The 50598-nt window shown below is 36.4% G+C and overlaps 1 protein-coding gene across 1 annotated transcript; it reads left to right on the forward strand.

Moving 5' to 3' along the window:
* The first annotated feature begins 15211 nt into the window (after positions 1-15211).
* LOC140170318 (organic cation transporter protein-like) lies at positions 15212-46413 on the forward strand. The gene is made up of 10 exons (XM_072193684.1): positions 15212-15265; positions 31310-31665; positions 32220-32450; positions 33764-33960; positions 34468-34833; positions 35272-35406; positions 36918-37006; positions 38419-38539; positions 43563-43635; positions 44701-46413. The coding sequence occupies exons 2-10, from the start codon at positions 31315-31317 to the stop codon at positions 44881-44883; spliced, it is 1746 nt and encodes a 581-aa protein (XP_072049785.1). The 5' UTR covers positions 15212-15265; positions 31310-31314; the 3' UTR covers positions 44884-46413.
* The last annotated feature ends 4185 nt before the right edge of the window (positions 46414-50598 follow it).

Here is a 50598-nt window from a genome sequence, read left to right on the forward strand (position 1 = left end):
CTGATTTAATTAATGAGTGCACAATTGATAGATTTTCACAACTGATCTTTTCAGTCACCGTACGCCCTCTGTTTGTTAGCTTCCCATAATAAACTGGCAGATTCTAAAATTAGAATTGTTCAGTATTGAAGTGTCATTATAATTATGCCATTATGATATGTTGCATTCAATAATATAAGCCTACGTAGGGCCTATACTTTACTTTTACTGTCACAAATATAATTATATAGCCTAAACTTTTTCATAACCATTTTATACTAGTATTTTGATGTAGGGCTACTAAATATCAGTATAATTTCGAGTTCAACTGAATGCGTTCATCATGATTAATAACATTTTTATTTATCAAAAATCGACTATGGCATAGTCTAGGCCAATGCGTGAGAGTTGACAGCCCTGCCTCTCCCTATATTCAAAATCTTCCTGAGCTTCCGCGAACTTCCGCGATGACCATGAAGCTTGTGGATCGCAAGTCACCGCCCTCTTTGAAGAGGCTTTGAAATATTAGACGTACTATTATCAGGAGTGTGCCTGTGCATAGGGGCAATGTCGGGAACTACGTCACGCTTAGCCTATTGTTCGACCAAGGTACATCATTTTTAACTTTCACTTTAAAACCCCATTTCTTTTCAATTTTGCCTCATTTTAGGCAGTTACTTGGGTCCACCAAAAGGGTTCGCGACCTTTTTACAAATCGAGTTGGACGGTCCATTCTCAACATAGGGCATAGACCCTATCCAATTTAGCAAAACTATCTGTCCACCAATCTGTCCGGTTATTGGATAGGTTCTATAGGTGATGATCCATCGGTTTTTGTTACACGAAATTATATGGCGCGATAACATTATTCTGAGCATTATTTTTTTCTTACAATGACATTAAAATTATGGATTTAGTTCTTATTTCAACTGGTTTACAATGTAAATTGAGTTTTGTTTTGTTTAGTTTTGTTTTGTTTAATACCATCATTCCTTCGGAGCATATCAGCATTCGCTTGAAATTTTCAGATACAAGAACTTTACAAGAACTGTTTTCTGTAACCTGATTGTTTTAAATAATATGTCCTTCGCATAGTTTGTATTCAACAAACAAAACGAAATAACAAATTGAAAATAAATGTGTAGTTTTATAATAGGCCTATGGGCCTACACCTTCTCACACCCAATCGCACAATAAATAAATAAATAAATAAATAAATAAATAAATAAATAAATAAATAAATAAATAAATAAATAAATAAATAAATAAATAAATAAATAAATTTAAATATAACTACATGTATAAATATAAATATAAATATAAATATAAATATAAATATAAATATAAATAAATGAATAAATAAATAAATAAATGTATTTATATAAGCTGGGTCTATTTTAGAAACCTTAATTCATAAATAATAACGTCATGTTCCAACAGTAGGGTTTCAACACAAATTAGGCATACTGGCAAATATAGCTATTGGCAATACTTCCTGATGCGGATGGTCGAATAAATACTATCTCAGCGCATTATGACATTCGTCCCCATTGCTCTAAATGGATTGATTCAAAAAAGTTTATGGTACCCGACGTTCTACGGCTTTTAAAAAAAATATCGCGGGAAAAGACCAAAATTGAAAAGAAATGAGGTTTTAAATTGAACTTTAGAATTTGAAAAGTATAAATCACGTTAGGTCTAAGGCTGTGCTAACACTTTTCTTTGATGACTTTGACCACAATTTTTTATTTTTTCAAATATCTTAAGGGATCTAAAATGAGCGTTTATTGTGTTTCGACAGTATTTTTTGTGGGACATGAGAGCACCTCAGACCTATCGAATCGCATTCTGAATACGAAGCATGTCTTTCTGATATCAAATAATTTTCATTTTTTGAAAATCACAATATAATACAAATTTTATGACAAATTATAAAAATTTGATATTTTCAAATTTTGATATATAACAGTACTCGAAGTAAATTATATAAATTTAATGACAAAACACCAAAAAAAAAAATTAGGTCTTTTTGGGAAAAAATCCATATCTTCAATATGAAAGGTTAAAATTTTCAATTGACCGTCGGCTTTTCCTCCCTGCTACATACACTTTAAGTATAAATCATCAGATTTATAAAGTTTACTTCAAGTAAGCCTAATATCAATTTTTAATGATTTGCCATAAAATGTGTATTAAATTGCGAATTTCAAAAAATCAAAATTATTTGATATCAGAATGACATTCTTCGTTTTCAGAATGCAATTCGATATGTCTGATGTTCTCAAATGTCCCACAATAAATACTGTCTAAACGTTCATACCCCAGCCCTTAAAAATTCAAGAATCTAAGCTAATTGAACAGACAGAAAGTAAAGTATATCGACGGGTGAATAACATCATGTAGTTAACAAAATGGCCGCTAATCCGCGATTATCCGCCTATTGTCTAGACCTAGGCTACATCTTCCGGTTTGGTTACGTCATTTCAGAAGCTTATCCCGAATATTGATCCCTGCTATTATATATGTGTATATACTTTGGATTCGATTTCAAGTGGGATTTATGGATTGATATCAGCACGCTCTTCATGGTGTGTCACGCAAATTATACAGCGGATTGACTTTTAACCGTAAGTCTATTCATCAAAATCTACGGTGCATATGTGATGCGATCAAGCAAAATCAGTCGGAACTCGGATATTGATTTTGAGATATAGCTAAACAAAGGAAATGTTTCCTTTTGTTTCCAATTATTTTTGAAACTCATTGATTGCTCATATCTTTGGAACTGGTTGTTTAATTTCAATGGGGTTGTCTGCAAAATCCAAATTTGAAAATGCTTTTTACTGTCCTATAAGAAACTGAAAATTTAATATTTCCGAGTTCCGACTGATTTTGCTTGATCGCATCACATATGCATATGTAGACAATCTGGACCCGGTATTTTTTATATCTCAACGCGGAGTTGCTGACGGACCTTTCTTCTGAGAAAAAAAACAAAACAACAACAAAACAACAAAACAACAAAACAACAACAACAACAAATAAACATAATGCATCGAAAGACTGTATGAATTTATTAACGATATTCACTTTAAATTAGTGTGAAGAAGTGTTATGAACTTTTGTAATCTATTTAATATCCGTGTGATTTGGCTAAAAACAAACAAAACGCGCTTTAAGTGACAAAATGTGTTATTCGATGTCCGATCGGCCACGGACAGCGCAATACCCAAGGTACGTGTGTAGGAAGCTTTAAAGCATCAATTGATTAGTTTTCTTCACCCGCGCCTTTTAGAGAGGTAAGAAAAATATATTTATATTTCACATGAGATTCTTTTGTTTTTAGTAAAAGGGGGTGAACGGGAGCTGAGTACAAGGTGACATGATATCTCAGATATAATAACTAGAATTGGATAATCGTAGATGCTTTATTCCATGATAGGAATGCATTCAAATGACATTATCAATTAAGTTTTAATTTTAATTTTATGCTTTATAGTGTCTAAAAGACACAGGATAAATAAGAAGGTCAGGTTACCTTCAACGGGAACCGGTTTTCGCCCGCGCGATCAGCCGCACAGTTAAACTGTATTTGTGATAAATTGTATTAAAAGCATATAAAATTCACATAAGTATTCCCTAAGTTCTTTTCATATTTTTATTCACAAATTTTCAAGCTTTCACGTTGGATATTCTTTAATTCAATTTATTGTTCTTAATGAGTTATGTACGTTTTACAAAAGTGTTGTTGTTTCAGCCCTCTTTACATCGTAACTCAAGAACCGCAGCACCTATAAAAGTATATCTGTGATATTTGAATTCTTCTACACGCTCGCTATGAATTGAGCAATGCAGTTTTTGCCAAAGCTCACTACCATTCGTAAGATGCTGTGAACTACCAAATCACAACAGTTTAAAATAATTAATAACCTTAAAAGAGCCACTTTCAAGTCATTTGGTAATGATTACGATATATTGCAACTCTGTTGTAAAAGCTTGCTACCCTATGTCAAATCTTGGTCTTTTTAATGCTCTGCGTACTAGCCATGCGCTTTAACGGAAAAAGTTGAAGTTTTGAAATATTTTCTCAAAATATCAAGAGCTATCTTAAGAACTACTGAAGCAATACTAGGCTTGTTTGTACTCATTTTAATGCATTTTTCATGCTGATTCCAAATATGGTCGTGAAAATTTACATTTCTGAAATTTTTGAATTTTTAAAAAAGATTGAAACTTGTCGTCTGCAGTCGACACCCGCGTGAAGAGAGTTAAAGTTTCAAGTGGCTCTGAAAAGAGTTGTTTGATTAGCATGCATTGACTGGTTTCTGTGCAAGATAATTCTTCACGGAAATTTTCGTAGACGGCAGATATCATGACAGGACTCACATATAACATGGATCTTAGATCTAATATTTAAATTTTTTTTTATGACAACCCCTATTTTTCTTTCCGTATATTTGGGACCCACCCACCCTCCTTCTGAAGAAAATGATAGTCCCCCTTAATTATATATATTATGAAAACTAATTGCATGCCTTCTGTTATCATGCTCAGTGATGCCAACGCCGCGCCTTAGGCGCACAATTGGGCTACGTGGCGATCACTTGCCGCTACTCAAAAAAGCATGCCGCTACTTGTCTAAAATTGGGCTACTTTCGCCAGTCTCAGGCCGCGGCACTAATTTGATGTATTTTCCTTTCAATTTAGCCGATTTATATAGGTTTTGAGTCTTTGAAGCTCCAAATTGAAAGTACAATGGGGTTTGTGACCATTTATTGATCGGTCAGTAACTTTCCAGTAAGTACAGGAAGTTTCAAAGTCAAGTGCTTTCCCGCCCAATTGGGTGTTTTGCATTATAAATTCGGGTAAATCCGCCCAAATATCCGGTATTGGGCGCTTTTTTGGAAGCTTAAGAAATTGGGCTACTTGAGAATCTTTTACCGCGGCCTGGCGAGTCAATGCGCCGCGCTTTGATGCTGAAAAGTTTTGGCAACACTGATCATGCTTATGGCTTAATAAACTTCATCACCATCTATATCCAGGGCCATACTCCCCCACTGAACCCTCTGGGGGATTTACATTTGCACCCCCATAAAATCTCGTGTAGCTCCTGCTCCTGAACTTTTCATAATTGATATGAATGATATTTGTTTTACATCCAAATTATTATCATTTATTTTATTTGCTGACGACACAACTGTATTTCATACTGATCGTGATGTAAATGTGCTTTATGATACAATGAACTGTGAGTTAAAAGAAGTATGCAATTGGTTCAAATGCAATAAATTATCACTCAGTGCATCAAAAACAAACCTTATGCTTATAGGAACAGCATACAGTCAGCCGCCTGGACAACCAATTCTTTAGAAATGCTTAGTCGCGCTAAAAGTCGATCGATATATGTAAAAATCAGCACAATTCAGAGATACACCTTTTTGCTATGAAATTAATTTTCTCGGTCAAATATAAAGCAATATTTTTTTTTCTTCAGTAATGTCAGTTAAAAACTTAATCCTGGTGTTAAAATTAAGCATCAAATTGTGTCTTTTAGTGTGATATTTTTTATTTTTATAGGCCTTGAATTCGCCTGCGAGCTTTTTACGGAATCCATGTTTTAGCGTCTCAAACTAACATAGTTTGCTAAAGAAAGATATTTCCCACCTCTGTAAAGCACATCGTGTGGGTCTATATGTTATAGTTTTGTCAGAATTTCCGTTTTTGTTTTACCCTTTTTCCATTTATGCTCCGAAAATGTCAAACTAAGTAAAAGTAGGTAATGGTGAGTACTTTTATCTCGAGAGCAACCAGCAGAAATAGTCGATATTTCCTTTGTTGTTATCCAGGTCAATTTTTCATTGAAAGCAAATTGCCCGACCAGCGATTAAATCCCCAATTGGGTGTTCTGGTTAAACATGATCAGTAGGAGCGCTATAGGTCTGGGAATTTCTTTGCTATATTGAAGTTCTGGCAACACTATAGCCATGCCGGTATTCCTATTAAACCCAGGGATATCGATCCACAATGCTAGTACTAGCCTTAGATTTCACGTGTTGATTTTGAAATTTTTTCAGCCGACAGTGAAAGATGGTGAAATCAAAACGGACATTCTGACAAAACTATGATATATCGCTCACGGTGATGTGCGTTAGAAAGTTGGGAAAAATCCTTCATTAGCGAACTATCTTACTTTGAAAAGCTAAAAGGTTGATCCAAAAAAGGCTCGCGGGCAGAGTTTAAGCCTATCAAAATCGAAAATCTTACACTAAATGACTAAATTTCACGCCTAAGTTTAACACTAGGATTTGAAAAAAAAAAATACAGTATCAAGCACTACAGTTTTTCCTGACATTTACTGAAACAATGAAAAGGATTGCTTTTCATTTGGCCGAGAAAATTAATTTTACAATGAAAAGGTGTAACGCAAAATTTAGCTCATTTCAACACCAAATTCGATCGTTTGTATTGCCTCATTAAATGACTGAGTGAGCCTTGCAGAACAAAAGAATCGGTTGTCCATGTTGCTAACTGCATATCGAACAAACCACGCTCAAATAAATGCTGATAATCACTTAGATGGTTGTAAATTAACTCGTGTTTCTACTGCAAACTTCTTAGGTATAACAATTGATGAGAATTTGACGTGGAAATCAAAGATAAATGAAATTTATAAGGTGTGTTCGAGAAATATAGGTGTCTTAAATAAAGTTAAGCACTTCTTGCCAAAACAATCATTGTATCAATTGTACTGCTCCCTAATTTTGCCTTATATGACCTATGGAATACTGTTATGGGGTAATGCCAGCAAAGTGTACCTTGTGAAAGTTTTTAAACTTCAAAAAAGGGCTTTAAGAATCATCTCTAATAGCTCATACAAAGCCTTTGTTTGAAAACTATAATACCTTAAATATTTTCGAATTGTACAACAAAGAACTGGGTATATTTATGTATAAGTATAAAACTGGTTTACTTCCTCAATCATTTGATAATTTATTTACTGAATTGGACAGTATTCACAAATATGATACGAGAAACAAGACTGATTACAGACTCGAAATACACAAAATTAAATCTGTATTAACTTTGGGACCGAAACTTTGGAACTCGTTCCCCCATGATATTAAAGCGGCTCGAATTTTAAATTCTTTTAAAACGCGCTTGTCGTCTTTTCTTATGGAGAAAAATCTAAGCATATAATATATCTTTATTGTCAATTATGTATTAGTATTTGGTACATGAATATAATTGGTTTAGGATTTGTTATACTATTTTTCTTATCACATCCGTAATTCTGACTTATTGATCAAATGATTTATTTTTGTGAGTTATTTTCCTACATTACCTTGCTTTTGTTGCTTGAGACATCTGTTTTTGTGTGTGTGTAAATGTATGTATCTCTATTTGAGTGTAATTCTTAATTCTAGTATTATATTAATTAGCCTATAATATTTCTTTTAAGGTGGTGTAACGCTCAATTCAGGCTTTTGAATTTTGTTACATCTTCGCCATCTTTTTTAAATTCTATTTTGCTGTTTTGTTAAATTTGCTTGCATGTATTTTGATATGATGGAAATAAATAAAATATGTATATGTATGTATGTATCTGTTCATGGAGGGTGCGATGGAGAGTTTTCAGTGACTTTAGCTTAGCATGTATCTGCTCTCCGATCCCTTGTCACTTAATAGCGATAGCGTGGCCATCTCCTCCAAAAGCTTCTTTTTATCCCAGGAATAATTTCCGGTTCCCTCCAGATTTTGTGGAGAGACAATATCTCCTTGATTCGGCTGTTCCATCTTGTGCCCTCGGACACGACGAAGACACGTAGGCCAAAAAAAGCGTTTGTTTGCCCAGACACGACCGACCAAAAAAACAAAACAAAACAAAACAACACGTCAAACACTTTTTTTTTTCAATGATAAAAAAGAAAGACAATTATGTTTTTCCTATGAATATTCATAGCAATCACAGCTTTCATTTTTCCCATTTAGCACTCCCCAACAATATATTACCATCAATCAACATTAATACTAATATGGAGAAACAAGTATGACAAGTATGGTCCGGGATTTTGTACTCCAGCCCGTAACCCTTCCAACAAGCATGCATTTATACTGAAGTTATTATAACTTAATCCAAATTCTGTTGCCAAAGAGATTAAACTTTATTATACACTCCTCCAAAGATCATGAAGATAATTAGTAATCCGGAATCAGTCTATTTACTCAGAATGTTAGTCACTTATTACCTTTTGTTATACAAGGCCTGTTCATTCATTTTTAAACGACTACTTGTTGCCTGTTGTTATTCAAGGCCCACCCAGTCTATTAGAAGAAAACTATATAATGCTTGATATTCTATTTTTTAAGGGTATACGAGGTATTGTTGGTCGAAGCTGCCAAAAAAGTCGATTTTCATTATCTGAATCAATATATTATTTCAAAATAACACTTTGGTGTTCATTCTACAAATCATATACTTTGAAAACTTGCTTAATTTATTGTTGTTAATGAGTTATGTACGTTTTACAAAAGTGTTGTTTCAGCCCTGTTTACAACATAACTCTTTATAACATAACTGATATTTGAATTCTTCTACACGCTCGCTATGAATTGAGCAATGCAATTTTTGCTAAAGCTCACTACCATTCGCAAGATGCTGTGAACTACTTTTTTCTGCTCCTTCGACAAACAATACATCGTATAACCTTAAATCCTGATGTTACATGTTGGTGTGATATTTAGTCGTCTGATGTAATATTTTTAACTAGTAACAAACGCACGGCGCATGCGCGAGCCGGGAAATTCAGTTTTGGTTTTGAAACGTAAACAAAGCTGAATATCAAAACGACTCCATGCAGAAAATCACTTCTTTTTATAAAACTAAGCAAAATTACAACAATTACTTTAGGGAATATAAACACCAAAGTCATATCTAGCACATATGTCAAAAAGAAGTTGAAAATTCATCAGATAAGCGAGAAAGGGTCGAATTTTCGGTCAAAAAAAATTTCGAAAAAAATCATATTTTTTTGGCCTTAAAACTTGGCCATAAAAAATTCCCGTACACCACCAATTTCATGATTTTTGTCCTCAAAAATTAACTGAGTAATCCTCATAGTGTTTTCAAGTCAATTCCCCGGGAGACGGAGAAACGGACATATAGAAAAAAAGATATTTAATTTTATTTAATTTAATCCACAAATTGACACCTGAGTCAGGGCGTTGCAAACGTATCGTACATGTGTAGGGACCGATTCTACAGCAAGCTTGAACTTCCCGGCTCGCGCATGCGCCCTGCGTTTGTTACTAGTTAAAATATTTTCAATACAAACCGCAACTTCACCCATGAGCTATTTTCTGGGGGTCAACGTTTTTGCTTTTCAAAGTAATATATTTCCAAATGAAATATATTTGCCATCTTTCTAAGGAACATTATACAGCTAGAGGGCCATATTAGTCCAGTCAATCTAAACAAATTAGTGGTGTCACTCACCACTATTGCAACAGAATTTTTTAACTTTTATACATTTTAGAGATGTCCCCTGAACATCATACCAAAAATATACTAAAACTAGATTTCGCGGTTCTCGGGTTGGGTGGTTCTCATAATTGGCCTATCTCTAATGACCTTTTAAACTACTATGATATAGGCCTGCGTCTCTTAGTGATCAATATAATGGGCTATAGGCCTTGCCTGGTTCTGGTCCGATGAGATGGACCAGTAAATTAGTCACGTGCACACTGTAATGCTTTCCGATACCCGCGCACTGCGCCCGTCGGTACTCCGCGCACACGCCCGTTGATACTCCGCGTACGCGCTCTGCGAGCACGCGATAGCTCCGCGCGCACGCGATATCGCGCGGACAGACGGACAAACTCTCTATAATTAGTATTAAGATATACTTGGTGGAAAGGTATTTTTGGTGGGAAAAGGTCAAACAGGGGTCATATTTCAAAATTGCTTTATCTTTTTAAAGACTATATCAAAGCATTCCTCTAGTCTTAAGGATTCAGAAAAAAGTATAGTTTGTCATATATGTGATTTACCATTCTCAAGTTATAAGCAAAGAGGTCAAAGGTCAAATTTTGTGCTCCACGTATGTCAACTTCGAAAAAATGCTCTGATCTCCTTAAAATGGTCTCAACGTGTTCGTCCTTTAAAAACACTCCAAAATAAGAATAGTTTGCCATATCTTAGATGTTTCGTTACCTAGGTAGCAGGGTAAAAGAGGTCATTGACCATTGAACTCTATTGACCCCGACCTAGTTTTCGATGTTACGCATGTAATTAAACAACCTAGACAGCGCAAATATTCTTTAAATGAATTATGTTTGCAAGCCGAACAATTTGAGACCATTTTGGTTAAAATCAGAAAATTTTTAGTTTTTTAACCTCTGTTGAACCCAAGATTTGACCTTTGAACTTTTCGGTTATAACTTTTAATATTTTTTCTGAATCCTTATGACCAGAGGAATAATTTGGTATAGTCTTTTTAATGATTGGAGCGATTTTGAAATTTGACCCCTGTATGACCTTTTCCCGCCAAAAACTAAATTTCCACCAAGTATATTAGTATACTTTTGCACAGGTTTTATTATTTTTAAGGTATATTCAATGTGCAGCCAATATGCACAAATGCATAATTATCCTTCTAATATTCAGGTTTTGTTGGGCTTCTACTATTGTATTTTGTTGATCTGGGTACAGGGCGCTAGTCCGATACGTCGCTTGACCGACACCTAGTCCGACATGCCGCTAGTCCGAATATAAAATGCACTGAACCAGGCCGACACGTCGCTAGTCCGAATCTAAAATACAGTCTGCCAGCCCTACACACCGCTATTCCGAAAATGAAAACCACCGCGCTAGTCCAAAATTGAAAACAACCGCGCTAATCCGAATCTGGAAAACACTCTTTCAGGCCGACACTGCGCTAGTCCAAATCGAAAAAAAAAACCCACTGCGCTAGTCTGAAACTGAAAACATTGCGTTAATCAGCGTTTTTCAGATTCGGTCTAGCGCTGTGGTTTTCAGTTTCGGACTAGCGCTATGGTTTTTAGTTTCGGACTAGCGCATTGTTGGACTGAAGAAGTGTTTCCAGATTCGGACTAGACGCTACCTTAACGGGTCGGGCAATTATAAATCGATTTGCGAAAAGTTTTTTGATACGTTCATTAATTTCTCACATAGTAAAAATCGCAGTTTAACAAATAACGGTTCAAATGAAAGCCATTATTGGGGGCTAATTGCTGTATCACTATGAAAGGCCCGACACCAATATAAACACTGGTTTCGGTGACCCAAGTTCATGGTCATTTCTGCTCACGCACTTTTTTACAGATGGCCTGGAATTTCATATTTCGGTTTCAGCGATTGCCCGAAAAAGGTGGTATGTGTTTGCAAAGCGTTTCCGCTTGGAATGTAGATAGTTATTGTTGCTATTACTCTTCGCGATTTTAATTTATGCCCTCTTTAGCCGACAATTTTCAATGCATTTTACACAATAGATACGTCGCTTGCATAAATACCGCTATTTTTAACTGTATCGTTTTTGTTAACCAACATACCATCCAAATTAGTTCTAAAGACTTTGATGAAACCATAGATACCAAATCGGACTCCATGTGATGAACAGATTTTAAACTAGAATCAATAGAACCAGCGTAGGCCCTCTCAAAATGTACTTTGTTAAAATATCGCGTTGCGATAAAATGACTGCTTTTTTCCTTGTTTTTTTTTTATAACAAGGAAAAGTTTTACTTACCTCAAACTTCACACGTAGTGTTGTCTCAGTGTCCGTTACTGGTTGGTATTATTCAGATTAAGCGATTTTTATGATTTAGGCCTACTTAGCCTACATTTGACCAACTATTTGCCCACACCGTGTACGAATATATTCCAAAAATGGCGCTGCATTCAGTATCTCACTAATGACAAGGTTATACTAAGATGTGTAAGACTTTCTGATACTATATTCACGGTTTTTCTAATGACTATTCAAACTTATGACAAATTTGGCTGGTTTGCGTTGTTCAATACCATTTCACCCCAAAGATGTTTTACTTTATTAAAACCTAGATACGCTGATGCCTATACTGATGCACGGCAGTGAACGTAACCGTTCCGACTGAAATCCAGGAATGACGTCATTTGTTCTAGTGCTGCCACTTCCGGGTAACGCGGGAGAAGAACATGCCTTTTGCAAACAAAATGGCCGACTCGTCCCGGCCCCTTTCCAGCGAAAATACAGCTTATTTAGCCAATGTGAACATGGGGTCATCGGTTATAATATTTTCCTATCATATTGGACTAACACGTCAGCTGCATGGTATTTCACGATATAACAGTAATAAAAAGAAAACTGCAAACGTTCGTTCGTCGGATGTTTGACGAAGTGACCAGCTCTAATGACGTCATGATGTAAACAACGTCCGGCCGGGTCGTTAATAATTAATTAGGTAAACCCAAATATGGAAACCTCCAAACCTATGCAAATTAGGTGTTCGACGAATCAAAACACGATCAGCCCACCTCCAAACTTATGCAAATGAGTTCAGGCGGTTACGTGAACGTGTACAGTAGTTCGGCTCTTGTGTATACCGACCTCTGTGTTTCACCCTGATGTGACAGTGACGTCACATCCGGGGTCACGTCAGTATAAAGCTGGTTTCATACTACCCTGCCGCTTGCAATGAGCGGCGTGGCGCACGCGCATTGCAGACAAACGGACACAATCAAGACTTGTCATTGGTTGAAACGCTCTCTGCCGCTTGCCGCAGCGGCAAGCGGCAGGAAAGTATGCTGGGGGCATTATACGAATTTTATTAGGCGCAGCATCACTCGCTGGAGTTCGATGGCGCTGGTGTACATACGCACGCGCTTAAAGACACCGCATAGATGCGCAAGCGAAACAGCTGTTCACAACGCGTTGACATCACTGCCACATCGGGGTGGAAAATGGTATAGGTAATAGATGACTATGAACCCTCAATCTCGCCCCTCAATAAAGGTTGGCAATTGAATTGAAGCAGGCGTCAGTTTAATGCGATGCGGGTGCAAGCGTCGCCCGGACTGTGAAGGTTTCCGCATACCGGATATGGATTTAGGTTAGACCTAGATATCATGGCCTCTAGGCCCTATGATTTGTTTTTCGAAAAGAAAGCCTAATCAATTGAGAAGAGATGTATTTTGTAATAATAATATCAAAATTAATACTTGTCGCCCATAACAAGAAGGAATGCCTCGCGATTTTTTTGATATCCAGCTATAGTTTTTAATTGATTACACTGAACATGAAACTATGTCTCTAGCTTCATGCAGACCCGTAACATACCCTCCATAACATTTTCCATGCCAGCATCTTTGATGATAAAATATTATCTACAACCACCACCTGTGTGATTGAAGGTATTTCTTTTATCTATTGACCCCAAAGAAAGGATTGAAATTATCATATTGCCGTCCCTGACCTATTTCCACACATTATTAATGAGTCGCTAAGGGACCGTACTTCAGCTTCAGCGAATACGTATGACCACTACACAGTTCAATGGCCTTATTGTGATCTGAGGGGCGTTTTAAAAGGACCGTCCCTTTGCACATCATGATGCGTGCATGTGCACATTTCCGGGCAAGGAACACTAGAGACTAATTGCCTGGCAATGACGTCACATGTAATCCCAGTCTATGAGGTCATTTATAGTACGATCAGTACGAAAAGTTCAATACGATTTTTAATGTAGGCCTATTTTCTAAAATTAAAAGAACCACATTTTAGCGGGATTTTTTGTAAGTTACACAGCTGAAGTTGTGAAAGGGTTAAAAGACTACCATATTACGGCATAAACAAGAATTTGTTTGTTTGGTCTTCATTCCCATAGCCACATCCCTTAAGAGCTTCGTTTTAAGCAAACATGAATGAACTGGCGATACCACTCAACATGGATTATGTCGGGATCCAGCCTTAATCTCACTATCATATTATTTTGAAACTAGCTATACGTTTCAATTAATATTCTTACGATAGTTATAGGCCTATATATATATTATATATTATTTAATAAAGGCTCGTCAGCCTTGTCAATTTCATATTCCAATTTTCTACGAAAAGCCAAATGAAATACATATTCTTTATTTCTTTCCCCTCCTTCTGAATCTCTCTCCCTTTCCCCTCCTGTTTCCCCTTTTCCTACCGAAAAGGCCTAAAAGCGTAAAATATCACGGCGGCCAGCATCCAAAAGGGGAGAGTCAAGAAGGAAGACAAGATGTCCCACGGGGAGCTCCCCCCTGGCTACCGGCAAAAGCACCTCCCTGTCCACTTCCAATGCCCTCCCTCTCACCCTCCCTACCCCCTCTCTTACCAGGCACAACCTATGACATGTAAATAAAAATGTTATGCACCTGCTTTACTCTCCCAGAAGTATCGTATACTGCTGGCTCAAGTAAAACCACTAAACCAGGCCATTTTTACGGGAACTTAATCCCCTTGGCGTTGAAGTCAAGCCAAAGCTTGGTTCCGCAAACTGATTTGGTTTACGTCATGAGCACACACAAAAGTATATATCAAGTGTGACGTTTGGAACAAAAATTAGTTTGATCTAATTCAATCAATAATTTTCAGCAACATGCAGCATGTTTTTTACCCAAACCAAATTAGATTTCCAATAATTGGTCTATTAACTAGATAATACATAAGTGGTAATTATGTAGTCTATGAGGAAATATGCAAACTATTGTTCTAAATTATGACGTATTTTCATCATAATTTACGGCACACTATAGATTCTCGCGTTAACTTTTACTTCAAGCGGCTTTAATGGCAGGGTGGTTTTGAATACATAATCCTCTATAATCCTCTAGACGTTAAAGTTTGTGGTTTCTATACTTCATTTCGCAAAATCTCTATCTGTGTCAAAAAACTCCATCGCTTTGAGGGCGTAGTTCATTGAACTCACCGGACTGCTATTGCATATCATATCATCAAGGTTATGCACTAATGGATCGAAGCATAGATCATCTAAACATGATCTATGATCGAAGTGATTCCATTGAAAAACCTAATAAATTATTAATGACAGTTACGTAATCAGTCGATAGTGTGGACACTCTTCACTTGCAAACCACCAAAATTTGTGATTTTTTGCGTTGGTAAAGAAACCACGTGAATAGAGTGCCTTCTCAAGAATATAAACTCTCTGATCAGGGGTTACATCATTAAATACTATATAGCTACTGGTGAAGAGTACTGAGCTAAATCTGGCTGGCCCTTGTTTTAATTTCACACAGGTATGTACATTGGTTATAATACTCATCTTTTATTTAATGGGAACTTACAATTATTATCAAAATATTGTATGATCATCTGTCGAGGAAATTAAGATAATTTTATGATGATCTAACAGCGTGTTTATAGTGAGCCAGATTATCCTGTATTAAGCGTATATTAGCGTATAAGTACTGCAAAATCCAGTTTTATTGTAATATAATCTTACCGTATACAGCCACTATAAACACACTCTAAGAAGATGATGATCGTAAATCGGATATTATCAAGGAAAAGGTATTTAATTCATTTTGGAAAACTGTAATAGGAATTAAAATCATAGCTTTATCATACTGAGATAGGAATAGGTATAATGATTTGATTTCTACTTATCCGGTAAAGTGTTATTATCACAAAGCCAATAGACTATGCCATAGTCATGATAGCCGAATTTAGTTAAATAAAAATATGTTATTATTAATCATGATGAACCCATTCCGTTGAACTCAAAATTATACTAATGTTTATTGAAATTAAAGTGTTCAATAGTAAAATGGTCATAAAGATTGTCATAAGTAAAGCCCGAGTGAAAAATCCACTTGGGAATCTAACAAACAGAGGGTGTACGGTGACTGAAAAGATCAGATGTGTGAAAATCTATCAATTGCACACAGAGTTTTATGCTTAAATCTATGCAAAATGGGCAAGTGGACTACGGAGATGTCTAAGAAGCCAATTGCTCCTCTTACTTTAGGGCCTGTACAATACAACTATAGGCAGTTGAAGTAACTACAAATTTTGCACGTTTGAGGAGCCGGGAGTTTCAATCACTTGGAACTTTCAATCATTTGGAACTCTGTAAACTAGTGTGCACTGCACCTTTTCACGTTAAAATAAACTTTCTCGGCAGAATGAAAAGCCCTAATGATCATTTTTGCAGCAAATATCAGAAGAAATCCATCATGCTTGATACTATTTTTTAAAACTCCTGGTGTTAAATTTAGGCGCAAAATTAAGTCTTCTAGTGTAAGATTTTCGATTTTGATAGGCTTTGACTTCGCCCGTGAGTTTTTATGGGGGCCAACTTTTTACTAATGTAATATAACGCCGGTCGTGCGGGGCTCACAACTGGGTTACGGGAATTAATTGCAAAGTAGGCTACAATTAATCAGACAAAAATACACGCAAGTATTTTACGTTAATACCCACAGCTCCTTTTAATGTTGTAACTCTTAAGTTTTGGCACGCAGGCCTATGCAGTACGTTTTCTCTAAGTCTTACTGATATTCACCTGAATATCATGAATCGGTAAGGCTACGAGGGCCGGTCAAAAAGTTCGTAGAACTCGGTATGCTACTTTGTCGCACGGTATTGAATTTGGTCTCATTTGAAAGCTTGTTCCTTCAAAACATTACTGCAAAGATATTATATTTTTGCATCACTGTATATGAGCAGGACACTCTTCAGAGGAAGCATACCTCCATGAATTCACACGTACTAACAGAAGTGAATACAGGGTCATTATGGAAATTTCTCCTGACGGTGGTGAAAACTCAAATAAACTTTAAAGGGCAGGTCTATAGCAAAAACAACATCATATCATTGGCAAGCTAATATTATGAGGACAATGAAAACCAACTTAAGCGGTGAGTTCCTTCGAACGAGACAGATTTGGCCCAGAAAACCGGTGACGTCATGAAATGAGATGTGCCCGCTGTGAGAAAAGGGACTATAAACGCTCCCAATGGACAGAACGTATACTGTTGCTGTTCACAGAAAAAATTCCAAATTAAGTATTACAAATTTCATGCTTTTTAAACATATGGATAACATCAGCCGCTTCTTTTTTATATATTAGACAATTGTGATATTACAATTCATATGTATATCAATATCATGAGAAATATTAGGCCTAAAAAATAAATACATAATTTGAGCTTAGAATTTCATCTGAGACAAGCATATAAACCGTGTTAGTCCACAAACTCATGTATCTAATTTCCATGTATATTGCAATGCTATAGTTTCAGTTGGATGGAATATTACAAAGCAAACGCATAGGAACAATTACTGTGTGGGCTTTGTTCCCGAAAGAGAACAATAGCGTGCATATTGTTATGCAGCATTGTTATGGTAAGTGATAGTACAACTCATTGTTGCTAATGTCAAACTTGTCAAAGTGATTGTGATTGTATGATGAGGGCACGATAAAGTGTCCGCTTCATTTACCTACGTCATCAGTCAAACGGGGGGAGAACACGTACGCTTCAAACGGGGAAGAACACGTACGAGGCTGAACTTTACCCACACAATTTATTTTTCAGGAGAAATACGCACAAAAAAAAATGCAACAAGTGTCAACTTGTAATGTAATAATTATTCTCTTCGAATAGAGATAAACTTGTTTTTGCTATAGACCTGACCTTTAACAGTGTACAGTTGTTGTAAATGGTAACGAAGTCCCTAGTATTCAACAGCAACGAAATGGTTCTTAGAGTCCAAGAATGGAATGAGCGTCCTTGAAGATCATCTAAGGTCCAAAAGACTTGCTGACGTCACCACTAATGATATACGCGCTGGTACAGTGGCATTGATAATGAATAAAGAGCCAAATAAGAAAGATGAGATAGCCACAAAATATGACAACTCTGATGAATGTGTTTTCAATATTATTCCATTAACATTTGGGTATTCCAGGGTGTTTTCTAGATGGGGTCCCGGAATCTTCATGTACAAAATTGATACCAGTTGACATATTCAGGTCCACACCTTCTATACACTTAGGATGAGGACCAAGGCAACTTTAATCTATATGTGGCTAAAGGTGATAAGGCATACATTAATCTCTGGAATTAGGAGTGAATTTAGTGGAGGCACCTGGATCTCACGCCGCTAAGAAGATCATCACTCGGTCACCGTAGTGGAAGGTCTTCATCGCTGTTTCTGAGATCCAGGGATAGTCTTGATGACAGATCATTTGCCAAATGAAAGTAAAATCATAGGAATATATCATACAATTTTGATAGCAAAATTGAGGCAAGCCATCATGTGAAAAAGGTTGAAGGTAGGAATGTGGCTGTTCTCGGATTCTGTCCTGTACGCTATTCTTAGTTTGTCAAGCTGCCATTCACGACAGAGGGGTCAGTTAATTAAAGTAACCATATTGGTTCTGGCATTGCCTCCAGGTAGTGAAACCTATTTTAGAATTTTATGTCCTACCTTCATAATATCAGGTTTGCTGGTGATCAACGCTGGTGAGCCGTCACTGAAGAGTGGCTCAAGGAGCTATCGGAAGACTTCCATTTTGTTGACATAGAAGGTTTCAAGAAAAATTGCGACGGGTACAATATGTAGTGACCATGCTGAAGAGAGAGATAGAAAGAATGTGGCTAGTACTCTTTCAAGTACCTTGTTCTACGAACTTATTGACCGCCCCTCGTATCGAGAGATATTCTCTCGGTTAAGACCAACGGTCTGACTCCAGCCTAGGATCTGACTGACTCTTCCTGAGTTTGGTACGTTCAAAACAATTCAATACATTTTCATAATTAATATTAACGTGTCATTTAGTGTCAGGGGGAACTTGTTTACCAAATTGTGAATATTCGTCCTAAGTTCATAACAAGTTAAATAAAAATTCCCTTTAAAAGGGAAAGCCAGCCTCAATGTAGAAGAGGTCTTGTAATTAGTTTTGGTCAATGTGAAAGGCATTTTTAGGATCACGCTTACATCTACATGACAGTCCACCAAACCATCAACGATGAGAACATGCACACTGAAACAGCAGAAAACATTAATTCCTAATCTCATGTCAACTCTTTTAATTCATTACATGTACTCCAAATTGTTCTGGTCTGTTTGTTTTGTTGTTGTTGTTGTTGTTGTTGTCGTTGTTTTTTTGTCTTTTCAGCTTTTTACCCACGATATCTCAATTTCCAATTTTGTAATACCAGAACTTACGAACTCAATATCTTCGCTTAGGAATGTCCGATTTCACTGCTTTCGATATATACACTGCCGGTTTGAGTTAACTTACATGTACATTTTATTTTAAAATAACTTAATTAATTCGCAATGTATAGTTTAAGCCTACTATATTATAATAGATAGTGGCCAGCACATTTATAAAGGACTGGTTACTCACTACAATCTTCACTCTTAAACTGTGTTTTTCTGAATGTGCTGATCATGTTGATTGCTAGTCGGAAACTCCTGCGAAGCTATGGACATGGCATCTTACATACTCCATTCTATAACAGTCTGCCTAGTGCCTTGTGTGTTTTCTCTTCAATCATTTTGTTGAATGTAATTTTATGAATCAAATAGTTATGTGTCATTTTATTTATAATAAAGAAGTTATTAAATTAATAAAGTAAGAACATTTATTTATCTATAAGTGCATGTCAAATGGGGTACATTGTTCAATACATAAATTATGCCCATATTATAGCTAGGCCCTAAAAACTTTATTTTGCATCGGATTTTTCCCGTTGAAAAGACAAAACTGATGTTTATGATAGCAACCATTTCATCAATAACATTTTGAGTCATTTTTATCCATAAAACGACACAGGATATGATAGATAACTACTTTCACATCAATATGGTCCATATGATCACAGATTGTTGAGAATCTGTGATATGATCCGAGGATATGATGAAGATTTTGATTCTATAGATCTGTTATCAACATGATATCACGCTGTTCAGTGGTCAAGGAGTAAGGGCCCCCGGTCAAGGACACTGATATGACATCATAGGTGATGTCAGATTTTCTTCTGCTGACCATATGATGCTATATATATTAACTATTATTGTTACATTTAGGCCTTTAAACTTTTAAAGTCATAATTAATTAGTTCAAACATAACTTTGGTAATACTCACTCGTTTTCGTTCGTTGAAACGGCAAAACATACTTACTTATCCTAACAAATCGAATTGCAATATTTAAAACAAAATTTAACCACAAAAAGTAAGAAAAAAATCATTCCAATACCACTAAAATATAATCTCTTGAGTAAACTGACCCCAAACCTGAAACAGGTACCAGCCCCGAATGGGCTGGCGATAACTTGTTAAATTGTATGAACTATCATCCAATTAGTATTACTAATCTAAACATGGCTTATCCATTTGAAATGCCCTATATCGGGTTACTATAATAATAGCCTTTGTTGCTCCATTGAACACGGAAACTGTGGTAGAAAATATGTACCTATTGTTAGGTGTTTTTAACCAAAGTTGTAAGCTTCTATTTCCGTGAGAAAATACATGATGTAAATGAAAATACCTTGGGACTGAAGAATTTGTTGGCCTAATTTGTTTTATGATAAATTATGATAAATTTAACGAACTGGCAATGAACTTCCCGTTACAGTATATAGTTTGCTAAAGAAAGATTTTTTTCCAACTTTTTAAAGCTCATCATACGAGGTATACGAGGCTATTATATATTATAGTTTTGTCAAAATTTCTGGTTTGATTGCACCTTTTGTAACTTCAGACTGACACTTTTTCAAAATCAACGTGTTATAAATAAATGCATGGACTTTTCTGTAGGCTTATGTTACAATAGAAATATCGATTATCCAAATAATGTACATGTACTGAGTTGGACTTTTTGGCAGCTGCAAGTGAAAAATGGTGAGATCAAAACGGAAATTCTGACAAAACTGTAATACTACCGTATAGAGCCATACTATGTGTCTTATGGAATTTGGAAAAATCTTTCTTTATCGAACTATAGTTTGAAATGTTAAAAATGTAACTCCACAAAAAGCTTACGGGCGAAGTGCAGGTCTGTAAAAATCAAAAATGTTACCCTAAAAGATACAATTTCATGCCTAATTTAAACACCAGGATGTTATTTTAAGGCTACATGCTCTTTTTGGTTGAACTTTTTGGCGGGAAATAATCCCACCAAAACATTAAAGTAATCTTTTCCCACAACTAAATATCATAGTCAGGAAATTAATGATGCATCTGGTAGCTTAGATCATAACTTTCATTATACTTAGTTGCAATTATCCCAGAAAATTCTTGATTTGTTTTTACAGAGTCTTGAATTGTCGATGTTTTTGATCAAAACACATCACTCGGTGTATTTTGAAACTCGAGGCATTAACTCTTCTCAAATTAGCCCCAAATCATAATTTATTATATGCACGTGTAGCAAACACCAATGGGAATAATTGGACGTTGTCTGCGGAGCCTAAATTTGGTTTGATTTTATTTCACAATAATTCTAAGGTGAGAATTTTGACCTGACATTTCCTTTTTGGATTTCCAATTTAAATTCATTGATATGTGATATTTTGAATAAATAAAGAGTACGCTTACCTTTCTGCAACACTTCCCGGTATCATTAAGAATCTGCTGATAACCAACATTTTAGCTGAAAACAGTCCCTTCCTATCATTTTTGAACAAAATATGGTTTAAAAGTGCGTACACTACGTGTATAAACTAGCACAGCGAGGTAATCAAGAGAGCTATTTACGGTGGGGTATCTATTGTAAGCTATTAGGGTAGGCCTATAGTATATCTTCCCGCAAGTGACAAGATGTGTCGAGCAGGGCGGTATATTCAAACGCTATTGTCTGGATCATTGAGTATCGATTGCGCACGTATACATGCAACACGGATGTGTGTGGTCCTCCCCAGGTTTTGACATGAATTACAAATGACGTCGTGAATGACCCAGCGTTTTCATTGTATTATTACTAAATTAATCGTCGTTTATCACGAGTGCTAAGAGTCGTACCAGTTCAATTCATCAAAATTAATTTGTATTAAATGAAAAACAAACAGACAAGTAGAGTCATATGTCTTTCTATGACCGTATTCCTACCAAAATCTGATTTTCAATACACTAGAAACGTGTTGATATGTATATCTTTGAAAATCGCCGAATGTTAACCACAGTCACCGTGGCACAGTAGGCATCTTCAGCATTCATAGTGCAATTGGCGGTGGTTCGAACCCCGGTGAAAATTTTAGTATTTTTTATTCTTTTTACTAATGCGCTGTGCCGTTTTTCAAACACGCCCTGAATGAAACTGATGGGCAAGTACCCTTAAAGGTATCTGCAAGTACAATTGTATTGTTTGTTATTTGACCGAGAAAACTAATTTCAAAGTAAAAGGTGTATCTCAGAAATTTGTTGATTTCATTCAACATGTATCGATCGACTTCCAGCACGGCTATGTGTCTTTTTTTTTTTTTTTTTTTTTTTGTAATTAGACTAAGGATAGAAGAGGGTGTATGTTATGCCCTTAATCAAAAGGGCTTATCAAAAATTGCTGATCAAAAGCTATTGCACACATCATAAGCAAATGTCTTGTTTTGAATCTTTGATTAACTTCATATATGCATTTGGGTCTATAATCATGATATCAGAATAATGGAGCGTTAGTGCAAATGTAATCTATAGTTTCGGGTGTATTTACTTTTCAACACCAAATTGTTATGAATTAATCTATATCTAAAAGAAAGGAATGTTGTTTTCTTTTAAAAACTTCATTTGTGCGATCAAAATAATTATCTTGACGTAAATATAATGAAAGTTGTGTGAGAAGAATAGAAAACACGGTGTAACATAAACTATTGGGCAAAATTGGAAAAAGCGGTAAGTGGCTAATGAGTTTGGTACCAAATGTTTGGAATTTATATTCATATCATTTCAAATTTAGGGGCATACAACTTTAAGAACATCAAAATATATCTGGAATCCAAATGACATAAGAAATCCAACTAAGTCATCAAAATTCAGAATGTGGGAAATTGAAAGTGACCGATCTTTAGAGAATTGCAGCAAATGGATTTTTGACTCAAAATGTTTGAGCAACCATAATCTTTACACTTAAAAAAATATTTAACCGTATATTTATATTAAAAGAAATCTGATGTTTTTCATTTCAATTCATCCTTTGCCGGTACATCCCTTTTTAAAGGGATGTTATTGCATATTCAGTTGTTGGGAGTCTATTGATAAGAAACGGAAATGCAAGGTCTGTAAACCCGGTCTGTAATTTGATTTCATTGTTTCGTTTGGCGCATCACTTACTCTTATTTCAAAACCATTCAACAGGTGTGGGTAGTAATAATGGGCCACCCTCATTGCTGTCAATAAAGGCTTGATAAGTGAATTATAAGGAACACCGGGGCTTTAGGGACGCACCATTAGATTCTCAGGGTGGGGGTAGGAAGTTTTTCAAAAAAAAAAAACTTCACCCACTACATGAGCAAAAAAAAAACCCACCACATGAGCAAAAAAAAAAAACCTTCCCCACCTAACTGTGTATAATGCATGAAATTAAAAAAAAAAAAACTTGCCGCCTTTGGCGGCGAAAAAAAAAACTTCGCCCGACCCTAACTTCCTACCCCCCTGAGTATCAAATGGTGCGTCCCTTAAGGTTAGCCGAGAGTTTTTCATGCGCTTGATTACAGAGGGGCGTAAGTTCATAACAGAAACAGCCATGCAGAAAATGAACAAGCGTACTGGGACGTAGGCCTACTTACAATAGAATATTGATCCACGGTCAAGACATGAAACTTGGCTTAGCTCGTGCCCGGAGCTCGTGAGTCGGGGGCGGGCGGGGGGTTACATGAGGGGAGACATGCCGGGTCGGATGCCGGGGGAGGGGTACAAGCCCCCGGGGTACAAGCCATTTTCGGCAATTTTCATAAGGATTTTATCAATTTTAAAATTGATTGGGGCACTTCGTCAAGCTACGCCCTGGAAAATGTGTTGATTTTGAATTTATAGCCTTGATATCTTTGATGAAATAAATCAATGCTGCTATTCCCCTGATTACCATGTAATAGGGTACAACAATAACATCAACAACAATATCAAAAACCAATTATTTGCAAATCGAATTTGGGAAGAATATTCAAAAAGACAGACTTAGCAGGCCTACAAATTTCTGAATTATATAAAGTGAAAAACAATCACTGCAGTCAGCGAATCAATCAAATAAAACTAAAAAGAAAGGAGCAAGAAAGAATAAAGAAATATTGAAAAAGAGAAAGAAAGAGAGAGAGAGAAAAAAAGAACGAAAAGAAAGTAAGAAAGAAAAAGAAAGGAAGAAAGAAAGAAAGAAATGAAAAAAAAATGAAAAAAGAAAAGAGAAAGAAAAGAGGAAAGAAAGGAAGTAAAAATGAGAAAAGAGAAAAAGGAAAGAAAATTCAGCCACATGGGGACTCGAACCCACAAAAATTGTTCATAACAGATTCCCAGTCCAACGCTCTATCCACTGGACCATACATCAGCTTACGCAATTTCTTATTCTCGAAGCGGATATGTAACTATAATTTGATGTAATTACTTGATTACAATCGCGTCCGCACAATGGCTCTTAGAATAAACACGCATGTCGGCGCTGAAATTTTGAACGAACTGATGGAGGAAAAACCTCGTTTTTTGCAATACTAGCTTCAATTTGGAGTGAAAATCAAATGGGATAGCAATTGGCAGAATGTTGAGAAATAATGTAGGTATTCAGATGTCTAAATTAACGCCCCGTTATCAAGATATCGATAATTTCACAAAACATTTTTTTCTCAGACAAGATTCTCGAAAATGTTCCCCAAAAACGGGCTTTTTAAATTTGATCGGTACTGTATTTGGTTCTTCCCCATGGCAACATTATTTCTTTAATCGATTTGTAGTACAATACAATACAAAAGGAGAAAACAATCACTCGGCGTGGTTTTATACGGAGCGAACATTTGAAAAAAAACTGCATGGAACGTGTTTTTGATCTTGTGAACATGGTGCGTAAAAATGATTTAAACGAAGGATTTTCAAACGGATTCTAAATTTTTTTATAAACACACAAAAATAATGTAAAGATACATCCATGTACCAACATTTGACTCACTGCGATATTTGATTGCTGAGAAAACGCGGTTTTAGAGAACAACTTTATACGTATTTTATACGTTTTTTATACGTTTCTTCGTGTAACCTTAAGTGGCCATAGTAGATTATCTTCATAATTTCTTTGAAGTGGTGTAATCATACGTCTACAGGTAATACTGTTAGTACCCACACAGGTTATCTGCATCACAGAACTCTATGTATACCATTTAAATCAAACTGTACACTAATTGGGCAATGATAGACACTGGGTCACCATGTAGACCATATAAAGAGTTGTATTATATAGTAGTCTATGACTTACAAATTTTATTTTACTGCGGCTTTCAAAAATTTCACCTCATACAGATGTCTGTTCAAGTATTATGCATTTAATACCATCTTTGCTTTAACTTTAGGGATAGCAACGTTTGGACAGTATTTTTGCGGGACATGAGAGCACACCAGAAACATCAAATTGAATTCTGAATACGAGGAATATCCTTCTCAAATAATTTGGATTTTTTTTTGGAATTCGCGATATAAAACAAATTTATGACAAATTATTAAAATTGATATTTTGATATTTAACAGTCTTCGAAGTTAACTTTATAAATCTAATGATTTTACATAAAGTGTATGTGTAAGAGATCAGAATGGACGGGTAGAGAAAACATTATCTTTAGGATAATTAATATTAACCAGCAATTAATAAGGAAATATCTGGAAAAAAGAGCCCTGGGAGATAATCATTCTCTTTACCCCAAAAATATATATTATCATAATCGAGCCATTTATCTCAAGTGTTTGTCCACCGTTTATCGGCACCTTTATCGCCTCCTCTATTATTATTCAGGTATCATTTTGATCAAACCATAAAAGGTAATTCAATAAAAATATCACCAATTCTGAGATTTTCTCTCTCCTCCTTATTGTGAAGGGATCAGTATGTATAAACCCAAAATTATCCTAATTGGGATTATGAAAGTAACGTTGGTGGCCGCAATTAGGCCCTGGGATCTTTACCCTCTCGTGATTGGTCGAAAGTGATCAGGAGATGGCCTGACATACCCTGGTCTGAAAAATCAGGGGAGATCCCAGTGTCTTTGATTTGTGACCACCATCAGGAGAGGACTTGTCTTCAACCTTACTCTCCACCATCTAATCTAGACCAGACTTATCATTTCGTTTGCCATCAAGAACTTATATTATTCAGCCATCTTCATCAGCCTAAATAAATATATATTTAAACAAAAGTTATTGGTTTCCTGCTTGTGTATTTTCGTTCGTCGTACTCGCTCCTAAAGAACCTGCCCGTTACTCGCTCATCATCAAACTTCAGCGGTAACATATGTGGCTGGGATGAAAAATCGTCCATCATTTGACTTTTCATATTGAGGATATAGATTTTTTTCACCGAAAAGACTGCATGAAAAAAATGTATAAGCAGGATGATATTAGATCTTTATAAAAAATATATCGTAAATATTGGTATTAATTATATCGAATTGTATCGTTGTTGTTAAATTCCCATTTAAGAACAACAACAACAAACAGGTATTTAGGACGCTATTCAAAAGGTTTCACTTTAAAAAAAATATATTTCGCATCTGGTTAAGTTAGAATTCGTCTAAAATTATTGAATTTTGTATTTCGTGCAATACATTTCGTAACACAAATTAAAGATCATTATATTTCAGAGTATGTCCACTGTATGCAGTGGTCATTTGGTTTCGTCCTAGAGCGCATTGAAATCGTCGCACCTGTTGCCTGGAGAGTACTTTCACAAAATAATATAATTAGTCTTTAATTGTTCAATACTTTTCGTGCTTTGATCAAAGAAATTTGTCCTTCATGTGTTATGCACTTATCAAATGCAACACCGGCCCCTGGGACCCGGGGATGGCCGGGTCGTGGGCCGTGGATTTTGGGTTTAAAAGTTCAAGTCCCGGGTAAACACCTGGCCAGTCCCGGACCCAACCGGGCAAAACTCTCAGCCACTCCCCGGCCCCCCGGGGCGAATATCTGATGCAAACCGATGCAAACCAAGGGTATTCCCCGGCCCAAGTTCCCGGCCCTGAGCATCATAGGCCTGGATCTTAATATGGTTTTAATATTATTGCGGCAATCTTGTCATGCGGGCTCAAATTTCGACTGCCGAGCTCTGGACATGCTGGGTGGATTCAAAGGCTTCAAAATATAGGTCTACATGTGTGTACCATTGCAAATACGTCAGTTACTCACCATGTTGCGGAACATCTAAAAACGATAAACGAAATTAGGTTACCTAGATTCTCGTCAATAGCGCAGAGCAGCATAATTATTTCCTCTCCTTCCTATAATATAGGTTTAGGCCTATATACTTGCTCAACTGTTTGAGTATCAACGCATGGGCTTCAACGTGCACAATTTACGGTACCTATAGGCATGGAATCTAAAAAATTGATAGGCCTACCCCTTTTGGTTTGGAATAGCTCAAAGTACATCTGATGTCTACGTTTGGAAATCGCAATGTCTCTAGTAACGCTCCAACATGAAAATGTAATATAGTTTTAAAAATCTGTATATTAACACAAGATATTGAATTCAATTTTTATATCATGTATGTAGCCATGTAGCAGTCGATCGCAGATGTCATAGATTCTTTTATTATCACGGTCAGTTTTGTTTTTGAGTGTAGGCCTATTTAAAACTTTACTCTCAGCAGGTGGTTAAAAACTTATTTTTAAAAAACCAATACATTTGGCATAAATAAGCCTACAGCAGGCTCTCGTTTGCACATGCATATCCAAAAGCCAGTGTGGTCTGGTTATTCATGCTAGCTTTAGAGTCCCGCTAAATAACAGATACATGGCATACTGCAAAAGTTTGAAAAAAAAACAGCCAAGATTTTGTTTTTGGAATGGATTATGAACAGTAACATTAATTTGGCGACTCAGTGGATTATTAGTATATCCACGGCTCAAGTACGGCCACGTGAAAGGATTCCCCGGCCCATAAATGCGGGCATCCTTACTATCAAACCATGACCATGTTCACGGCCCATTTTAATGGTTGGAAAACCCCGGGTAAATTACGACATAATCCCGGCCCTCGCCTGGGTAAAGTCCCGGCCCAATTTCCCGGGGTTTTGGCCGATGTCAATTCTTATACCAGTCCTGGCCAACACCCGGCTCCCCAGGACACTTTTTTTGAATCAAATCCCGGGTCACATGATGTCAAGTCCCGGACCATCCCCGGGTCCCCAGGGGCCGGGGTTGCATTTGATATGTGCATTACAATAATGCATTGTAGGCTTTCATTTTTAAATGAGATTAAAATGGACTGTGGGGCAAAGTTTTTATATAAACATGATATATACAACAAGAGCATTCAAGATAACCTTGCTGTCAAAATCCTAAAGTTTTGCATTGTTTTATCATAGGAGCGTGTTCAAACAAATTTGCCCAAGGTCCCATCCAGTCATTGAGTGGCACGTTTATGATATGATATGATATGATATGATATGACATGATATGATATAATATCATATAGAAATAAAAAAGAGTAAAGAAAAGAAATATTTGTTTCTTTTTTTTTCTGTATTTTGTGCGTGTCGATTTACATAACACGTTAGGTAGAATAACCTATATTTGTATTTGCAGCATTTACAAACTGGCATGGTAAAAGCTGTTGGCAAACTTTTACATAAATTGTGTATGATTAATTTTACATCGTGTTTTTTACATAACGTATGAATTTTTCTGTGTGTGTACATGCTTTATGTTAAAGACAAAATTATACAACCTGAATATGATTTTTTTTGCCTAATAACGTTGTTTTAAAAGTGTTGTTCAATTAACACTTGTCATTAGTGTATTAAAACTTTAATATCAAAATAATTATTAAGAACTTCTATATTAAGGGTAGACGAGGTATTGTTGGTCGAAGCAACCAAAAAAATTGATTTTCATTATCTAGATCAATTATATTATTGAAAATTAACACCTTGATGTTTTGCAAAAGTTCATTCTACAAATCGTATATTTTGCAAACTTGCTTACTTTATTGATGTTAATGAGTTATGTAAGTTTTACAAAAGTGTTGTTGTTTCAGCCCTCTTTACAACGTAACTCAAGAACCGCAGCACCTATAAAAGTATATCTGTGATATTTTAATTCTTCTACACGCTCGCTATGAATTGAGCAGTGCAGTTTTTGCCAAAGCGCACTACCATTCGTAAGATGCTGTGAACTACCAAATCACAACGGTTTAAAATAATTAATAACCTTAAGCAAATTCTATTAAGCTTTGCCCATCTTAAGGGAACTGGAATGAGCGTGCTGAGCGTTTCGAAAGCATTTTATGTGGTACATGAGAGCACATCAGACCTATCGAATTGCATTCTGAATACCAAGAATGTCTTTCTGATATCAAATAATTTTCATTTTATGAAATTCACGATATAATACACATTTTATGACAAATTATTAAAATTTGATATTTTTCACATTTTTGAGATATAACAGTCCTCGAAGTAAATTTTATAAATTTAATGATATAGTCTTAAAGTGTATGTAGCTGGGAGGAAAAGCCGACGATCAATTGAAAAATTTTTCCTTTCATATTGAAGATATGGATTTTTTTCCAAAAAAGACCTAATTTTTTTTGGCGTTTTGGTAAAAAATCCATATCTTCAATACAAAATGTCAAAATTTTCAATTGATCGTCGGCTTTTCATCCCACCTACATACACTTTGGGTAGAAATCATCAGATTTATAAAGTTTACTTCGAGTATTGTTAAATATCAAAAATATCAATTTTTAATGATTTACCATAAAAATTAAAATGTGTATTACATTGCGAATTTCAAAAATTCAAAATTATTTGATATCAGAAGGCCATTCTTCGTATTCAGAATGCAATTCGATATGTCTGATGCATGTGCTCTAATGTCCCACAATAAATACTGTCCAAACGTTCATACCTCTTCCCTTAAAAGTCTCACTTAAGGTAGCGCTATCGGATATAGATTTTATTTTCTAATTTAAATATGTGCTCTCTTGATTACAAAACTGAAAAAAATTTTAATCGGACAATTGTGTCAAAATGGCACAATTGTGATTTTACCCTTTCGTTGTTAACTGGACATATCTCGAGATTAAAACAAGCAAATTGAACAGAACAAACGGCATATGGGAGCTAAGACTGCACTCGTGACGTTGATGTAATCATCATGTCACAACGGTATTTTCTAATTGCAAAAGAGGGCGATTTTTACTTGCACAATGTTTTTTTAAACAGGCTGTATCTCAAAATCAATATTTCCGAGTTCCGACTGATTTTGCTTGATCGCATCACATAATTATGTCACCATTACATGGAGTGCCACCTGTATTACACTTGTGTTATTGTTTTACTTGTACAGTACATTTCATTCTATTTCTTCATTACAATCTTATAATTATTTCTTGTCGCGTTATGGTGGTAACGAATTTTTTCTTCATCTAACCTATCATTATTATACTAGCAGTCACCCGTCTTTCGCGGTCACTGTCTTTTGCGGTATTGATATTTTATATAATTTTGTTTTATAATGTTCTATTTAATGTGATTACTGAGGTGAGAGGATATTGTCATTTAGAATTTATTACAATTGAGAAGGTCAGGTGCAATTTCAATGTTTGAGTTAATGTTTTTACCTTGGGGTGCACCCCATTTTGAAGTTGTGTAATTTCACCCGATGCAGCGCAATTTGAAGTGCAGTCTCAGAACAATCAAAATATATTTACAATTTTGTAGGACGCTTACGCTCAACATGGGCCTAAATATTTTGCACAGCACAGTCCCTTACTTGAATAAATGTAGGCTTTCAAGACATCCAATTGCTTAGCCTTGCCATACTTGCACCTGCATTGCTGAAAAGTCACCCAATTTTTTTCTTAACCATCTGTTCCTATGGGACAGGAAATTGTATGGCAATGTTATTTTAGGCTGAAAGGCCTTTTCAGTGCTTTTTGAAATAATTAACTGAATTTGACCCCCTTAACGTAAACAAAAACAACATTTGACGTTTTATTGGGGCGCGCACGACCTTGTTCTTCGCATCGCAAAAGTATGTTATCCGAAATAATATAAAGCGTAAAGTTTTTAGCCTTACCAATTCGCCAGTTACAGTAATTTATTATAGATACGTTTTGCTTGGTTCCCTCCTGTTTTTATAGAAAAGATGGACCTCGGGAAAGACCTTGACAATGCCTTGAGATACCTTGGAGTTCGTGGTCGGTATAACTGGATCGTTCTTTCTCATCTGCTCATTTTTACAAGCGGGTTTCCTGCAGCGATGACAATGATCTTGGTGTTTATTACTTCTGACCCAGAGTCCTACTACTGCACCCCACCCGATGGATTCTCCAGGAATGACACAATCCCTACCAGCGATGCTAATAATACCAACGACTTCGGCAAAGGTTGTCATATGTACGAAGTGCATGACGGGATACTTACTCAGAATGTGACAAATTGCAAGAATGGATATGAATATGTATACACTTATGGGCAAACAAGCATCGTATCAGAAGTAAGGATAGCTTTGACATTATTCTAATTAATTGAATACCTTTGACTCATATTCCTTTACACTCTTAAAACAGCGTGGTCAAATTGACCTCATAAAAAGTTCACTATGCGCGTCAGCTTCCCCCTAAATTGTGGTCAAATCTTAGCTACAAAAAAGTCAAACTATGACCACGATGTAAGGTGCATAGTGAACTACTATAAGAGTGTAATATTAATTTACATTCCGATAGAAACGTTTGCACAAGTTGTGTCAAATTTTACACAAATTCGATGAACGTAATTATACATGTACAACCTCATATCAATTGTTTTAAATGTTACCTAATTGCCAGCTTATTTTAAACATTATTGCCGGATTTAAGAATGACAGCGCAGTTCGGGACAGAGGGCCATTAAACTTTTTGGGCGCCCTGGCAAACAAAATCAAGCAACTTACACAACTTACGACGCCATGATTAACAGCCGGGTCGTTCACTCTATTTTGGAGTCTGGATGTTGCCCAAGTATATGTTATTTTTGGACATAATTTATTTTCTGTACTTTTTTTAATTTCAGTTTGATCTTGTGTGCGACCAACGACTTTTAAAAGACACCGCTACAACTGTTTTAATGACAGGCTTACTTATAGGTGCCTACCCAATGGGTCACCTATGCGACAGATTTGGAAGAAAACTCATGGCATTCTTGTCAATTCTCCTTTATGGTGCATCGGGAATCGGTCTTGCATTTGCACATAATTATTACATGTTTGTAGTAATGTGGTTTCTGATGGGTGTATTTCGACAGGTATGTTAGGGATGAAATCAAAACTCGATCGGCTGTTGACCTCCAGTTCCGTTCAGTTTCTATTGTTTAGAACAATTGAAACCGGACGCAATCGGCGGTTAATCGCCGGTCGAGATTTGATTTCATCCCTAATTTCAAACATGTTGTGGCTTTAAGTTGCGATATTTTGTAGGGGGTGGACATAGCACACAGTTTCTAGCTTTTTGTATCATTATCTGGTGGTTGTTCTTGGTATTGTTGGTGTCGATATACAGGAAGCCAAAGAATTAAGGTACCAGTTATGTTCACCCATGTATATCCTATATAAAGACAAATATTGTCAACATTAAAACAAGCAGTCAATACCTGAACTCCTTAGCTATGATTTAAGAATTTATTTGTTGAAATTGGTTGAGAATTAAAGAAACGGTGATCTAAAGACCCAATGAAGAAACGAATTAAAAAGTTTCACTTTTGTGTTCTAATCAACGAAAGCACGGCGCTAGTTTTAACGTGCTAATCAATGGAAGCGCAGCGTTAGTTCTCTTGTCCACTAACGCTTTGTGTACAAATCAATAGGGCATTTAATTCAGCAAACTGCAACTTTTAAACTGGTATCTTCCTTGGGTTTGGGGATCGCCGTGTCTTTATTTCTTGAACAATTTCAACAAATAAGATCTTAATTCGAGCTAAAGATGCAGCTATTGGCTGCTGGTTCAAATTATGGCATATCTGTCTTTGTTTAGGGTATACAAGGGGTGAACATAACTGGTACCTTAATTTTTTTGGTGAAACAGGTAAAACAGATTTGCAATTTAAACATAATTGACCATTGCTCATTATAATGACGCTAGTATATGGACAATATAAGCGTTCTCTTTTATTTAATGACATAAAATTTGTTTTTAAAGGGACGTGTTAGCTTTCGTTTTTGAATGTTTTTGATTGGATGTGGATGAAGGAAACACTTGAGGTTTTGAGAATTAAAAAAAAAACCAATCACAGAGGCCTATTTTGCAGCTAATAGATCACAAAGCTCTATGATACTATGCACTCAACAGTGTAGGGTAATGAAAGACTGTGTTGAGACAATTCACTTTGTGAGCTTTGACGAAATTGTGTGCTCAGGTGTATCAAGGTGGAAACTGTGCATAGATGGTTTATAAGAGAATCGTTTTTGTAGCCAAACCTTTCCATTATGTGGCGTTAATGATGGTGGTACGTGGTATCGTTGATGGCGGTAGTAGTAGTGTTGCTGGTGCTGGTGCTTGTACAAGTGCTTGCTGCGAGGTCATGCTTCAATTAATCTTTATGTGAAAATCTATTTCTTTAAGGGTACGATGATCGCCGGCTTTGTTTTACTGATAGAGATGCTTCCTCCAGAAAGGCGAGCTCTTGGTGGGTTAGCAGGTAACATGGCATGGGGGTTTGCAGTTGTGACACTCGCACTTTTGGCTTTCCTAATACGTAACTGGCGACATCTGCAATTGGTGCTATCTCTGGGTATTTTGGTTGCATTACCCTTCTGGCGGTAAGTAGCATTAAATCACACCCCGACACACACACCCACCACCTCCACCACCACCCACCAACCCCCATCCCCAACACCGACACACACAAACGAACAAACGTCTCACAATAAATTCACAAATCACATAATAGCATGTATAGCGTAAACATGAGCAATGTATCAATACAATAGACCAATATTGGTTTGTCAGCAACGACAGCAACAGCAGCTTCAGCAACATCATTTTATCTTGCTCTAAAGTCGAAGCTGCTTGAAGTTTTTCAAACAGAGACCTCATCTTTACTATTGTATTGAACACCCATAAAGATCCAACATATTTTCGTCATATTTCAGACTGTGACAACTAAGAACCACAGAAACACAAAAAATAGAGCAAGTTTTAAAGAATCTCAATTGAAGTTACTTAAAATGTGCCTAGCTCTTTCTGTAATATTGACGAAAAGTATACTTTATAAATTCATAAAGTTGGTAAAATCAAACATTTTAAAAATGTTCCTTTTGTTTCAGTATTGTCAACGAATCAGTAAGATGGCTTCAATCGCAGAGGAGATATGACGACGCCGAGCGCATATTGCAACAAATAGCGAAATTCAACCGCGTTGCTGCACCAAGCAAGTTTCTGCAAGCATCAGAAAAAGAAGCGTTAGTCCAGCAGACCAGCACACAAGCACCAGTCCAGCAGACCAACATCATCGGTGCTACAGGGACTGATAAAGCGCTGGGTACGAATGAAGATTTGGGCCACAAGCCAACGGTGGAATATTCAAAACTAAACGAGGACAACAATGGCCCAAAACGGACACGTTTGACAGTATTGGATCTATTTAAGACACCAAATTTGGCAAAAAACACGCTGATTCTTACGTTAGACTGGTAAATGATAACACGTGATTTTAAAAATAGTATCCTTCTTTTATATACGCTTCTTTCTTTGCCTATTGAAACTCCATCAAAATGATTGCTATGTCCGTCAGATTGTCTTATATACTAGTTTTGGATTTGGATGGGTTTGGAACTTTATATTCCTACATTAGCATGATTAGTGGAACCAATGTTTCTTTGGCATCCTTTGGCACACTCCAATCAACATAAGAACATAGTACGTACACAAAATTGCACTCGTCTGTGGGGTTATTGCGTTTAGATCGAGACCCTCGTGAAATGCACTTGTGCGAGCGTAATTATCTTTCATACACTTAAAGAGCAGCAAATGTTAATGCTATTTATGTTATTGAGGTATCATTGCACTTCGGTGATACCAAACCCTCTATTTTTTTTAATTCCTAACATCAATTTCTCCGTCACTTTCAGGTTGGCTGCTTCCATAACCTACTATGGCCTTTCATTGAACGCAACAAACTTGGCAGGGAATATGTATTTGAATTTCTTTTTGCTGAGTTTGGTCGAAATACCTGCATACATAATGGCGTACTTTACAATGGAATAGTAAGTGTTAACTGTCGTAAAGCATCACAGAATATTAGAATCTTAGAAGGCTGATTAAACCAGACATGACTTTTGACAGTATTTCCATATTGAAGTATGTGGGGCGCTGGTGCATGTGGGGATTTATAGTGGGAATTACAAATGTATTAACCGTTTGGTGGGCTCCATGGGGTAAACATAGTGCAGTTATGTCCACGGGAAATTCACCGTGACCTTTCCAGCCATAAACCTGCTTAGTGAAGATTAAACCGATATATGCAGTACTAAACCATTATATTAATCTATTGTCCAATGCAAATTTATTACCACGTGATAATATTAATTCAATGAGCGATCTAATTGACCGCTACGGTCGACTAATCCAAACGATAATGACGCTATTAACATGTACGAGCGGAGCTCCACTGACCGAGTTGTGGGGTATTTTTTACTGTTTTTTCTGTCATTTACTCATCAAGGCGGTCCCCCGTTATTATAAGGACTATGCTAATTATTTAAAGATTGACATGTAGAGAATAAACCATACATACTTGATTGACAGAAAGTACTAAATGTGTACCTATTACGGTTTCGTTACACCAATCTTCCAAATACGACCAGGCCAGGCTGCCCGGTGAATCAAAATGTGCATTGGAATAACACGGGAGTTTGGATAGATGGTAGGATTTCTTTCTCATAAAAATGTATGGTCCTCCGTTATTAAAGCTTGTACCGGGTTGAAAATTTAGATATTTTGAAAAGAATAAGTAATTGAAACATAGAGCAAGTACTAAAATCATAGCTTTTTTGATATATGACGCTAACTAGTGCATCTCATATATCAAGAGCACAGCGCTACCAGTAGGGTTCAATTGCCTGTTGTGAGTGCCCCTGTGTTGTGTGCATACATGTAGTTTAAAATAACTGCATGATGAGGCGTGAACAATTATCTCCCAAAGCCCAGGGGATAAAAATGGCGTGCCTAAATGTTATAGCTCGGAAATTACAAGCCTCGTTTTCTCGAGTCCCGGGATATTGACAAGTACTTGAATGGTGCATTATGGGACAAGCCACACCGATATTATCAGTAGGGTATACATATACCGCTTTTTTTAGAGAGACTGTTCATGTAAACTATTTTAAGTTTTCCAGCTTCAAAAAGAGTCTTATTGGGACAATGTTCTCGCGTAGCGCGCAAAAATTTGGTATTTTACACTCATTTCGGTCCATGAACGGGATGAATTTGGGTGGGAAACTGGCTCCTTGCTGCTTTCCTTCCCGATTTTCCTTTTTATTTTTTGTTAGTCTGGCACCTTTTTTGTCAGGTGGCACTCTGTCCCCCTACCCATTTTTTATGTTTTTACTCAGATGGTGAGGCAAAAAAAACCCCACCCAAAAACACCCTCTTGGAATCTAATGGTGCGTCCCTAAATAACACATGAAGGGCCTGAAATTACACATTATATCGGTTCCAGCGCAATAATTAAGCAATACTGTTTAATATCTGCATTGCATATTGATTTAAATTGCAGTTTTGGTGGTCGTAAACTTACAACTGCTCTGTCACTTCTCGTCGCTGGTATTGCATGTTTCTTCACAGCTTGGATACCAGAGACTACAGGTAAATATTATTTTGTATGATAATGGTTTTAATAGTTAAATTATCTGGTGACACTGGTTGTCAGAGTCCCAACTATTGTGAATTCATGCATGTAAAATCTACATGGAAATGATGGAAATAGATTAATAATTATAATAATAAAGAGTATCTTGTTCAAAGAAAAAATAGACTCATTAATGCGCGGCGAGCACTAAGATGTTGTTGAGCCTGCGGGGCTCGTGCATTAGACGCCGCATTAACATCCAATGCCAGTGTATTTATTGAGTCCCCATTTCTTAAACAATAAGCATGATAAGAGACACAAAGTCTTTTAAACCAGTGGCGTAACTAGGGTCGGTAGCGCTCGGGCCAAGAAACAAAATTGGCGCCTCTACCCCTCCCCCCGCGGAGAATATCTTAGACGCGGATAGTAGCGTAGCTAAGGGTTGTAACGCCCATGGTTAAGGATATATAATGCCTCCCCCATTCTTGAAACAATTGCGCACGGACCGCGCGAAATTTTGGACAAATAAGGCCTATCATTAATTAATTTTGGTTACTAGAAGTTGAATATCGGTCTAAAAATGTTCTCTCAATTAATATTGTGCTGAAATGCGAAAATATTGACTTTCGTCGCTTGGAGGGGCGCAGAATCGATGCTGAAATGGTCAATTTGTCGCCCACCCCCCTAAGGGTGGTGACCAGGGGCACGTTGCCTCCTCTGTCCCCTAGTTACGCCACTGGTCATAACCTACTGAAAGCATCATTTTTGAAAAAAAATGTGACTATTTTTGATCAAAGAAATTAATTTTGGAAATAAGACTACTTTGGCTTCGAGTGTAGACGATTCTTCTATTCCCAGATATTTTAATTTTTAAAATCAGTGAATTGTATGTCAAGTTATGCGAAGCAATGTTTTGAAACTTTATGGGGGACTTTATAAGCCTGAATATATGCCAAAATTGACTTTGAATATTAGATCGTACACTATCTAAATAAATGGCCATGAAATTAAGAACGCTTAAACAAAAGGAGTTGAAGATAAGGGGCTGTGCAATAATTATGAGCCCCCGGGGGGTAAAGTTTCCGAACGGCTCGCCACAAATCGCTTGCCACCCCCCTCGGCCCGCCAAAAATTATTTGCCCCCCCTTGTGCATGCAAAATTTTGGGGATCCCAATTTTCAAATCTTAAATGGTCTAGATACATGGTTGCCACCGCAGCGATCGGGAAAATTTGCATATTTAATCGTTTCCGTACTGTTTTCCTAAGCCTTTTAGAGCGTTTTGTTTAAAAGGCGCCCCATGAATGTGTCCCAAAAATCGCGGGCCCCCCCCCCCCCCCTCTCGGAATGCTTGTTCCACCCTCCCCAGGGCTCATAATTATTGCGCAGCCCCTAATATGATGCATTGTTTTGTGTCTTATGTATTTCAGCTAATGGTACTGATTTGACAACGGCAATAGCAGCATTTGCAATGATCGGCAAGTTTGCTATTTCTTACACATGGGGAGGTATCGGTGTCTACACGCCTGAAGTGTTCCCTACTGGTGTACGGTAAGTAAAAGTATTACATGATTTCACTATTACCAATCAAATACAAATACACAGAGGCTAAGTTTGGTTAAGTGTATGCTTGATTCAAAATACAGCAGACAATCTTAAAACAATAGGTTCGGTCAGAATGTAATGAAAGTTGCCCCTTGACCTTTGTCTTTCTGGCCACGTAGGTACAAATGTTATCATATGCGTGATTACGTATCATCATTAGCATAAACCCAATGTACTAGGGACACTGTCAAATCCAACGCACTGAAGAGTCTATTGTTCTATTGTGTCCGATTTGAGCGCTGATATATTGGAAAATGTTGCCAATCAATATTAAGGGATCTAGAATGAGCGTTTATGGCGTTTCGACAGTATTTTTTGTGGGACATGAGAGCACCACAGACGTATCGAATCGCATTCTGAATACAAAGCATATCTTTTCTGATATCAAATAATTTTCATTTTTGAAATTCACGATATAATACAAATTTTATGACAAATTATTAAAATTTGATATTTTTCAAATTTTTGATATATAACAGTCCTCGAAATAAATTTTATAAATCTAATGATATATTCTTAAAGTGTATGTAGCTGGGAGGAAAAGCCGACGATCAATTGAAAATTTTGACCTTTTATATTGAAGATATAGATTTTTTCCCCAAAAAGACCTATATTGTTTTGGTGTTTTGGGGAAAAAAAATCCATATCTTCAATACGAAAGGTCAAACTTTTCAATTGATCGTCGGCTTTTCATCCCACCTACATACACTTTAAGTATAAATCATCAGATTTATAAAGTTTACTTCAAGTACTGTTAAATATCAAAAATATCACTTTTAATGATTTGTCATAAAATGTATTACATTGCGAATTTCAAAAAATCAAAATTATTTGATATCAGAAGGACATTCTTCGTATTCAGAATGTAATTCGATATGTCTGATGTGCTCTAATGTCCCACAATAAATACGTCCAAACGTTCATATCCCTTCCCTTAATGAAGTCGTGCGATCGACATCTACAACTGTTCAATTGGGCGACTTTATTGTTAGGTGCTTTTATTCATACATTGGGCGTATCGAGCTGTATCGGTTGGTCCGCAATTATATTTAATATAGTATTATAGGCCTACAAGTATGATTCGCTTTGCTTTATTGATTGATTCAGAAATAGAATTGTTTTCACCTATTGCTATGGTAGTTAATCCGATTATTACGTAACTTCGCCAGCGTATATGCTTCTCGAGTTATCAGCAAATATATCACATTTGAGGTCCAGGGTAGACTCCTATATACGCGATGCTCATGTAAAATACTATGGTAGGCCTATACATAATAAAACACGATGTGATATCACAATAACTTCAAATCCTTATATGTAGACCTATTGGCAAACAATGTAGACAACTTACTTGTGTAGATTCTTACCCAGCTAGCCATTTCACGTTTTTTTAACGTTAATAATACGTTTCAGTTTTGTTTTAAAAACGTTTCACTATTACGTTTAAAAAACGCAATTGTGTGAAGTTTTGATTACGCTTAAATAACGTTTGCATGAAACGTTTTAAAAACGTTATCATAACGTTTTTCTCACCTTCATAAACCGTTTCGTAACCGTTTTAATAACGTTTCCATAGAATCATTATGACGTTAAAACTTCTCGATCTCTTGTGTAGTACTAGACATGGCCGATAAAGAGATACATTAACTATGATTGATTAAGCTCACATCATGAGATAATGCATATCTCAAAGGCTTCCATGCTTCATGCTCTTGACAGTTCTTCTTGCCGGCAGGAATGATTCGGATCAACCAAAATATAGCTTTTAGCCGTTGTGTTAGTTTCCATGTTTCTTCTTACTGGCTGCAGTATCAAACATCTAGGCCTACCTGTTTGGATTATGCGACCGCATAGAATACTATCCATATCCATACACTCGCATTTTGTAAAGACACCGTTCAATATAATCCTATAGCAAATTACCGATGGAAGAAAACTCAACCTTTTGGAAAATATTGAAGTAATATCCCAACAGCTATCCTACAGTCATGAGAGTGTATCGTATACATAAATTATATTCCAAAACGATATACTTGGCCGATGTGTAGGTCCCATGGTGTAGGTCTGCATAGTCATTTCTCCATATACCTGCATTGGATTGGTGGCTTGTTGATTTTAAAAATGCTAAATTCATGTATTAATACTAAAATCAACATTGTCCGGCTCGGCAAAAACATGTACATGATGTATAATGACCGTTAAAATAATAACTGCCCTGGCATACCACAGGTCAAGTACGCAGTCTCATTTCCAGTACGCTAACTGTCTGCATACTATAGTAACACCTTGCACTGCGCAGTCATAGGCAGAGGTCAAAGCAACATGGTATGAGGCTGAATATTTCAAATTTATGTTCGTTTACGGCCAAAGGTTCAAAAGTTCATTTTGCATGGAGTACAATATAATGCAGTATGTTTTCCTAATAAAAGGAGCTAAAAAGAAAGTCTTTTCAAGATAGGCCTACATGTGATGTAAATATTTACGCAACATTAAAAAATAGTGGTTGAGGAAATAACTTTCAATTGTACATTTTTACAAATTACCAAAAATATCATCAGAAATTAATTTTAACATGAACCATTTCCCCGAACTTTTATAAAACATGTTTATGAAAATGTGTTCTTTGATGGAATGATGATGCTGATAATGATGCATGATGATGATGATATTGATATGAAGATGATGATGTTAAAGAAGACGACACACGATTTAATGATGACAAATTATGCTTTATACTAATTGGTTATATTAGAACGTTTTATAAACGCTATGATTGCGTTCCATCATGATTGTCTTATAGAGCCGTTGTATACGTTATTATTTCGTTATTAAAACGTTTTGGTGCAAACATTCAGCAATCAAGAATTGAACTGTTACATCATGTCACATGGCAGCGTTTTTAAAACGTTTTATAAACGTTTCACAAAACCGAAACCAAAATAAAACCAATTTAAAACGTTTTGAAAACGTTTTGTGTTTGCTGGGTATATCCGCCACACAGAGCGCACACTTGGCTATGCTGCTGAACTGTCCGTAGCGAAATGGTAGAGCAAAGCGTGTTCACTGAGTATAATCAAATGAGCGCCCAAACCAATTTGTATTGTAGGTGAACCTCTGTTCTGTGTGCATGCGACAACTCACGCACACCCTTGGGATGGACAAAAAATAGTACAAAAGGTACCTCTCGTCCGTATAGGCGCTTTTACGTGACTTTCGTTTCATCACTTATTGACAGTAGCCTGCCTATAGTATTATAGCGTTAATACGCTGGTCAGGTCAGTTACCGATTTAATGGCGGAAACCCTTTGTCTTGAACAAAAGGTACCTCTCGATGAATAGCGTGTCGGGAACTCCAATTGGCACAAAGGAACAATAAGTGTTGCATAATCTATTTCCTCTCCTTCCTATATAAACTCCTTGGTCAAATCACACAAAATAGCGGGCCTAGGACAGCTAGGACATGTGTTTAAAACGTATGTCGTATAATGGCGCATATTAAAAGTATATGGCGCATATGTCTTGTTTTGTAGTAGGAATAAACACAAGGTCATGGGTCCGCCTTTAGAAAAATATGAAACTTGCAATACAACTTGGGTGGAAATGGGATGTCTTTGAACTTTTTAAAGTCAAGGACTTGAAGGGAAGCAACATGATTCTACAAATATGACGAAATGTAAAAAAGCAGTTATTACAAATGACATTGGTCATCTCCAAAATGAAACAGGATAATGACTGATCACGTTAGGCGCATACGGCATACGCTTTGTAGAGGGAGTTGTTGAAATGCTGTTTAAATGTTAAACTACAGTCAACTACTAACATTCAGTGATCCCAGCGAAGGTGTGAAAATAAAACGTGTTTATAAAAAGTGTAGGGTAAGTCACGGATTAGAAGGTACTTTTGAAAAGAAAGACATGGCGAAATCGAGGAAATCAGCAGAGTTTTAAGTAATAATCCATTTTTACATTAATCTGTAATTATTCTCCGTTCTTAAAAGAACGGAGAGTAATTGAATACATGAATACACAACCCACCCAAGTCAATGGGAAGTGATTTTGAGAGAAAAAACATGTGTATCATTTTAATTCCTTCAGTTATATTTACCTGGTCAATATGGTAAGTTTTACGTGCAAATGAGTGGGTTAAACTGTATTAAGTATGACGATTAGCATTTCAGGGACTTCGTGGGGTTCATTTTAAATTTTGGACTTGGGTGGTTTTTTGAATCATATACAATGACAACAATGTTTGAACGAGATTACCACTACTAAGATAATACAAAATAAAGCACACAGGTATGTATAATGTTGATAAGCATTCTGCCATGTAATATAAACCACACACTTTCCTTTATTAAACCCATTTTTTTCAAAAGTCACTCTGAAGCAATGAAATGTGTTACAAGTGGACTTTTATACATACTGGATTTCAATCAATGTGTTACAAGACTCAAATCATGAACTTGGGTGGTTCTTTCATACATGCTATTTTTCACATGCTCAATAGACACAGTGGATGAATTTGAGTTATTTTTTTTTCAAACATATCACAGGCCTATGCATAGCAACACATTCCCATGCTTAAATCAATTTGGCCACAGTATGGACTTGGGTGGCTTTTGTATTCATATATTCAATTACAGATTAATGTAAAATGGATTAGTTCGTCCTTAATACTGATTTTCGCCATAACCAGCAGCAGTATGTTATGCCAGCGCGTAAGTCACGTATTTATAAATATAGTCGAAGCACACTGTTAACAAAGGCGCCAACATCTGAATTTTGATAATTTTTGGGCCTTTAACAAGAACATAATCATGCAAAAAATATTGGTTAAGAATTTTAAACAAGTTGTTTAATTTGCTCCACCGTTTAAGCTGTTGCTCAACCGTTTAAGCTGATAAAAAACGTCTTAAGAGAGGTCTTGCAGCCTTAATAATGCTCACACCTTAAATCTATTTCTTCATCAGTTCTGCAGCAAATGGGCTTTTGCAAAGCTTATCTCGAATTGGTGCAATGGCCGCACCTTTCATCGTTCATTTGGTAAGTAAGATTGACTTTGTAGGTTTCACTGGCTGTTATGAGCAGATTTGCCTGAAAATGTTATAGATTGTGTAAATGGATGAGAAAAACTTTGCCAAATGGTATTATTGCAAAATCATATTGTCTTTGTACATGGACTAGTTTTGGCATGTTGTTTAATAAACTAGCTGTAAGTAGCTAAATTCTGGTCAGAATAAGATCGATATTTAAAAGTAATGTTATAGTTTTTATTTTTCTGATGTTTTTAGAAACACTGAATTATCCAACTTCATGAAATTTTTGATCTAACCTAAGGACCCAGGCCCCAAGGAAGAACAGATGATTAATTGTGTTTTCAACTGATTGAATGTCCATGTTAATGAATAAAACAAATAGTGGTGATTGTTTGGTCAGAATAAGATCGATATTTAAAAGTAATGTTATAGTTTTTATTTTTCTGATGTTTTTAGAAACACTGAATTACCCAAATTTATGAAATTTTTGAGCTAACCTAGGGCCCCGGGCCCAAGGAAGAACATATGATTAAGTGTGTTTTCAACTGATTGAACGTCCCAGGTTAAAAGAATAAAACAAAGAATTTCAATAAATAAGGTTTTAATAAGTTTCTAGTCAGAATGTTGAAGTGTTTCTATTTGATGTTATAGGTATTTTAGATTTTCCTAAACAAAAAATTGAAGTCACAGCATGTGAAAAACACCATAAACTTCAATGTTTGTAGGTAAAAGGTCTATATACATAAATATCTGTATAAACAAACATGTATGTTATTGTGATTGAGTTCGTTACTGAACAAATGGAGGAAATTAGAAAGGGGAGTCAAAAAGTTGTTTATGTTAAAAGGGGGTCAAAAAAGTTTCAGTTTCTTTGGAGGATGGGGTCAAAAAGGTTTGACACCAACAACTTCCAAGTGCCCAGTCCCCCTCCCCGCCTCAAAGTATTTATGAACACTCCCTAATTTTGAATATTAAGTATTTTTTCTGGGAGTATGTAGTATCCGTACGAGCTCTGGGAAGCCAGTATCTCTCGTATTTATAGCATTATCGTTATTTATGTTTTTCTTTTTAGAATGACGTCAGTCCATATCTGCCACTTAACATTTTCGGTATTTTTGCAATGGTAGCAGGTGCCCTGACGTTTTTGCTACCGGAAACCAGAAACGCACCTTTACCGGAGACTCTTGAAGATGGGGAAATGATGGGCAAAATCCCGGCGCCATCCAGGGATCAGGAAGCATCTGATAAAATCTAATGATAAAACATGATACCAAATTAAGTAATATTTGGCCAAGTTCGAACACTCAGAACGCTAGTGGCTCCGCGATAAACACGCACGCACATAGCGCGCGGTACTGAAGAAAGTACACGCGCGTCTTACATTGCGAACACGCTTAGTGCGCTATATGGACGCAACAGGTAGGTTCCAGCTTGATCACGAATTACTTAATTTACAGTATTATAGTGGTATATATTAATTTTGTGGCCTTGCAGGCGTAACGCCTGACAGCCTCGTCGGCGTGTAGAATCTAGTTAATTACATACGGTGTTGGAGGTAGATAAGAGTTTGCGACGTTTTTCACCCTGATATGGCAGTGACGTTAACGCGCGTGCATCTATGGGACGTATTTAATCGCATGCGTCCGAACGCCAGCGCATTTAGCGTCCGTTAGCTACTTGAAGCTGCGCCTGAAACAATAGTAAGGTTATCTATTCAAAACCATTAAACTGCTAAAGCATTTAAGAGCGAGTTTCTAGACATATGGCTTAGTATTATAGAAAGTCTTAGGCTAAAGGCAACTTTGAGGCTACTAAGCCTAGCCGAACCCAATTCTTTGCTCAAACCGATTTGTTGTTTTTTTGGACGTAAATCATACAGGCCAGCATGCTTATATAGGCTTTTTAGCCTGGCTTAAGCATTTTGCTTGAGCCTGGTCCCATCAGGACCCAAGCGTGTCTCCACACGGAGCGACGTTTAAACAAACAAACAAACAAACCTACAATCTTGGAAATAAGTCTTGGAACGCTTTTGTGTCAAAAACGAAAAACTGGCACCCCTCATCCCCGTGCAATGGGAAAAAGCCAATGTCTTCCAATTCGCTGTCGTATACATGACGTCATATTAGTGACCCCGGGCGTTACCATAGCGACTGGATCACGCTTTTGTGAGAACCGCAATGGCGATATCAATGTATGGAATTTATATATCAAGTTTTTAAATTACCAGTCATATTTAAGACCTAAAACCTCATGATTTCAGAAGGAAAACATCTTGCAAAGGCTTACAAGGCAGTGAAACCCATAAAAGAAACGGCTAAAACTTGATTTTCAAACAGCAGAACATCCACTTGTACAGCATAGATAGCGTCGTTATGCAACCGCTTGATCCATCACTACGGAAGTAGTTGTGACCTCGGCAGGAAGTGACGTCGGACTACGATAGCGAATATGTGATATTTTTGACTGTATATCATCTGCAGAGCGTATTTTTATATTTTACATGCATCTTGAATAGCATTATATTACATTTTGACTGTGTATCGTCCGTAGAGCGTATATTTATATGTACATGCATCTTGAATAACATCACATTATATTTTAAGTAACTTAGCTCTGTGGCCGATCGGTTAAGGCTACACAGGTGAAGTGAAATACGGGTTCCAGCCCCTAAATATTCTTTTTCTTTTCTTTTTATCATTATTTTACTATATCCTTCATCATTATATTTTTGTCATTATATTATTTTTGCCAATGCCCGCCCGTTTTTTCTGTAATTCTACCTTTATTTTACGGCACTATTAAGATATTCCCATACTGATGCTCTATTTTTTTAAATACTCATTAACATTTTGAAAATAAAAGGGAAACCAGTATCATGCAGTTCAGAGTCTTATTGATAAAATGTGTGTGCAATGTAGAATAAGGGATGTTATGAATGACCACTCCCTAAATAAACCAATTTTTGTTAACAGTTTTATGATTCAAAATTATATAATATGCTCCCAAATCGTGTACAATATGAAGCTCATAATGGCAGTAAATTTGCTGTTTCACTACTTGTATGTCAAAATGAAGTGTTCAAAATCTTGCTAAAAGCATCATTTTTTTTTAATCTAAGGTAATAACATTAATTCATTTGGACGAACCATCTGAAACAGATCTAAAAACGACCATTTTATTCATTCATTGACATAGCAACATTTGAACCTCTAAACACAATACAGATATTGATAAATATGATAACCATTCAAGTATGATAGCTTAGTGATAGAAGTCCAAGGTGGCATCCAAAATGGCTGCCGTGTTGACATATTAGCCTATTTTGGATTTAAGGCTCATCAAGTAAGGTGTTACATAAGAGATAATAGCATTTTATAACCACTGCTACCCAATTTGAGGGGATTAATTTCAAATTTGACCCATTTTGGGTCAAAAGCAGCAAAGTTCATTGAACCATGTGTGTGAAAATCCTATAAAACGAGGACAATGCAAATAGTAAGGCCAAAAACAAAAAAATATCTGTCTCAAGCCGACATGTGTGTTCGATTTTTTCTTAGCGAGTCCATCTCAGCTGAAACGGCAAATTAATTTTTTGATTCCAACACCCTTTTCCCCCTTAAAATCATGAAATTCAGAGACAAATTTGGAAGAAAAGATACTTGATTCGATACTCGCATTGTTTAGGTATGGTACGCCTATTGGTAAATCAACCACAAATTTATGCTGTGTAGTTTGAACAGTCGAAAATTCAAAATGAAGTTTAAAAAAACCCCACAAAAACAAAAACGCATATCGCATTCGTTTGTGAAACTGCGATGGGCTTTGACATAAGTTTCTTTTTGTTTGGCCTAAACACACACAATGCGGCTAATGTCTGAGTGATGAATTAGTCGAAGAGCTATGTAATATGCACAAATATATAAGATGCAAGATTCTGAAAGCATAATTATGGTCAAAATTGGCCTCAGCATGAAGGCGCAGTGCGCCTGTTGCCAACGAAGAATTAGTTTCACGCCGCCTCCCTCATTGCTTTCTGGGATACCAGATCATTAAAAAATTTAAGTTTTTAATACTTTGGTATAATGTTAGTGCATGAATCACTTTCGAAGTGTTTCTGTGGAACTCTATACGGGCAATTTTATTTCTCCATCTTCGAAAAGTCTAGACATAAAAGTATTTCTCCGCTCAGTCTTTCCTATTTGGCAATAGACATGATAGAGAAAATGTACACTTTTGAGGCAAAAATAGACACAGTATGCCCGGGAGTATGCCAAATGGCGGATTTGTAAATGTCTGTGACAGATGATTGGCGTTTTGCTCGAGTAAATGGTTTTGATTCAAATTTCTCCCCCTCTTTCTGATGCTCTTTGAGTCGGATACCAAAGGGGCGACCAGTTTCACCAATGTAGGAACTTGACGCCATCACTGATCATGTAGCCTCTACAAATCACTCCATCAATTGGGAGGCCTCAAAAGTGATTGATCGTGAAGCAGACAAGACCACCAGGTGGCTGAAAGAAGCCACCTGGATCCACCGAAAAGGACAAGACACTCTAAACAAGGACGAGGGGCCTACTCACTCAACAACATCTTTGACCAACTCATCACGCCCTCTACGGTGCTTCCTGTTGCCTATAAAAGCAAGCAGTCAGATGTGATGAGTTGCCAGTCTGAAGAAGCCACTAGTGTAGTGGTGAAACGTCACTAAAACGTGAGTAAACCAACTTCGTTTTACTTGGAATTGTTCAAAATGAACAAAATTCACAGTTTTCGATTCATTTGTGCAATTAGGACCATGTGTCGGATGCATGTTCACAAGCAAGAAAGTCTGACTTTTTACAAGTATACGGACGTTCTGCGCGCATACTGATGCTTCATGTGTCGTCATTTTTTTCCAAAGATGGAACACTAATACTCGGGTTTTTTTCTCTCCCTATTTTCAAAGATATTGCTTTGGGTCCTCAACCTTTTGGCAATACAATTAAACAGTGAGTGAACAATTGCAATTATATTATAATTTTAATTTGTTTCCTGTCGATTTTGTCAACTTTAAAGCAAATAATGGACGATTACTTTGCCTAGTAGCATTATAAATAAATAAATAAATGTTGGTATTTATACAGCGCCTTTCAGATGTGAACATGTACCAAAGCGCTGTACATTTATTCCGCCGTCGTTTGAATATGTCAGCTGCCATACAATGCCTAAGGCATGCTCATACCTTTGGGCGGCGCTCAATGGACAGTATTCATAACAGCTCCCCATTTCACACATGGGTGGAGAGGAGTAATCAAGATAAAGTGCCTTACTCAAGGGCACAACACGATGGCGTCGCCGGGGCTCGAACCCGCAACCTTCCGATTATGAGACGTGGCCCGTTCCGCTCGGCCACCGTGCATTGTGGCTTTTTGTTGTTTTAAAAGCCTGTTTTAATATTCTGGTACAGGGTGTATCAAAATGATTGGTACCGACGACTTCTCATTTTTGCCGATTTTTTAAACTATTTTTTGTACCAGTTTGGGGTTAATTGTTTAAATATTTGTAATTATAGTAGTTTTATCTTCTCTAAGAATTTTAGATCATAAAGATAACACATTCTGTTCAGAAGTTACATGATTCTAAAGGAAAGTGGGTGTTTTACACTTTTCATCGTAACGCTGGATCAGTAGCGCACCATTTTCAAAGCTCTATTTCACTACAAATACCTAGTGAGAATGATATGTTGAAAACCATGGAACAGTTTAATATTTTCCTTGCCTATTTCTGCATAATATATTATATAAATATTCTGATCAATATTTATTAATTGAGAGTAATATTATTGACTTGAATAATTTAGGCGCGGTGAAAGAAGTTTGTGTATCAACACCTTCCAGGGCAGTAATTTAAATTGTAGTATTGAGATTACTAAGTAGATGGTGTGGAAGAATTGCTATAGACTGTAGACAGTGTAGGTTAGGTTAGACCTGGTAAAAGTTATTGGAATGGCTCCAAAGTACTCCACACTTCAGCGCCTGCATACATAGTAAAGAATTACTGGTTGACACGAAGCTATGGAGAGGTGCGGAGAAGATTTAGAAGACAGTTTCCAAGAGCAAGGAGTACCCCATGGAAACATGTTATAACTTGCAATGTTTCAAAATTTGATATGAGCAGTTTCAGAATGGATCCATGCCAGGTGTTATGTTTATTCAAGATAGGGCTTCACCTCACACTGCCAGAGCCGTAAGGCAGGGACTTCAGGAACTATCTTTCTATATAAAAGCATTTGTAAAGAAATTTTATGTTATAAAGACTGAGGTGAAATAATGAAGAGCATGTATGCAATAAATACTTCAAGCAGTGAACCTATTCATCTTGTGTTGTGTAAGTAAAACCATGATTACGTCGATCTTCGTTCAAATGACAATAGCTCCCAGATGCATCAACCTATCATCTTCAGATTATTAGATCAATAAGTTAACATATACCCCTTTCTATTTATAGTACAAAAACTATATTAATTAGCAATTTTATATTTTTGATATATTTTTGAAAAAGTCACATAGCCCGGTACCAATCATTTTGATACACCCTGTATATATTTGGGTTTGATTGAGAGATTGATGGGCCAGAATAATACACAACTGGTCATAAGGATGGTAAATTTTGAAATTTTATGATTGGTGTAAATTTTAAGTCCAGTACTTATCAATGAATTAATAGGAAGACTACTGGCACTGTATATTAACAATGAAAATATTGAATCACTTTTTAAATGTCTTAAACGCGTAAATAATATGGGGCGCGAAATAAAACATCCATCTTTTACTTTCCCTACCACGGTTGTTTGATGGCAGGTAAAATTTTGTCATTTTAAAGGAAAGTTGAACAATGATGGCGCTATTTATCTTAAATCTTGCTTGCATCTTTAAAAGGGATAAACACTTGTATAATAGTATCAGGAAAACGTCAGGAAAAAAACTTACAA

This window comes from Amphiura filiformis, chromosome 14 (genome assembly GCF_039555335.1).
Source record: "Amphiura filiformis chromosome 14, Afil_fr2py, whole genome shotgun sequence".
Classification (NCBI taxonomy): Eukaryota; Metazoa; Echinodermata; class Ophiuroidea; order Amphilepidida; family Amphiuridae; genus Amphiura; species Amphiura filiformis.

Bases quoted from the DNA above. Each gene is read 5' to 3' on its own strand.
- LOC140170318 (XM_072193684.1), top strand. From the start codon at position 31,315: ATGGACCTCGGGAAAGACCTTGACAATGCCTTGAGATACCTTGGAGTT. The intron at 32,451-33,763 runs GTATGTTAGGGA...TATTTCTTTAAG, and splicing joins TGATGGGTGTATTTCGACAG to GGTACGATGATCGCCGGCTT. The intron at 38,540-43,562 runs GTAAGTAAAAGT...TTTCTTCATCAG, and splicing joins GTGTTCCCTACTGGTGTACG to TTCTGCAGCAAATGGGCTTT.